Below are 72,089 nucleotides of genomic sequence, written 5' to 3'. Positions count from 1 at the left end.
GTTGCCGCAGTGGTGGTTGGGCGCCAGTGTCGATGCAATGGGTGACAGCAGACGTGCGGCCGAGAGAAGTTTGCGCGACATCGAACGAAGAACGAAATTCTTCCAACAGGCATAGAAGCTGGGAACGCTCGACCGACGTAAGGTTGTCAGCAATCGAGGAATGAAATACATCAGCGGATGACGATTCAGATGTGGAAACAGCACTGAGCGCACGGGAGCTGGCGCAGTGCGTGTCACCCGGTGCAACCATAACTTGTGCGTCTTCGAGGGGTTCTGCTCTGCCGAGACATTCCCCTCGCGCCAACGTAACAATGAACGGGGATGGGTCGGCCAGAAAAATATCCGTGTCGTTCTGAGCGATTTCCCCGGTCGCAAATGGCACCAGCAAGCCTTTCCTAGTGAAAACGCGGTCACATGGAGAAAGGAGTGAAACGGCGTGGCAGAGACCGGTGCAATAGACTGACACAGCCGTTGAGGAATTTGCAGGAACTGTGATGTCGTATTTGACGAATACCTTGGTCGCAGCCGATGAACTGTCTGCCAGCGTCAAATCTGAGAATGGTGAGAGCTCTATATCGACTGGTGCGCATTGAATTACGGCGTCGTGGCGAAGCGAGGAAATCCCATCCTAGGATGACGTCGTGAGAGCATGAAGAAATTATGAATTCGACGGCGTACAGAGCGTCCTGAATGATGACATGTGCTGTGCATACCGCCGTCGGGTGAATACTTTGGGCGCTGGCTGTACGAAGGGAGAGCCCGGAAAGTGGCGTCGTCACGTTTCGTAGCAGGCAATTTAGATTAGCGTCCATAACGGATATGGCGACTCCAGTGTCGATAAGGGCAGATGCGCGAACACCGTCCACAAAAACGTCTATCACGGTCGATGGGCTTCGCTGAGGGCTTTCGCAGTTCGATAGCGTCGCAGCCCTTGCCTCGTGGACTGCGACGACTAGTTTTCCTGGTCGTGTGGGACCGGCCGTGGCCGCATCGGTGACAGCGAGCGGCGTCGTGGTGACGGTGAACGGCGGGTAGATGGAGCTGGGCGAGACGTCGACGACAGAGGCGTAGGTGGATCGTAATATGGGTGGTTAGACTGGCTGGTGGCAGGCGACACGTCTCTAGGCGGCTGCACGCGATTGCTATAGCGCGCCACGTGGCCGGCGTAACCGCATGCAAAGCATATGAGACGGTTGTCAGGTGTGCGCCATTGGTTCGCTGAGGCACGGCCCGCCCATGGCGCAGAACGGGATTGACGGGGCGGCAACTGATAGGACTGCATGGTGGGCTGCAGTCATGGCCTGTGCGTGACGTCGGCGTAGGTTACCGGTACATCCGCTTCGAAAGAGTGAGGTCGAGCGGAGGCTTCTGCGTAAATGTGTGGGGCAGCCGTAGGGATTGAGGGGGGCGTTCTCGCGACAACTTGGGCGTAACTCAAGGGTGCAGGAGCCGGATGGTGCTGGTGGTACTCGGGCATGACCTCCGCGATTTCCTGCTCAATTGCTCGACGGAGGGGAGGCAGAAGGGAGGTCGACGGCTGTTGAGCGTACCGAGGGCGAGCAAAGTCCAGCAGAGAGAACTGGCGCGCGATTTCCTCGCGCACGAATGTCTTGATCTCTGCGAGCAAGTCGGAGTGGTCGAATATGGTCGACAAGCCAGCGAGCTCGGTGTCGCGTGATGGAGAGCGACGGGTGATCGATCGCTGCCGGCGCAGCTCCTCTTAGCTTTGGCAGAGCGTTATGACCTCTGCCACTGTGCTGGGGTTATTGACGAGCAGCATGGTGAAAGCGTTGTCGTCGATGTCTTTCATGATGTGTCTGATCTTGTCAGAATCGGACGTGGTGGCGTCGGCTTTCTTACAGAAATCGAGGACGTCTTCAATGTAACTGGTGAATGATTCATCAGCCTGCGGAGCGCGTTCACGTAAGCGCTGTTCGGCCTGCAGCTTACGAACGGCAGGGCGGCCGCAAACGTTGATAATGGCGGTCTTGAAGTCGGACCACGTCGTAAAATCGGATGCGTGGTTGTTTTACCACAGGCCCGCCACACCCGCGACGTAGAAAACCAGGTTAGTCAATTTTCCTGCCTCGTCCCAATTATTGGGGACACTCACGCGCTCGTAATTCGCGAGTCAGTCCTTCACGACGGTACCATCGGCGCCAGTGAAGACTGGAGGGTCGCGAATACGAGGGACACCTGGACATGAGGTCGGTGCAGGCGGGGGCGTTTGCTGGGAGGCGTCTCGAGGCATGGTAGGCGGCAGAGTACGGGATCGAAGAGTCAGGGGCATTGAATGAGGGCCGAAGTTGTTGTGAAGGCCCAGCACTCTCCACCAAATTATAAAGAGGTTTATTAGCGGCACTCGGCGACGATACTCGACAGCAACAGACAAGGCGGGGCCGACTCTCAGCACGAGCTGCGTTCTCTACGAAAAAGCCGAAGAGTGCGACCCAGTAGAAGGTGCTCGAGAGGACGACCCACTACCGAGTCCGAACGCTTCGCTACAATATATATATATATATATATATATATATATATATATATATATATATATATATATATATATATATATATATATATATATATATATATATATATACATTATAGCGAAGAGTTTAAAGTGCACCGTGACGGCGCTTTTACCGCCGGGGGTAATGCTACGTAGCTAGCCCATCAAGAGCCAGACATTCTGCATACAGAAGACGACAACGAGGACTGGCCTGTCGGTCTGCTGTGGGTGCTGTCCTCCATCTTGATCGATGCTGTGCACATCAGTGCAAATACACTTGTAAATAGTCCCGTCTCGTGTTATTTTATGTAATATCTTTGTGATGGAGGTGCGCTGCCCACACACCACAGCCTGCTTGAAGTAAAAGTCGACAATGTTCCTGTGACCGCCCTCGTTGACACAGGCGCGCACCTGTCTATTATGAGCGCACCTCTACGCCGCCGTTTGGAGAAGATTATGACGCCGTCCACGACACACGCAATACGTGTTGCTGATGGCCGTACTGTAGAAGTAATCGGAATGTGCACTGCTTGTGTCAGCATTGCCGGTCGTCACACCGTCGTCCTTTTCGCCGTTCTAGCTCGTTGCCCTCATGACCTCATACTTGGCCTTGATTTCCTTTCGGCACACTCGGCCATAATTGACTGTTCTTCTGGTACACTCAGCGTCGGTCTTCCTCTTCTCGCCGATAACTGTGAAAAGCCCGTCAGCCGCTTGAGCCCAACCACTTTTGTTCGCCTGCCACCTCGAGCGGTGACGTACGTCTGTTTGTCATCGACCCCTCCAGTTCCCGACGGCGGCTACATCGTTACACCTATAACTGACGCACGACTTACGCGCAATATTACTGTGCCGCATAACATCGCCACCATAGTGGATAACTCCGTCTTCCTTCCGCTCCTCAATTTTGGCCTCATCCCCCACGTGCTGCACTACCAGATGTCGCTCGCCCAACCGACAGCTATAATCGACGATGACATCAACGTTGTCGCCGTAACTGCTCCGGACCAAGCTGAAGTCTCACGTTTACCCGGTTCTGACGCCGCCATTTTTCGGAACATGATTGGATCAGACTTTTCTCCTGATCAGGCCGACCCTGTCTCCAAGGTTTTGGCCTCCTATAGCGACATTTTCGATATCCATGATCATCCCTTGGGCCAGACTAAGATTGTCACTCACTGAATTAACGCCGGTGACTCTGCGCCCATCCACCGTCGGCCTTACCGCGTGTCTGCATCAGAGCGAGCAGTGATTCAAAAAGAAGTGGCCAAAATGCTAGCGAAAGGCATAATCGAGCCATCGTCTAGCTCTTGGGTCTCCCCCATGGTATTAGAAAAGAAGAAAGACAGCTCCTGGCGTTTCTGCATTGATTATCGGCACCTCAACAAAATTACCAAGAAAGACGTGTATCCTCTTCCGCGTATTGACGACGCACTCGACTGTCTCCATGGCGCCACCTTCTTTTCATCTCTCGACCTCCGTTCTGGCTACTGGCAAATTGCTGTAGACGACATGAATCGTGAGAAGACCGCCTTCGTTACCCCTGACGGCCTTTACCAATTCAAGGTCATGCCCTTCGGTCTTTGCAACGCTCCAGCCACCTTCGAGAGAATGATGGACACGCTGCTTCAAGGATTTAAATGGTCGACGTGCTTGTGTTAGTTGGACGACGTGATCATCTTCTCAGCCACCTTCGCAACACACCTTGAACACCTTTCGACCATTCTATCAATATTCCAACAAGCTGGCCTCCAGCTCAATTCCTTGGAGTGCCACTTCGGTCTTCGTCAAATTACTGTGTTGGGCCATCTCGTTGACGCTTCCGGTGTACGACCAGACCCGGCCAAAGTCCGCGCTGTAACGAACTTCCCCGTTCCTCGCTCTGTCCATGATGTTCGCAGTTTTGTGGGCCTGTGCTCGTACTTTCGCCGTTTCGTGAAAAACTTCACGGCACTCGCACGCCCACTCACTGACCTTGTCAAACAAGACCTCCCGTTTTGTTGGGGTCCTCTCCAAGCTGACGCTTTTCTCAGCTAATCTGCGACGTCATGTGCGGACGTCGTCATGTGATGATGATTTTTCGCATAACTCGTGTTGACGCCGCCGACGGCCAATTTTCGAGTTTGATGAGGCATCTAAGGCTTTCGTCTAAACAATCTGAAATAAGCGGTTAGCAGAGCCTGAATCGGAAAGTCAGCTTAGCATGGTGCAAACAAATCGCGATGCGTGCCGTTACGAACTACATCTAAACAACTTGAGGATAATACGGGCACTTTTGATTGCGATCAGGGAATATACGGATAGGATTTCTCAATATAGGTCAACAGTGGTCGCTGCTGCAAGGTCCAATGTTATCTGTATCGAGCTTGGCACAGACGTCAAGCAGACCGAGATACGGAGACCGTTAACGTCGGGATTCCGATTGGGCCTGATCGCTGTTAAGAGTGACGGTGTAGAGAACCTGATCCGCATCGGCCCTGATCGCGATAAAAGTGGCCGTATGACACTGGCACTACTTCCTTGCAGGACATCTGCAGTACAGTTCTGGTAGGTCCGCGTCGCCGGCCAACTTCAGGTCGACTCGATGTGGCTCCTTCGTAAGCCCGGACGACTGCAGCACGAATGCAATAATGTGCACTGGACCGTCAGAACAGCATGTGGACGCGATGGCACTACATTCAATAATGTGGGCCGCTGCAAGGACCTCATCGCCTTCAACGAGACACCTGAGACCATCTCCAACATGGTTAGGGATGGCGCTCAAAGGCAAGGGCACTGGCAACGAAAAAGAGAACGCATATTAGCCTCACAACACGTTAAGGGCGGCAAGCGCATATTGGGTGGTCGCAGCAAGCAAATGATTTTCGCATCGATGCATTTACGAAATACACCGATTCAAGTTATGAAATTCCTGTGCAAAAAGCAAAGAGTAAAATTTTGACAAGTTACTCCCCGTCGACCAAACAGTAGTCGTCAACTTCCATCGTAAGCTTGCGAAATACAAACACCACATACAATGCTGCTGAAGCGGCCAGGGCTGACCGGCATCCACACTTCTGGGTTTCGTCCGTTCGCCTCTGTGTGCCGACTGTTCGATCTCGCGGCCAATAAGAGAGATGTCCTTCACATGAACGAAGACGACTTAAGTCATGCGTTCTAAATGGAGGGGAGGCGCGAAATACGGTTGCAATTGAATAATATATTTTCTGACTTTATATAATGATGGTGTAGAGTATTGTATGCAGTTGTGTTACAGTGCAGGGCGTATAGAAACTTCTCACCGACTTCCTCATTGATGGAAGCTCTGCAGTTTGCTTCTTTAACTTTATTATAATGTTCGCTTGGATCTAAATGTTATTCTGCGTAAAAGTGTTAGTGGTGTAGTGAGAAAGAGAAAGAAGAGCTTCCGCGTCTGTTGTTGCTGTGCGCGCGATCTACCTTCGTGGTCTGCCGGTGCTATCTCGGCTGTTTAAGACGTCGCTGTCTGATAATAAATCGTCGTACGACAGTGGGTACTTGTCCAGATTATTGTGCACGTTGTTTTTTGGGCTTACGCTCTTTAGATATCGGCCATCAGATGAACGTTTTGTGGAATCTGGGGTCTGGCAATGAGAGTGCTGTACACGTGGCGCTTGTCGCATTTTGTGCGGCTAACAAGGGTCGTTACTTGGAGCTTGCCACTCATTTTCATTGAAGTCGTGCGCAGAGGTCTCTTCTTGGAGAAGCCTTCCAGTCCAACAAAGCCCTTCGGGAGAGCAAGTGCCCTGGCCGGAACATCGTGGACATCAATTCAGCGGAGCTGCTTGGAACAACTCTACCTCCCGATGTATCATGTGACGGCGGGGTGCTATTGTTTCTCGGCACAAATGCCACAGTGTCACTGACCTTCGAACAGTGAAGGATACTGGGAATCGCGGAGTCTTTGCCCTGCTGGCCCCGACAACCGACGCCTGTCGTCGTTCCCTCGTGCTTCTCAGAGACTGAGACATTTATAAGCGGGATGGAGGGGACAAACAATGGAGCTCTGCGCAACTGCGGTGTCGACTCTTCGACGCCGTGCAGATCTTATCACCTGTCTGACCCTTTTCTGTCCAGGTGCGTCTTCAAAAGCTGACGATTCCCCAAAAAGGGTCATCCGAGGTGTCATTCACCAACCGTCGTCAACTGGCCATTGACCTTTTTAGGCACAGACACGCTCTTCATTAGGCTCCTGCCAGGGCTTCAGGATTGGTGGAATCCTGGCCACCGCGTGGAGTGGAGAAACTGTGGGCGGACGCCAATCTTCCAATTTAATCCGGCGCACCGAAGAGCACCGGCGCCTGAACGATGTAAATACGTGTATATAAAGTATTTCTTTAACTCGTCGTGACGAGTGCTCCGGACACGACACCCACTCGTGGTCCCACCGGCTACGCTACCCGAGTCGCAACAATACTTACTGTATTTGTATTTCCATCACTGCTTGGAGGGCACTCGGGCTCCTCCAAAATACGCCTGTGCACACGATTTAAGCACAAATTTTATTTGAAATAATGTGGGTGATTATGACGTTAAAAAACCTGGCATTGTTTCTTTCAGCATTGGTCGTTAGCTGTCTATGATTCACTAAAAGTTATGCGCACAGCAGCTACTCGAAATGTGATGCCACAAATGACGCGAAACTGACCCATCTTATAGAGACAAGTTTATGCATGATATGTCAAAAATAAGAAAATTCCCTATTTTCACTGCGGCATATTTTTGGCCATCGGTTCTTCATCATTCGTGAAAAAGTTTCGGTGTACCGTGAAATCGCCTGCTTGTGACGCAACGTCAAATATTTGTGAAATCTCGCGGAGTTAAAATGGCCTTGGCGCACTAAGCAGCACATTACTATGCTTTTTGCAATAGCCGGACAATAGCCTACACTTTTTGCAATAGCCGGACAGAGTCTCATTCTGAATGTACTACTTATAGCAGCTGCCAAGATGGATTAATATGAGTATAATGGATATTCTCACTTGTAGCGTAACGATGTTGAACTATTTGTGCGCGTATACGACACTGTGAATTGCTCGCTGCTGAGAGAGAGGGAGAGAGAGAAATAAAGAGCGCTGCGCGCGTGCGCTTCCTTGCCGTTCGAGTTGTCTCGTATTTTGCGCACTAAAACTCACTTTTGAACAACAAGAAACGAGACGAAGTAGCCCGGCTGTCAATTCAGTCTCCTTAGTGCAGAAAACGTGGACCTTGAACATTTCCCTGGTCTGGCAGGCCAAGTTGCAGGGCAAGCTTGAAATCCGGGCTTCCCAATGGGCTCGAGTCTACTGGCTCATTTGCCGCCTTATTGCAAGCCACCGCGATCGCTTCAAGCTACCACATAATAAGCAAATCCAAGCCAGTAAATCTGAGACTAAAGCGGAAACTGTTTCCAGCTCTCCCAGTTCAGCCTAACTAAAACACTCAGCACTTCTGCGCACTCATCGACTCATAGCAGGTTGGAATTAAAGTAGCGCTGTTGCTGTTCCTTTTCGATGAAAGAACATGAATTTCCTGAAACACGAGGAGCGTTTCAACGGTCCCTAAAACGTTTACTGGTCCCGCGCGTATTTGCATCATCGATGATCCAAATTTCAGGCAAGTCGGAGCAGAATAAAAGCATGACAGAGTGTTCGTACGTTATACAGCCTCTTCTCTATGATAGTTTCCTCTGCAATGCTGGAGCGCAAGACGCGAAAGCGTCGCATAGGTGGCCAGCACCCTACAGTGTGTGGTCGTGAGGCACGGAGGACAACCTTCACAGCGGAAGCGTAGGACAAAATTCTACTATGTAATTACGAAGTTGCTTCGTTGAAAGAAAAGTTCCCCTCTGTTATTGGTTTCTCAGTGGTGCAGCCGACAGTCACCACTGTCGAAAGTGTCCGCCCCCGAACATTTCCTGGCGGGCGCCAGCGCCCCCCCCCCTTACCGGTAGATACGCCATGGCGTGGAGCCTGCCAGGGTTTCGCGCCTGTCGGCTGCACGCTATCTTCGCTTGCGCAGTCACCACACCACGCCAAAATAATTGAAATGGGTTGATCGCGCACGATGGTCATGCGAGACAACGAAGAACGGGTGGGCGGCTGTATGGCAAAGCAGCGTAAGGAACAATTCTCAACTGATATTTTGCGCATATGGACCACTTGAGAGCATGTACCGTAATGACGCCACGTGAACCCCTGTTCTTGCGTTACGAAGTGTGCAAGAAAGACGAGCATTGCCAGGAGAGAATAACGCGCTCGTTTTTTTTTTTGTATTTTCAGAAGATAGTGAGGGGCTATTTGAACAAGACCTTTAAGCCTGCATATCAATGAGCGCGTGCCATAACAATGTGCATTGTATTTCTCTCGCCAGCTTTATCAGTTTTCTCTTAGTGGTTTGATTAAAAATGAAAGCCGCTGGATAACCAAGGGTACGTGCAATCTGCCTTCCTGTGACTTTTGCTGTATGAGTATGCCACCAGATCGCTGCCTGATTACCCCACCGTGATTGAAGTGCAGGCCACTCGAACTGCTCACTTCCTGAACGCTCCTTTGCGACGAAGGTTCGCTCTTCCCCGTGCGCTGCTTGAGGTCTTGCCAACGGCCAAAAATCCGCCAGCTCGCAAACACTCCACCGAACAAGAGTGCGTACTAGTCTTCGACACGGCAGGGCCAGAACAACGTCGTCATGACTTTTCAGCTTTGGCAAGTAGAACTTTTTAGAAGTGAAGTTTTATTTTCCTTTCAAACAAAGGAGGAAGTCGGGGCTACGGGCTGAATGCCAGACAAAGGCCTCGGCTCCCTTTTGTATCTTTTGTCGATTGTCCAGGACATAAAAGTGCATCAATACGTTCATTACAAGCTAATAATGTAGACAAAAAGTTTGAGCGATCAATTCGTTGTGTAGATAAAGGAAAACACAGCGGCAATTATTGCTGCCGACGATAACAATATTTTCAGAAAATCAGAGACGAACTTCAAAAGAGTTTCTTCAAAACTAATTTTCTCCTGCGCTCCGTTCATTTCGAAAGAAGGCCAACCCATTAAGTCAATTAGTTCCTAACTTGTGATTTTACCATTGGCGTTCGATGCCAAAAGGCGCACAGACCGTTTATCGCCATCAAGGATGCATAGGAAAAGATTAAAATCGTAAGGAAAATTTTCGGCAGATCCCACGTTTTGTGGGAATCGGTTTCATGCGAGCCATTCAGCGAGTAGCTGTCCATGCTGCATTTTTTGGCCTTGAGCCAAGCGTTACGAGGTGAATTCCAGCTGTTTTTGCAAATGGAGTAATTTTGTGCACATCTTGGGCTTACCAGGCACGTCGACTACACTGGCATTTCCCGGGTAACTTATGGTCTGACGTAACGTCTGCACTCACGTTAGATCACAGACGTCAGTGTTATCGAAGCGAAGTGGAGTTTACGGTGCGATGATGTGAATATCATGCGTAACTTCCGTTAGCGTATTCCTCCAGGGTCGAGCAACGCTTGGATATAGCTTGCTGAATCATAGGAATACAAATGTAATGTTTATTAGACTATTCTAAAAGTGGAATCAACAATGAAACCACAATATAAGTTAACCCGACATGACGCCTGTATCACAGGAGTTCACATGTAGTGTTTATTGTCTAGTTATAAAATTGTCTGGCTAGTACTCCAACCAAAATTTACGTTGCACCGACATTACGCCTCCATGGGGCCCTTTTCAAAAGCAGTATCAAGACCTGGCGTGGCTCTGTGGTAGAATACCTGACTGCCACGCAGAATGCCTCGGTTTGATTCCTGCTGGGATCCTGATTTTTATTCTTTGCATTCGTCGGTTCAACACTGCCTATGGCGGTATTTCTTAACGCTCTCGCATTTAAATTATCAATGTCTGTTCTCGCCGTTTTCGGTAGGTATAAACTGTCAATCACCTGTGGCGCATACCCGCATACCGCGGCCCGTGGTATACGCCTAGTGCGCGCCGACGGAAGCGCCATAGGCGGCGAACTCAATCATTGCTCTCGGGAAAGCAAGCAGACGGCCGCCGTGGTTTCCTACGTCGTTGTACGTGTGTTTCCGCGTTGTTCACGTTTCCGTAGTGAAATAAGCAACGTTCGTCATATGTGTGGTGGCCGAAGTTTCAAGGGATGTCGAATAACAATTGCTGTGGAGTGGAGTGCTCAAACGCCTACAAAAACGCGCCCGGAACACCGTTTTACTCACTTACCGCAAGGCCTCCTGATCAAGAGCGACGGAAGCAATGGATCGCCGCCGTTCATTGGCAAAGACGAGCCGCTTCGTCATTGTGCGGGTTAACACGTCGCTTCTTGTTCTAATGCTTTCGTTCTGTCATATCGGTGCTCGCTGGATGCACTCGATCATGTTGACACTGGTAGACGACCAAAGTTATCAGCCTGAGTATGCGTTGGTTCGGTTCGACCGCCGTGCAGGGCACTTCGCTCAAACGTTCTATATTTCAGAAGTGTTGTAGTTCGGGCGAGTTGGTCATCCATGAACTTAGCTTGTACTAGAGCGGTACATGTACCGCGCTATTACAAGCTAAGTTCTATATTTATTATTTACAGAAACAATAATGCAGCAATGGTTGACTTCAGAAAGAACAAGAAGTGACTGAGGCGTCACCTTTGTAAACAAAACAAAGCGGATGTTCACCACGAGCTGCGCCTCATAGCTGGATCTTGTTACGCTGGTCTGCGCGACGCACCTTTGATATTCACCGGCACGACGATTCACTCCACGCGGACGTTCGTTCTCCTCCACAGTCGGTCATCACATGTCTTTTCGGCGACCCTCTTCAAAACTTGTCACTGTCATCTCTCGATACTTAACTCACAGCACTAGATCATCAAACAACACGTCTTCTGCGGTCGAGCGAATGCTTCTATCACTAGAACGACATAACTTCCTCGCCGACTAACTCCTCACTGACTGACTCTGCCACCGCGCGCTTGCTGCGCTTGCATTGCCTGTATCGGCTCGCACCTGGGTTCGGGAAGGTGCGTATGATTCGTCTGTGCGTAGCACAGCGAAAGCTAGAGAAAGGGCGAGATCCTCTCACCCACCGATTCGTCTGCGGAATCAGACGGCGCCGCTGGCTCGGCTTTGCTTTCTCGAATATCCCGATCTTTCGCGTTCGTTGGCTGTGTCGCTGGCGTCTTCTGCGGGGAGGGTAAGAGGTGCGCGTGCGCGCTCCCGGCGCCTTTTTATACTTGTTTTTTTCGATGCGCGCGCTCTGTCGCGCACGAACCGTCAGCGCCAGGCTTTCATGCTGTGGTTCGAAATCGGCGACGTGCGCTTAGTTAAGCGCTCGTTCGTGACAAACATCGCGCACAAGTCCACTTTCGTAGAGGCCCACGCCTTTTCTGCAGCTGCTAGTGCAGAATTAGTTGTCTGGCAACCGCACGAAGGGGAGATAGCAGCCGTGAACTTCATTCATCTCCTCACAGCAAAGCTGTGCAAAGCGCTGTCGTCTGCTCGGCTTCCCGCACGTACTGTCGGCGGCGCCCGCTAGGTGGCTATCAGTGGCGCCTCTGTAGGCGGTGCACAAGGCGTATACGGGCGCGCGCCACACGTGTGTGAAGGAAAGGGTTTGACGACGTACGCGACAGGATTTTCGCATCATACATGCCATGATCACCCAGTCATGTTCGTGAAACCCTCTTACCTTCCCATGCCAATTTTGGTCTAGACCAAGTTAAGGAGGCGATTACGAGACCACCCAAACGTAGGCGGCTAGATAGATAGATACATAGATAGAAACGCTCAAAGTGCCTTTGGTTCGCTAATAAATGCTTCGAATTTAAAGGAGACGCCAGGGGGCCACGGAGTGCAGACACGGGTGTCGCGTAGGCTCCACAGATTTTGAGTGATTCTCGGCGTGAAATCGAAGAATACACGGACGCCTTATTATCGTGAAGAAAGTGGAAGTTCCACGGAACGCCGTGATACCACTCTCAAGTCGGTGGACGGTTTATTTTCGGCACATCGACCACTTTTCTGTAACGCCACAGAACGCACGACGCCGTTGCCTCCCGCTGCTGTGCGTTGTGTGCTAGGGCTAACCTAACGAGGCTAGCGGCTTGAGCCCCCTCAAGGTCGCCTCTTCTCGGGTTAGTGCCACAGGATTGCAGCGATGAGCGTGGAAGGAGAGGACGTAAGGGAGTGATACGGGATAAGGGAGTGATCTAAGGGAGTGATACGAGGAGTAACGCACGAAGTGTCTCCAAGAGAAATAGTGGAGATGCTAGTAACACCAAGGAATCCGACGGTCCTCAAGGCCAAGCGAATGGGAAACACCACGAACGTTATCATCCTTTTCGACGGGCATCACGTCCCAAATTACGTGAGATATTGAAGGGCACTGGTCAGTGCGCACTATACCGAAAGAACATCGACGTGTGCTACCAGTGTGGACACCTCAGTCATAGAGCCGGTGTCTGCCCGAAACCGAACAGCACGATGTGCAGAGGCTGTGGGACAGAGAACCCGTCGCAGGACCACGAGTGTTAAGCGAAGTGCCAGCTCTGCGGCAAAGACCACCCTACGGCGGATCGCCGGGGCAAGGCCAGATACAAGATACCGTATCTGGTAAAGAGGCGCCGATGGGAGCGAGCACGACGAGAGGAAGAAGAAGCGATGTATTACGAAAAGGAAGCGGAAGCACTGTACAGGCAAGGTCAGCATGACTGGAGACAACAAGCGGAACACCAGGCAAGGGACGGATCCGGACCAGATGCCTTCCCCAAGCACCAAGCAAGGGAAAAATGCCGCTCGACGTGCAATAACAAAACAAGATCAGGTTCGAGTCCAGATCGAGGTCCACTGTCGATGTCAAGACCCAAAACCAGCACTACCGAATCTCCCCGAACACAGGAGGGAGCAGGATCCCAGAGCCCAAAAGGAACGAGCAGCATCAACGGCACCGCGGGACCCTTCAAGGTGAGCTGGGCGGACGCGGCTTCTGGGGCGCGCGGAGGCAGAGGCTGCTCTTCAAAACAGAGTTAAGGCGCTAGAGAACGAATTGGCGCACATCACGCAGAGCAATGTTGCATTTATGGAAGAAATTCGAAAACTCAGGACAGAGAACGAGCTTTTGAAAAGCGGCAGAGTTACCCGCAACGAGGAAACCTCGCGAGTTGTAGCGGAGGAAAAAGACGCAGCGATGAAAGACGAGGCAGCAGTGCCGGTTAAACGTAAAACCGAGAATGCGCCGATTAAAACCGGAGTGAAGAAACCGAAGCCAGCGAAGACGCTCCAAGAAGGGCAGGAGGAATTTGCAAAAACGTCGAAGCCAAAATCGAACAGATCGAAACTACATTTCATACTTAACTCGAACAGCAAGAAGTGAGATTTGAGGCAAAGATAGAGGCGCTAGGCAAGACAATATTGCAGCAAATGCAACAAATGATGGTTGATTTCCATGCGAAACTAGCAATATGGGGTCCGCAGACAAGTGGGGGAGGACCAGTTAAGACATCTATCAAGCCGTACACTAGGAGGCATCGGAAAACCTGTAACGCCGCCATGGACAGACGAAATAGATACACCATTTGGCAATGGAATTGTAGAGGATACGATCGAAAACGATACATTTTGCAACAGCACCTTAAAGACACAGATAGCCCGGATATTATAATGGTGCAGGAAACGCACGGGCTGGCAAAATTATCAGGATAAAAGTCATTTGGTAGTGCCAATGGGGACACAAAGGTGCTAACGACGTTGCTTAAGCGAAATCACACGGTCGTGCAACACAACACGGCGGTTAAGGCGATAGATCATATTCTCCTCGAACTCATACCCATGTGGAAACGGAGAACAGTCTTTTTATATAAAATATTTACAGCAGTCCAAATGCAGACAACATAAATTTCGCACGCAGTTTCGAAAAACCCTCGCCATAACGGGCAACCGAGTGGTAGTGATCGGAGGCGATTTCAACGCCCAGCACGGCGCATGGGGCTACAGAATCGAAACCCAGAAAGGCAGGAACCTCTGGCTGGATGCGCAACAGGAAGGCCTGACGCGTGTGACCGACCCATCGGTGCCTACGAGAACGGGTACCAGTGTTTGCGCGGATACTACGCCAGATTTGACATTCACCAAGAACGTAATGGACACGCAGTGGACAAATACGCACCACGACTTGGGAAGCGATCACAATATACTTGAAATAACGGTGAGGGCAGGACCGCGCAAGAAAATAGGCAGACAACTTAAAATTGTGGACTGGGACCAAATCAGAAAAATAAGAGAGCAGGGCACCGAACCGACACAGGGTATTGAGGAATGGACCGAAAAATTAAAGCGAGATGTGACGGCAGCTACGCAAACGGTCCCACCGGAAGCGCAGCTACAAAATGTAGACAGTAAGCTTCTACACATGTGGGAAGCTAAGGTAGGGTTACAGCGGAGGTGGAAGAAGCTAAGACACAACCGGACTCTTCGTAGAAGGATAGCTAAATTGAACAGAGATACAGGCAGTATGCCCAACAGCTATGCAGACAACAATGGGGGGAAAAATGCTACGACATGGACAGTCAGATAGCAATGGCAAAAACGTGGAACATCCTTAGATATTTGTTAAACCCGGACGAGACTAAGTCAGCACAAAGGCACCATATAAATCGGCCAATAAAAGCGTACCAAGGAACCGCGCAGGACTTGCTCAAAGAAATCGAGAAAAGATACATCTCGCAAACGATTCCCGTCACACACCTTGACTACACAGGGCAGGCAAATGACGATTTAGACAACGAAATCAGTGAGGCAGAAGTCAGGGCAGCCCTGCAAAAACTCAATACTAAATCGGCACCTGGGCTAGAGGGGATAACGAACAAAACGCTCAGGAACTTGGACGGTGAGTCCATAACTAAGTTAACAGAATATCTTAGCGAATGCTGGGAGGCAGGGCAGATTCCGCAGCAATGGAAGACGGCTCAAAGCGTGCTAATACCCAAGCCGGGCAAGAGACTGCAGATTGAGAACTTAAGACCCATATCTCTCACATCTTGAGTGAGGAAACTCATGGAGCACGTGGTTCTGGCGAGAATAACCACCTACCTCGAAGACCGGGACACGCTCCCACACACAATGCTAGGATTCAGGAGAAACCTCTCAACGCAGGATGCGATGTTACAGCTAAAACATCAGATTATTGAAGATTCTGGAAGATCGACAAAGGCCATTCTTGGGTTGGACCTAAAGAAGGCCTTCGACAGCGTAACACATGCAACGATACTAGAGAGAGTACGAGATCTAGGACTGGGAAAACGGACGTACGACTACGTACGCAATTTCCTAACGGGAAGGAAGGCAAAGATCACGGTAGGGGACGTAGTTTCGGAGGACATTGACATGGGCAGCGCAGGTACACCGCAAGGTTCGGTATTATCACCAATGCTATTCAATCTGGCCATAGGCGTGCGCAGGAGGGGGCCAAGGGGGCGAGAAGGGGGGGCGCAAAGTCAGCCCTATACATTGTAGGGGGAGGCGAGAAGAGGGGCGCAAAGGCAGCCGCATACATTGACATAATAGGGAGGGGGGCGCTGCGACGAACCTTCGCCCCCCCTGAAGGGGAACCCTGCGCACGCTTATGAATCTGGCCCTAATCGGACTGCCGGCCAAGCTCCAAGAAATCGAGGGACTCAGTCATACAATATACGCAGACGTCGTCACCCCATGGGTGAGAAGCGGGAGTGACGGGCAAATAGAGGAAACCCTTCAAACAGCCGTCGAAACGGTCGAACGGTATCTAGAGGGGACAGGGCTAGTCTACTCGGCAGAAAAATCGGAGCTGTTGTTGTACAGACCGACTCCCAGAGGACGCAAACCAGGCAACTACAGGGAGATCTCGGCCACAGAGAGGAAATACAGATTAAAACGGCCGATGGCAATACTATACCAAAGGTCGACAGCATCAGTGTACTCGGGCTTCTCATCGAAGCCAAGGGAAACAATGGTGAAACCCTCAGAAGACTGGAGGCAACTGTAGCTCAAATAATGAGGCTCATCACAAGAATAGGAAATGAGCACAGCGGTATGAGAGAGAAAAACACGATCAGGTTAACGCAGGCCTTCGTCATAAGCAGAATAGTATACATAGCACCGTACTTGAAATGGCAGGTCGCGGAGAAGATCAAACTACAATGCCTCATTCGGAAAATATTCAAACTAGCCATAGGGCTGCCTATTAGCACAAGCACGGACAAGTTGCTACAATTAGGCCTGCACAATACGATAGACGAGCTCATTGAAGCGCATCGTACGGCACAGTATGAACGTCTCTATAAGACACGAGCAGGAAGACATATCCTAGAGCGCCTAGGCATAGGCTATCACACACAACACGGCGTCAAGGTGGATATCCCAAGAGAGGCGAGGGAAACAGTGATAATACGCCCCATACCAAAGAACATGCACCCAGAACACAATACGAACCGACGAGAGAAAATAGCAAAGGAAATACAGAAGAAGTTCGGCAATGACAAGGACGCAGTATTCGTAGACGCTGTTCGATACAAGCGCAGACGGGGGTTTACGGCAGCCGTACTCGATAGCGACAAACGCCGTAAGACGTGTGCGACGATGCGCACCACAAGTAACGAGACAGCGGAAGAGGTAGCCATAGCGTTCGCGGTAGCTCAGACAAACGCATCTGTGATAGTCAGCGACTCTCAGACGGCTGTAAGGAACTTCGCCAACGGCCGCGTCTCCCCGGAGGCACTACGCATTCTGCTTGTAGGAGGTCAAGCGTGCAAAAGAGATATATTCATTACATGGACACCCGCTCACGCTCTCGCGGAGGACAGCAACAACGGGGCGGTCACGACGCGGCTCGAGGGCTTACGGACCGAGCTGCGATCTGAAGTGCCGCCGCAGCACCCTCCGGACGTGACGGCGCGGTAGACGAATGGGAATGGGAAGACCGAATGACCAGATACAACGACATCACAGAACATTACAGGTTACAAAGGGGCATATTTCCGCCACCTCACCCAAAATTTACAAAAAAGCAGTCTGTCGAATGGTGGCGGTTACAAACTAGGACGTATCCGAATCCCGCGCTCTCGCACATCATATATCCGGATATATACGAAACAGACTAATGTAAACATTGTGAATCCAGAGCCACTCTGGAGCATATGTTGTGGGAATGCCGAGGGATTAGTCACAATACCGAGAACGCGGCCTCTAGTGACAGCCATCACGCACGCTTGGAAGCCGCGCTACTCAGCTTCGCCCTCGAGGATCAGCTCTGGGCCGTCCAGCGGGCCGAGGAAGCCGCCAGGGTTCAAGGATTCCTGGCCGTCTCCTAGGCGGGGCCATCGGCCCACCCCACCAACTCGCAGGACTCGGAATAAAGTTATTTCCTGCTCGAATTTAAAAACGAAGCTACAGAAACAGCGCGAAATTCGGAATTATGTTTATATAAGAAATGAGCAGTATATGAGCTTAAAATATACGTGTGCTCATGGCTTGGCCCTTCTTCCTTCCTCCAATTTTTACCTTGCCTGACATATCACTCATAATCTAAACACCAGCTTCCCCACCAGAATATTCTTTAGATGCGAAGTATCTTATGTCGGAGTTCAATCCGGTGGTGGTGGTGGTGTGCGGCGTGACCACCCTTACTGCGCATGCGCATACCCTCTACACTCACCTCCTCTCCATTCCCCCTCATCATTCCTACTCCCCTCTCCCTTCCCCCCTCTCCACGTTCCCTCCCCTCCCCCTCTCCTATACCCCTCTCCCCTTACCCTCTCCACACTTCCTCTGAAACGCGGGCTAGACATGCCGAAATTCTCTCCTGCGCAACGCCGTGATGAGCACCAGCGCATGTGCGTCCCCTCCCCCTCTCTCTCCTCTCCTACGCTGCCCCCCTCTCGCACGCCTGTCGACCGCGTTCCCCGCTCGCACAGTGAGAATTAACGGCCAGGCTAGAGGGAAGACAAGACGCGCGCAGCGTTCCTCTTCGCGTTTCCACGACGCGAGATCGGTAGCATGCCCAACGAACGCCAACGGAACGCGAAGGTGCAAGTGCTCCGGCTTCGCATCGCCTCATGGTCCCCTTTAGCGGGAAGTGGTGTAATTTTTTTCTTTTTGTCTTGCATATCACCGTTTTCAAGAACTGGAAAGTACGTTTGAGCAACGTAACGTGAAGTTAAAGCCCTCATCCTATCCGTATTGTAACAGGGCAACTTAATTCCTTCTCTTTCATTAAGGACCGATCTAAAGGTTATTGTATTATGTCGCTCATTAGGCGGGGCCTTACAATTTCCCGAGGAAGCGATATGGCCGGCAAGGAGTGGAAGCATTACGGCAGGAAAGAACGTTAACCGCCGAGTCAGAAAGGAGGTGAAGTGAGGCATGCGACGGAACACAACATGAAGATATACAGAGGATCCCTGTTTGGGCAATAGTCTCCATGAGCGGGATGGAACGGGAAAAAAGAAAATGTTCGTGATACGAATCATTGAACAGATGTTGAAGGATTTGTAACAGAAACGTGGTGTGAACGAACAAAAGCAGCTAGCTCAAAAAGAAGCTTACTTTACCTTGAAGCGCAGGAAATTTAGCTATAAATTCATACGCTTAAAAATATTTCTTGCTGCGGAAGAGATAGCATCAGGTATAAATATAAATTGAAGCTTCAAGATTATTTCTAGAAAAGCAACTAGAATTGTTTTCACACCCTACAAGACTCCCTAGCCAAAAGTTAGTTGTTGGTCCAATCACATAAGTATAATTGGTAGAAAGGTTTGAGTTATACATGATTGCTCATACTAAACAACATTTAGGAGAAAGCAATCCCGGAATCTTCAGCGTAGTAGCATTGCTATTTACTAAAGAAAATCACCTCTTGGGTGTTGATACCAAAGAGAACACATGCGTATAAATGTACAAACGCAGACTACAGGCTACAATTGCTAACATTAACCTATAGATCTGAGCCGTTCGATTTATGCCTTACAACTGCATTCGAGGTCGGTAAGTTAAATGTGCACGTACAGCACTTACTCATCGCCTGATGAACTGCAGAGTAATATTCGAATCGATGACCAAAGCACTCAGTACATTTTATCATATAAGGTTTATGTATCACAGACGTCTCATGGAGCCAGCGCAACGTAGTATATAGAATACCGGTTGGCAGGTGTCCGTCACGTCTTCCATTTCTTGGCCAGGCATTTTTTTATTTGAACAACGACGTTGTTAAAGCTGGTAGCGAGACGTCCGTTAACAAAAAACCCCTGCTGCGTCGTTGCCATATCAACCGCCACACCTGGGCGCCACCTCTGCTGAAAATCACCAAGCTACCGCCGCGCCAAAGAGCAGCCGCCGCCGAGCCTTAGCCATAGCAAACGCCACAGCTTTTGATACCGTGGATCAGGTGCAGCGATTTCAACACATTCAGAGTGGCAAGCTTTGCGCCTATTCCGGATCCAGCCATCGCCGTCTCCTGGCTGCCGCTTCTTCGGCCAAGCACGCTGGATCCAATCGCCGCCGGCGTTGTGATTCCCGTGCTGCAGCACGATGAGCTGAGGGTCAACCAGCTTCGCTGTGCCAAGCTATGCGCAACTTAGTGCAAACGTCGCGCATTTTCTTTTCCTAATTTCATCACCAACCTCTCTGCCTTCCTCGGATCTACTTCCAATCCCTTGCTATCAATTCTGTGGCTCTGACTGGTATTCGGCTCTCATTCCTGTGCATAAAGTGACCCCAAATGCACTTTTCTTTCTTATTTTTGACTACAATATAATAATAATAATAATAATAATAATAATAATAATAAGATAATAAGAAGATAATAATAATAAATATCCGGGGTTTAACGTTACAATACCTTGATATGATTATAAGGGACGCCATTGTGGAGGGCTCCGGAAGATTTTACCTCCTGGGGTGCTTTAAAAGGACACTAAAGGCAAGTAACAATTTATGTCAGAGGAAAGCCCAATGTATGACAGCTTCTAAAACAGCAATATTATCAACAGCAGTGCCCTACTTACCGAGAAATTAAGCTAAATGTATCACATGATGAGCGCCGCGAGTGGGACATTTTCGAAGTGATCCTGATGACGTATGAGTCTGCCTACAATAAATCGCTAGTAATCAAAATATAGCAGCAATAAAAAAAGAACCTTCCGTGCATCAAAGGACGTAATAAAATGCTGTTTGTTGGTTTTCGTTTGATTCATGGAAAAAATCACAGCATATCCACGGAGGAATGATGAGGTGGCGAAGCTGCGGAGGTTCATCGGTAAACCGTGAATCTTCCGTCAATTCTCCCAGTACATCATCACCGACGTGAGATCGGGCGCGTTTATACTAAAGGTTCGATGAGTTATGACGACTTGCAGCTCACTTTAATTTTACATGTACGCTGTGAATTTTCATTGTTTAGAAAACCATTGCTTTAGAAAAACACCTTGCGTCTTTCGTTAAGCAGCTGGCGTCTTTTTCGTTTTGCTTTAGAAACATCTGGCGTTCTTTCGTTTTGTTTTTACAAAACATCTGGCGTCTTTCGTTGGTTTATTTCATCAATCAACGGCGTTTGAACAAAATTTTTATTGTTTAATCACGCACAGGAGAAATCTCACCAGGCACTACCTTGGAGGTAAACAATGGCTGCTAATGGGAATGAGAGACAGAAGAAGTCGGCTTTTAGCTAACACTTACACTTCTACAGAGACAGAAGAATTCGGCTTTTAGTTAACGCGCACGCTGCGAATTTTTATTGTTCAACAACGCACAGGAGAAATAAAGAACCTCTGTGGCGTTGCCATGTGGATCGGCGCGCGTGGTTTAAAGGTTACGTTTTCGCCGAACTGTGATTCGCCCGGCGCCCTGCTTCGCTCACGCGGTCGCGTCTCAGTGGTAGTTTCGGGATCGCGTACTGCCTCGTGTGTTCGAAAAAATGCCGCATGCAACGACACCGGCACTATGAGCCCTCAGCAGCATACCGCGTTCATCGGGGCTCAAGTCGCTGAATTGGAGCCCAGCGTCGCGAGCCAATGTCTCGTTGTCAAGTTCTCCGTCCACATCCATTGCGGCGATTGCGACATGCTTCGATGGCTTCGATGGCCGTTGTTGCTGCTGTGGGTCCCGCTACTTTCGCTCTGCTGCTACTAGTGTCGGCGGCCGCGCAGTAAAGGCGGGCAACGTTGGGCACGGCAGCAGTGACGTATGAAAGTCGGATTTCAGGCGGGTGATTTGAAGTGCGCTAACGCGATGCGGACCACTAAAACGTGATTTCATTTCAAAGTAAGCACTTCCTTGGCATAAAAGTAGCACTACGAGGTTTCTGGACCGCTATTTCGACAATCAACGTCGACTTAATATTTGCCTTTAGTGTCCCTTTATCGTGAAACTAAATCTAAGTACACGGGCCTCAAGAATTTTCGCCTCCATCGAAAATGCAGCCGCCGCGACCGGTATCCCACGACCTTCAGGTCAGCAGTCGAGCGCCATAACCACTAGACCACCGTGGCGGGGCTCGACTACAACGTCGGCTACTTGTGTTCGATGTTTGATGCACTTTGCTGTATTACGATATATTGAAGTGGCGCCCATTGTTTTTCTTTCCACTATACGCTGCGTGTTAACTTTTTATCGGCTACGTCTATTATCGTTATACTACTATATGCACCGATACCACTAAGTCAGCAAATCGTATGACTACACAGAAGTTAAGAAAGCTTTGAAATAAAAAGAGCTTGGGGAATATTGCGTCTGTTTACCTTCTGTCATGTTATCCTGTCGGTCTGCATACTGCGCTGTAGGCATGAAGAGTTTAGCAATGTTTAGTTTTTGCAGATGTTGAATTCCATGTTTTCTTTATTCTTATGACGCAGTACATACCGAGTGCCCGTAATGAGATTAGGTCTGGTAAAAAGAAAAAACAAATATTGGTATGATGAGTAAATATTAACACGAAAGTGTTTATGCCAGGGTCCACCAAGTCGTTCATGACGCATTTCCGTCACGGAAATACGTCAGCAAAATGAACGCCATCACATTGCAAAGAAAAAAAAAACTATAAGAAAAAGTTGGGGGCACCTCACCGGGGGCACCTCACCGCAATGGGGGCACCTCACCGCAAAGAACACGGTCACGCAAATGCCTTTTTCGTGCAGGCTGCCCTTCTTTGGCCACTGCGGCCTCAGCCTTCGCTGACGCTAGCGGTGTCTTCATCGAGGACGGCATCTACGAGCTACAACAAGGATTTCAAGTTGCCGAAAGCATCCACTGCGCAGTTTTGCTGCTACCGCCAAAAACAGTCGTCAACCCCTCTCTCGCGTGGCCACAAGGAACATTCTGTGAGGAGGCAACCCCGTATCTTCAAATACCGCCTTCGCCGGACGCGACTTTGGGGCACCTCACCGCAAAGAACTCGGTCACGCAAATGCCCTTTTTCGTGCAGGCTGCCCTTCTTTGGGCCACTGCGGCCTCAGCCTTCGCTGACGCTAGCGGTGTCTTCATTGAGGACGGCATCTACGAGCTACAACAAAGATTTCAAGTTGCCGAAAGCATCCACTGCGCAGTTTTGCTGCTACCGCCAAAAACGGTCGTCAACCCCTCTCTCGCCAGGCCACAAGGAACAATCTGTGAGGAGGCAAACCCGTATCTTCAAATACCGCCTTCGCCGGACGCCAGTTTGGGGCACCTCACCGCAAAGAACTCGGTCACGCAAATGCCCTTTTTCGTGTAGGTTAGTTACTTGCCACACGCATCTTGCTGTTGTTCGAGTGATCGCTTCTTGCTTGCGGTGTCGTGCCCCCTCGACATGCTTGACCGTTGGCGTATTGCATTTTCCGAGCTACTGTGTTCTTTTGTTATTAATGCTCATGCTGTGTGCTTATTGCTTATATTATCTGGAGATATTGAAGTAAACCCCGGTCCTAATAGCTCTAACCTTGCTCCCACCCTCGAGACAATTTACAGTGCTATTTCCCGCCTTGAAACGGCCCAGAATGCCATCTTGAGTGAACTCACGTTAATACGTGCTGCACAGTCAAACACGGATAACTTGGTCGCCTTGCCGCCCGCGTCGAGAAGTTAGAATTAACCGTAGAGACAAATAAAGCTTGCCCTCCTATCCACGACCTTGAGGCCGGTTCTGTTATCTCCAAGCTTTCATCGGAAGTGCAAGCGCTAATTGAAAAATGCGACGACTCAGAAAATAGACTTCGTCGCTGCAACTTGTTCGTTTGTGGTATTATCCGTGGCGTAGCTGGCGAGTCTTGGGAGCAGTCCAAAGCCCAGATTATTTCTTTCTGCCGGGATAAGGTGGACGTATCACTTGATCCTAACAACATTGAACGGGCCCATAGATTAGGTCGATTCCAGGAAAAGAAGCACCGCCGTATTATCGTAAAATTCACACGGTTCAAAGACAAGTCTCAAATTCTTTCCTGTGGCGGGAAGCTTAAGGGCACATCATTTGCTGTACGAGAAGATTTTTCTGCACGTGTACGCCTAGCTAGGAAAAAACTTCATCTTTACTCACAGGAGCGAGGGCTTCCTTTCAAGATTAGATTCGATAAACTTGTAACTGGCAACAAGCGCTTTGTTTACGATGTTCAGAGTGATTCTGTTATTGAATTCACATCATAGCCACTAACACGGGATTCCACATACCCAGTTTCTGCTTTCACCCACGCCTGCCCCTCCCCAGTCTTTGAAGCCACTTATCACCACATGCATGTCGTGCTTTCGATTGTTCGTAGTTATTTACCAAAAAGGGATATCGTGGAGGCTCTTCTTCAGGACAACGATAATGACATTGCTATCCTTACTGAATCGTGGTTAACCCCGGACATTGAGAACGACAAACTTTTGCAACATACCACCCTCTTTGTTACTTATAGGTACGATAGGACCACACACAGGGGCGGTGGTGTATTGGTCTTTGTTCTTTCAAATATAGCTTCATGTTGCGTCACACCAAACTGCAACCTAGAAATTATCTGCGTTAAGTTGTCCCTCAAATCTTGTACGAACATACTTATAGCATGTTACCGCCCTCCAGACAGTGAGCACTCCTTCACTAGCGAACTGCACTCGGTCTACTTAATTTGACTTCCCGTTTCCCTAATGCCAATAATATACTTTGTGGCGATTTCAACTTTCCTGAAATAGAGTGGAATAACTTAATTGCATCCTCACGATTAGCGAAAGACTTCCTTCAGCTCGCACTCTTGTACAACTTTACTCAGACCATACGTTTTCCCACTCGGGGCAGTAACATTCTCGATCTCGTTCTAGTCTCCAATCCTGACTTAGTTTCATCGGTGTCCGTTGGCGTGGAAATAAGTGATCACGAAGCCATAACGTTCAATCTATCCATTCCAATTCCAAAAAAAACAGCCAATAAAAAATATATTAGGAGCTACAACAAGGCCAACTTTTCTGCTATTAACTCAAAATTAGAATCTTTCTACGAATGTTTTCATCGATCTGCTTCCTCACGATCAGCTAACCATAACTGGTTGCTGTTGAAGCAGCAAGTTCAAAATCTGATTGATACACATGTCCTACTAATATGTATTCGAGGCGACGCAGGCAAGCCTTACGTGATAGCTAAGAAAGCTATCACGTAAGAAAAAAAGGTTGTATCGGGTTGCTCAGAAATCGTCATCAGGCTCCAAATGGAAGAAATACTCAGATTGTTTGCGCGAATATGCCAGTCTTTTGAGGCGCTCAAAACGCAAATTTCATCATGAGGATCTAAAAAATCATTAGTACTAATCCCAAAAAATTTTGGAGCATTTTAAAGCCAGAGAATCGGTCCCGCAACATTACGCTTGTATATCCAGATGGCTCTGATGTTCCACTTGATCAGCGAGCAAATGTTATGAACACCTATTTCTCGTCTGTTTTCACCTCCGAACCTGTTGATGATGTACCGACGCCTCTCGACTTAAATTTTAGTGTAATGCCGCCGGTCGTTGTTACGGCCGAGGGAATCTCGAGTCTCATCATGAAATTAAGAACTCCTAGTGCTCCGGGACCTGACAATATTCCTGCGAAATTTCTTAAAAGTACCAGGGATGTGACGAGTCGAATCTTGCAGATAATCTTTGCGCAGTCTCTCTTAGAAGGTCAAATTCCTGAGGATTGGAAGACTGCGACTGTAACCCCGGTTTTCAAAAAGGTAACCGCCCTGACCCATCAAATTATCGGCCTATATCACTGACTTGCGCTGCATGCAAACTAATGGAACACATAATTTATTCTCACGTTGCCAGTCGTCTCGATAAGAATTCTTTCTTTTTCCGCAAGCAACATGGCTTCCGTCCCGGACTATCATGTGAAACGCAATTGTTCGAATTCACCACAGACCTCAACTTGAACTTGGACTCTTCTTTTCAGACCGACGTCATTTACATTGATTTTTCAAAGGCATTTGATCGCGTGGCTCATTGTCGTCTCATGGCTAAACTCGGTTGTCTAAATCTTGACCCGCTTACTTTATTATGGATCAAAAGTTTTCTAACAGCACGATCACAGTTCATATTCATCGGCGGTAGTCTTTCCACACTCACACAAGTAATATCCGGTCAGGGATCAGTTCTTGGCCCGCTTCTCTTTCTTATCTTCATCAACGACTTGCCATGCGGAATAACGTCATCTATTCGCCTCTTTGAGGATGATTGCGTTGTCTACCGTCGAATCTCGAACAGTAATGACCAATCCTTACTACAACACGATTTAAACCTAATCGAATCATGGTATTCGCGCTGGCTCATGGAACCTAATGTTTCAAAGTGCAAATGCATGGTTGTTTCACGCAAAAAAACTAACCTTGTATATCAATATACTCTTAATTCTACAGCTCTGACACATACTTCATCTTACCGATACCTAGGCGTCCTCATTACCAGTAAGCTGTCGTGGTCGGAGCATGTCTCAAATATTGTCTCTGACACATCCAGGACCTTAGGTTACTTGAAAAGAACCCAACGTCTGTCCCTTCCAGAAATTAGGAAAATGGCATACGAAACATTTGTTTGAAGTTAGAAGCAAACTGGAATATGCTTCCGCTATTTGGAGCCCCTACCAAGAATACTTAATCACATCTCTTGAGGCGGTCCAAAATTGTGCTGCCCGATTTATTTCATCAAACTATAATTCACACACCAGCGTAACCCACATTAAATAATCTCTTGAACTTCCTCCTTTAATAGTAAGACGCAAAATTTTCCGACTCGTCCTGTTCCATAAACTAAATCACAACTTTTCCCATCTGCATGGTACACTGTTACTTCCACCCAGGGTGTCGGAACGAAATGTTTTTCGTTTCGGTTTTAGTTTCGTTCCACCGCAAAAAAGTTCCGTTCCGTTTCTGTTCCGGAACGAAAAAAAATGTTCCGTAACGGTTCGTAACGGCTTTTTTTAATGGAAAAATTTGAAGTTAAGGTAATCATAACGAACATTGGATTTGTGATGTAGTTACTTGCCCTGCTCTTAGGAAAGTGGGACAAGGGTAAAATACGTTCTTCAGAGGAGCGGAAGTAACTGTACCACGAATTTCTACCAGCTAGCACAAACAAGTATTAATTTCAAAGTTATAGTATTTATTTTCTCAAAACACAAATACGATTTTTTAGTGGACTCAATGCTTTGTGTCAAGGGAGTCAGCACGATCTCAGAAGCAGCACGTCATTGAGTGTACTCTCTGATGTGCGAGACCGCTGCTCTGATAAAGAGATCGCCAGGCCTGCGCGACACACGCAGCACAGTCACAAGGAAAGCTGGAAGAGCGGACTTTGTAGAGCCCGCTGGAGAGTCTCTTGGAGCAATAATACAACTACACATGCAAGGTACCCACTACGCCATAAATCATCCCAATTCTTCTGAAGTAGAGAAGTTCCCACTATGCCATTTTTCGTCATTCTTCAGAGTCTCGTGGTACACGCTACACATCTGTAAGGCATTATGTGCACTTTGGTGGACAACTATGGCGCCAAAATCAGCTGTTACAGCTTTCGCTGTAACAAACTTCAGCGCCGACAATGCCTTCTCTACGCTGGCCTGCGTGACAGGCGCGCAAAAATCCACTTGCGTTAATATAAACATCTCTGGTTGCCACTGTTTTCGTTTTTCGCACAATTTCAACATATCTTTTGCTTTGGAATTCCTGCCTGAGGTACGCGCTAATACCGTACCCTGAGATATGCTCACATTGCACGAGCTCAGTTGCTCCGGATTGCGAAGTTTCTCGTGAACCGAAAAACGATTGAAAAAATTTCGTTTTCACTCCGGAACGAAATAATAGATAAAGTTTGGTTACGTTTTCGTTCCGGTCCAAAATATCGTTTTTTTCGTTTTTCGTTTTCGGTTTTCGTTCCGTTCCGACACCCTGCTTCCACCTGCTCGAACTTCTCGCCGCCTGTTCAATTTAAACAGCGTCCAATGCCTTCACGGTTCGACCCTTATATTTAATAAATCATTTCTTCCCGCAGCCATCGAGGATTGGAATTGCCTTCCGGAATCTATTGCCATTGAAACAAATTCAGAAAAATTCAAGGAGTCCTTAAGTACGCTCTTTGTTAAATGACTTTAATTATGCATTTTTTGTATTCATATAACTTTTTTTTTCACTATTTCGCCGTTGTATACTACAGATATTGTACTTAATATGTTTTGTGCCCACTAAGGCTTGTATCATGAAGTCCACTTGTTTTGACTTCTCTTCGTCTGTTGTGCTTTTGTTAATTCTAATTTTAGCTCCCTCCCATCATTGCTTGTACGCCTCTTTTTCAGCGAACACTGGCCAGGAACTAATTTCTCTTGCGTGCCTTGTACTTTCTGTAGCGCTGTTGGGTTTTGTTTTTCTAGGCATTTGCTGAACTATGCCTCATTTCAACCTTGTAACCCCCCCCCTTATGTAATGCCCTGTTTAGGGTCCTTAAGGGTTAATAAATTATGATGATAAAGTTCCGTTCACAGGAGTCGAACCCATGACCTCTCAGTTCGCTACGATGGCTGGCGGCGTTTAGCCCACTGAGATACCGAAAAACACAAAACGGAGGCTACATGAACGTGCCTTTTATCTTTCACACTTTCCTTTCACATTGCTATTGGATGGATGGATGGATGGATGGATGGATGGATGGATGGATGGATGGATGGATGGATGGATGGATGGATGGATGGATGGATGGATGGATGGATGGATGGATGGATGGATGGATGGATGGATGGATGGATGGATGCTATAAGCGTCCCCTTTATAACGGGGCGTTGACATGTGTGCCACCAGGCACGGCCGAACTAGAAAAGTGCGCGAGCGTTCCGTCACTAGGCTCGAAAAAAGAATAGCGCGCCGTTGCTACGACCGTCTCATTCGTGGACCGGCAGCGCTTGGCCTGCGGCACGCATGTTTTCCAAGGGTCGCTGCTCATCGCCTGCGTGCCGCAGATGCGGTGACGACGAAACTTTGGAACATATAATTTGCGCCTGCCCTGCCCTGGCCGCTGAACGACGCTTGATGGCGCGCCGCTATCGCCTGCTCGGTCTCCCTGCCACAACGGTGGAGGACTTTCTCTTTCCCGCACGGTCAAAGCTACAAGCTCTGCGAGCCTTCCTAGAGTTTGCGGCTTCTGCGGACCTCGCCACCTTATATACGAGCCCTTTGGCTTCGTGCTCCGGCCTTCGTTGACAAGACACTCTTGCCACGCTAATCACTCCTTCTATCTTCCTTTCTTATATCATCTTTACTTCCCCTTTCCCATCCCTAAGGGCGCTGAGCCGTGCCCCCACGACGGGAGGCAGAAAATAGCGCCCCTTTTCATTTCTTTCACGAACCACTCTCTCTCTCTCTCTCATTCGCCGCGTTTCCAATAGAAGTGTAACGTTGTCAACGCTTTAACACCATGGCGTGGTGGTTTTAGCCCAAACCTCACTCATAACATCCATCCATATCGAATAATAGCTCTCCGACGCTCGTTTGGCTCTGACACCGCGTTCCCCGCTCGACCTGTGAAAATTAACGCCCAGGCTAGAGGGAATACACGACGCGCGTAGCGTTTCTCTTCACGTTTCACGATGCTTTGAAGGAGTGCATATCGAGTATCGGTGTTTATTATGTGCTTCTGGATGCCATATTTTGCGCGGGATTCACCATATGCGGTGTCCACGTATATGCTAAGAACTTCAGCTACCGCAAGCGTTAAATCATGATCATGAGCGTTAGCGGTCGGTACGGAGATGTGCCACTGCGCGTCAACGTGAGTGCGTCCACATTAGCAGAGCTATCTCCCAAACAACAGTAGACATTGTACGAGCTCTCATATAACAATGCACTATAAACAATCAACTACTTCTGCGACGACACGTTTCACTTTCGTGTTAACCGATTCCTATGACAGGGGGTCAGCCATATTTTTTATTTAAAATCCTTGAAATAAATTTCTAGGGCATCAATACACCGATTACAACGCGATTTCGACGCGGCAAAGGCTATGCGAGAGAAAAGGAAGACCGAGAAGAAAGATTTGAGAAGTAAGCTAATTTTATTAGCCAAATAGTGCACCTGCAATATCCACCAAAATACTGTGTGAAACAAAATGTATGATGATGCAGCCGCTCACAAGCACAATACTCACGTTGACCAGTCGACGAAAACCAATGGAGCGAGACAACAGCCGTGAAAAGATCACTTTGGCAGCCTTGTGCAGCGCAGCGTTTCTTCGTTCCAGTACCGCCTTCACCGTCACGAAGGGCGAGAGCACGCCGGCCGTGCGCCAGCGAAAGCAGTCTGTAGTTACACAAACGATTATCTGCAGCGTCTGTGAGCTACTTTAGCTTCTCTGAAGTATCAGGCAAGTAAACAACACCCAAGCAAACAAGCAACCTACAGAATACGCGCGCGAAACCAGTGCACGAAAGTGAGCGATGCCTTGTTTATCTGACAATCCGCCGAACTAAACACAAGCCCACGCTACCAAACTGCCTGCGAACGCAAGCAGTTTAAAACAGGGCAAGGACCCATCCTCAATTTCTAGAGACAGGCCTACAGTCCTGACAAGTTCACTCTGCAAAGTTTTCGAAAAGATGATGAACCGGCAGCTGCTGCTACATTTCCTCGAAACAGTTAAATTGCTCGACCCATACCAGTGCGGATTTTGAGAGGGTCGATTCACGACCGACAACGTATTGAGGCACAAATTGGCGAAGCATTTGTCCATAGGCAGTTCCGTCTCTTGGTATTTCTTGACATGGAAATGCCTATGATACAACAATGCGGTTTGGAAAACTTAGGTTTAAGAGGTAGAGAATGTTGACCATAATTGAAAGTTATTCGTCCAACCGCACGTTCCGTGTCTGATTGGGGAATGTTTTATGCATACAATTTGTAGAGGAAACTGGAGTGTCACAGGATGGTTTACTGAGTTGTACACTTTTTATTGTAAAAATGAATTCTTTGCGCATGTGCATCCCGCGTAGCATGTTTTATTCCACGTATGTGGATGATGTGCATATAAGTTTCAAGTCTTTCAATTTTGAAAGGTGTGAGCAGCAGGTTTAACTTGGTATCAACGATGCGTCCAAATGGGCAGATGAGAGCGGGCTTACCTAAATCCACAAAATACACCTGCGTCTTATTCTCTACAAAGAGGAACCTGCATCCCGATCCTTACATTGACCTGCATGGCCAGCATTTGCCTGCAAAAGGTGAGCATAGTGTTTTAGGCGTAATCTGAGGCATGAATCTGACCTTTATATCACAGATGAAGTATGTATTTAAGAGTGCACGAAAGCAATGAATATTCTAAAGGAATCAGGCGAAGCTTGCCGTAAGCCGCGCAAGGCTTGAAACAGCAAAACTGGACGATTCTCAAGACTTATCTGGTTGCTTCTAGGCTGTTTCTATTCCTTAGCAAGATGATGCAGGTTGTTTCTAGGTAGCTTCCAGGTCGTTGCTAGGCTTTAGTTAGATGATTCTAGGTAGTTTCTGTACGTTGATTCTCTGCGCAGAGAGGTTCGAGTTAAACCACAAACAGTCACAGACACGACAGGGATGTCCAAACTGCAGAGACAGAACCTCGCGCTGATACCAAGCCTTCGCACCTGTCATAGATCCAAGGGCACGTCATCCTTGCCATAGGCCATCCACCGCTTATGGGTCTTCTTGTAGCCACCGTTGTCTTTCCCGTTCCCTAGTATTCTCTCTCTGTACGTACTCGGGGTCTTCGGCTCGCCGCCGTCGCTTCACAGCCATTTGTTGGAATAACTGTTGCCTTCTTCATTTTTAGTGGACCTGTAGTAAGTAATGGGATTTACCCGATTTCTGTGGCACATACCCGTCTATGATGATATTTTTCGCGTAGGCCGCAAGGCTCATACCCCCACTCTGCACAAATTACGGCTACCTTGGACAGCTTCGCTGTTAAAGGGGTCCTGCGACACTTTTCAGCGTTATAATAAAATAGCCTCACTATTAGCGCATGACGATTCAAGAATCCCATGGCGCAAAATTTTTTAGAATCCGTCACGTACGAGCGAAGTAACAGGGATTTGTCGCATGCTCCAAGTGCTTTCTCTCGCCTCTCGTACTAGCGAGCGGGCTGAAAGCTGCGCACAGAGGAAGGATGACAAGGGGGAAAAAGGATGTGTCCCTTCGTCAGCGCGCGTCATGACCTTGAACACTATCTTTTCTTTTTTTTTTCCTTCGAACGCGCGTCTTACTTTCAGTGTGATCGCGAGCGAGCGCGATGGCACGTGGCGGCATCTCGCGGCGGCCACGTTAACTACACAGCCCGTGATGCTCAAATCAGCCAAAGGCCGCGGACTTGCTTATATGGCGCAGAAATTTGTGTATATGGCATCATTTGTAGAGAGAAGAGGGGGAGTTTTCTACCTGACTTTGATAATTAATTGTAAATTACAGGCCGCGCTTTCACGGGAGCCTCGACTACCGATCGGCAGCGTTTTCTGACCATCCTCAAAAAGTTTTTCAGGGCCCCTTTAAAAGTGTTGTCACGAACTACATGCGGTAGCGACAAGAAGTGCCTGATGAATCCATTAAATCCTCGTAAGCACACCCCTAGATTACGGGGCACTAATTTATCTGTCTCCTACACCAAGCGCCTTGAAGATGTTTGACCCTGTGCACCATCTAGGCGAGTGGTTCGCAGCCGTCGATGTGTCGGGAAACCCTTGGCGGGGGGCTGATACAGGAGGCTTAGTTTTAAATTTAGGTGATGGGGCAGCCGATGCGATCTTGTTCAGAATGTTGCTGCAGTTCCTAAAGGAGGACGGGGAACTGCCAATAGGCCAAACTCGCCTCCAAAAGCTTTTTTTTTCGCTGGCGATGGCGTCGCGGAACCCCATTTGAGAACTAATGGTCTAGGCATTCACCTTTCCACAGGTGCTTTTCGAACGAGCCCCACAGAAAACCTCTACATTGAATCGAACGAGTGCTCACTCGACCTGCAGAGAAACCGTATATCCTTCGCATACTTTCTCAAAGCGAACGCAAACAACGAACACCCGTCACTCTCTACTATCAATGATTTGTCCAGTTCTGTCCTCTTTCACAACCATCTCGCAGTGAAAAAGACCTACTCATTTCGCGCGGAGGGTCTAGCTGAAGAAATGGGTTTGCCACTTAAACACGGTTTGGTGGCCCCCGCTGTACATCCCCCCCGCCATGGCTGTGGCAGCTTCTGGACTGTGATGTTTCCTTCGCGCAAATTAAGAAGCACGCGCCTCTTGAACACATCCGTATGTACTTCCTCAAACTACATCACAAGTACTATTACCGTGAATTCTTTACAGATGATTCATACTCTTACACTGGTGTGTCCTTTGCAGCGCTCGGTGCATCCTTTTCGGATGCCGGCGTTCTGCACCCTATTACGAGCATCTTCACTAGAGAGGCTTATGTGATATATGCAGCCTTTAAACACATTATGAACTAAAATTAAAAAGTTATATACACAGATTCCGTAATCGTCGTAAATGCTTTGAGAACTCTGAAGGAAAAAAAATATAAATCCTGTCCTTGTCTCACTGCACTCACTATTGCGCACAAGTTACGCACTAAAACTGCAGGTTGTAGTGTGCTGGGTGCCAGGGCACCGCGGGATCGAAGGAAACGTGCTGGCAGACCAGCTAGCTGCATCCGTTTCCGAAAGCGCTGCCGATACCGCCATAGCTGTCCCTGGACTAGGCTAAAAAAAAACTCCGCAGACTCAGAATAGGACACACACAGCACACACTCATGCCTTTTGTTCGGTGGCGATCCACCCTTGTGTGATAAATGTAGCAAGCCGGTCACTGTCCTTCACATCCTACTGCAATTCACGGAACTCGATGCTCAGCGAAAAGCATTTGCTATCAATATACCTGAAACAATTACCACCCCATTCCGCTATGGCACCGCTTTTTATTTATCAGTCACTTTTTAGGTTAATAAAATATGTATATAATTTTCACGTTATTTTCCCAGGCAACCCGTAGTGCAGCCTCCCCACGGACGTTGCTGCTATGATAGTTTAATCAAAGGAAGCACCTGCCTACCGGCCTTTGGGCTCATAGGCCTTGAGGAGACATTCCTTGTATTTACCATCTCACACTTGTAGATATCATGCTCACTGCTCGTTCATCCCACACCCATAGATCCCATAATTTCCCAAGATCCCACTGCCATAATTTTACACTATATACATGTCTTATGCTTCGATATAGCACGTAATTTTAGGCCTCTATACAGCCATAATACACCCGGTCATCGTAATCATTGGTCATCGCTAACACCACATAACAGACATGGCGCTCTTTGGCAACACCTGGCCCTTACACCACAAAATTCTCTAATCTCATCAGCACGACTCATACACTGTCCTGGGCACCAAAGCGTGGGCCTAATACAGTTGACACGATAGCAGCCCGCCTACCTGTATGAAAAAATAATTTTTGAAACCTTGCAGCAGCCATATATGGCCAAAGAATGTTTGCCCTAGGACTAGGACTTTTGCGCATGCCAACGCTCGCGCATCTGGCGACTCAATGCAGTTAAGGGACCGTGAAACCATTTAGACCAGTTTTTACACACCCATACAACCAGTAGCATAGTTACTTGGGATCACTAAGAGAGCGATTTTGGCGATTTGCATGATCTGTGCAATATGTTCAGGACTTCTACCTTCCACACTGCTGCAGCCTGCAGCGCCCTGCGCGCCGAATATTCAACCGTGCTTGTATGGGTACGTGGTAACCTTTTGGATGGTACTACTGCGATAGACCTATTCGCCTTTTTAGCGTTCCTACGGTAGGGGCAAGCACGAGTGACCAGGTTTGTGGTGGCATGGCCAGAAGAGAAAGTACTCGTGCGTTAAAAGTTATTCGATGAGGTGCCCGCAATAAAGGTGTCCTGAACCACCCCTCGGGCTTCCTGCAAAAACACAATCTGCGAACACCAAGCACTGCTGCGAACAGTTCGACCAAATTTTGTAGTAGCGCGCTACACAAGGGGAGCTCGAAGTTGCCGCTTTGCCAGGGGCCCTCTCTTCGTACAGGGGCTCCGTCCGCAGTCACTTCGGTGGGCGAGTTGTCAGGTGACGTCGTCAAACAACACATTCCTGCTGTTGGCTGATATCTAATATATATCGCGCAACGTTGGGTCACAGCACAGCTGGTGGACACCTAGCTGGTCCTCACTTGGCTAGGGAATTGCCTTTTACTAGGGGTGTGCGAATATTCGAAAGTTTCGAATATTCGTCGAATATTACATTCGAAATATTCGTATTCGATTCGAAAATCGTGTATTCGAAAAGTTTCGAATATTCGATAACTTCGAGTATTCGAAAAATTCGAATATGCGATTCGATTATCATGCATAAAATAAGTCGTCTTCCACATTTCTGCTGCGTTCGCATAGCTAAAAACGTTGCCGAGAGGAGCGATAAACATCGTAAGTGCACGGAGGCACGATATCTGCCTGCGACGAGCGCCCCAATACGTATGATTTATTGCTGGTGCATCTCCGACGTGCAGCGCTGTTGGCGATCATGTAACCGTACATTTTCAATATTATGCGGCCGTAACATGTCGCACTACCACTCGTTCACTATGCGGGACCACTTCTGAAGAAAGACAGTGACACGGTGACTGGTGGCGGACCAACGTTACTGGCGGACTGTAGGCACCTTCAAATACCCCAGTCTGGCAAAGCTTTGCCCCATGTACCTCCCTGTACCAGTCACTTCTGTTCCAAGCGAGCGTGCCTTTTCAGTGGCAGGGGGGGTTGTCTCTGTTAAAAGGGAGCGCCTGCTGCCTGATTATGTGGAGCAACTATATTTCTTCATGATAACATGTAGTCATTACTTTCATTGTGCCGTGATATTTGCTTGTGTTGTGATGTGCATTGTGCTAGCCTGGACATTGTGTTCTGGAGATAGGAGTGTAATGTTGCCAGTCAGGCTGTTAATGTTTTTTTTTTTTTTCAGATAGCTACATGTTAAATAAAATATCGTTACTGTGGAGGCATTTTTCCTTTGATATTCGATATTCGATTCGATATTCGAAGGTGGATATTCGTATTCGATTCGTATTCGAAAAATTTGATATTCGCACACCCCTACTTTTTTTCTGTTATTTTTCTGTCTGCTTCTTTCTATCTCTTCCTGTCTATGTCTGTTTCTTTCTCTAACTTTCTATCTTTTTGTCTATTCTTCTAACACTCACTTTTCTTTCCGAGCCCCTTGCCATTCTATACTATGTAAGGCTATGCTACGGCTCTGCTAGCGTGCCAGGATAGTCGAGTGGTTAGGACGCTCGCCTTTGGATGATGGGTACGCGGGTTGAAATCTAGCCTCCCTAAAATTTTTTATGCAAGTATCCTCTGGACACCGGGGCACGAATTCCTAGCGGGGAACCGAGCGGCACATGCCGCAGCCCGAGAGCATACACACCGGGCTACCCCGCAGCGATATTCGGACTCAGAAAACGAAGAGGAGCCAATACCGAGAAAGTACTCCGACATACTCGCGCACTACAGGAAGCAACGACGCCACTATCCAGCGGCTCATAAAAGGCTTACTAGAGAGGAAACAGTGACTTGGAGAAGGCTACAGGCGGGTACCTACCCGCACGGTACACTACTCCACGCAATGTACCACGGCAACTTTAACAGGCACTGTACATACTGCCCGGCCACTGCCAACACCCTGTACCACATGGTACGGGGATGTCGCAACAACCCAAGTATCCCGCCCTTAGACGAACTGAACGTGGACGAAAATCCGGAAGACCAGTGGGAGGCGCTGCTGACGTCCGCGAGCCCTGAGGACCAGCTCCGGTTTGTGGACAGGGCTCGAGCGTCAGCTGCAAGCCATGGCTACCTGGAATGAGGAAGTCACCCACTTCTGGGCGAAGAGCACGCGCGCCTGGTCCCTCAATAAAGTTTAATTCTCTCTCTCTCTCTCTCGCCAAGAATTTCTTTCTTTTTCTTTTTTTCTATCTCTTTCCTGCCCTCTTTTCTCTCTCTCTCTCTCTCTGCATTTGTTCTCTTGCCCATTAGGGTTATTGCAGCCCAAGCCAGACAAATCGGCGTATGTATGTTCTCGGAGCGAAGCAGACGAGCAAAAAGAGAACGAACATGAAGAAGACGAAGAGAGCTCATGACGATTCATGATGATATCACTTTTCTATAGGACACACGGCAAATCTCGAGCGTAACAGCTCTGCTGTAATAACATTGCGCAGCGTCAACCAAAAAATGTGTTAATGTAACAATGAAGCATAAATTCACTTTAGGAATCTGTTTCATATATTCTGAGAAGGAACCACAACCAAATGAATGTAACAAACAATTAAGCCGAGTGAAGCAGGCTATACGTAATATTCGCTGCGGCAAGCAGTGACACGCGGTAAGCAAAACAGCAATGTTTAGTAAGTAGCAAGCATGATGAAAACCGTTTTTACGATGTTCCAATGCTCGCTACTGGCGGAGATTTTCATCAACACATTGCTCGCTTTTCCTGCTCAGATCACCGTATTTCCCGGTTTTCTTCGCTGTTTCCCGCCTGCGAAATACCGCTAACTAACGTCCACACTGCCTCCCTACGTAATCCACAGCCGCAACTTGATTAATCCGAACATGCTGCATATAGGAGTACCAGAATTAGTGCTATCCACATAAAAAGCTCTAATGACGGGTATATTTACGTAACTTAGTCCACAAACGTTCACTATTCAAGCGGCGAAAAAAATTGTGGCAGCTTCGCCCTAGTGGCGCCAAGCCTGAAGGAAGAGCGGAGCTCGGGGGTGGCCCTCCCTGTTTCTCCTTTCTTTCTTTCTTTTTTCTTCTCTTTGTTTCTCTCTTTTTCTTGCATCTCTTTTTTTTATCTGTTTCTTTCTATTTATTTCTTTCTCTTTCTTCCTTTCCTTTTCCTCGCTCTCTGTATATCTATCACTACCTCTTTCCTTATAGCTCTTTCTCTCTCTTTCCTTCCGATGGAAGCGAAAATGTTCGAGGCCCGTGTACTCAGATTTAGGTGCACGTTAAAGAACCCCAGGTGGTCGAAATTTCCGGAGCCCTCCACTACGGCGTCTCTCATAATCATATGGTGGTTTTGGGACGTTAAACCCCAGATATTATTATTATATTATCTCTTTCCTTCTCTTTCTCTCTTGCTCTCTGTTTTTCTTTTCACTTTTTTGTGTCTGTTTCTTTATATATTTTTCTCTCTCTGTCAATGTATGTCTTGGTCTTTCTATCTTTTTATGTCTTTATTCCCTTTAATTGCCTCTATTCCTCTCTTTCTTTCGCTCGGTCTCTTTCTTTCTCTCTCTCTCTCTCTGTGTCTTTCACGTGTTCGTTGTCGTTTAACGCTCGAACCTGCTATACTCACTGTGGGGCTTGACCCCTTTCTTTGGCGCATACGCGCCCGAGGTTTATTCTTTGCGTTGGACAGATTACGGCCGGCCTAAACAGCTCCGCAGCTAAACATTTAAGCAGGTGAAAACCTGTTATTTTTTTATCGAGCCGTTGAATGACATTAACAGCACTGCAGCATGCTCTTGCAGTGCATTGCGAGAGCATGGATGGGGTGGGAAAGAAAGGATCGTCGGCACGCCGAATTGGGTGAGTAAAAAGAAAGAAAAAGCAATCGGTAAAAAAAAAGCGAGGGGCCACACTTGCGTTCTCATCGTCTTCTGTTTTGGACATCGGAGAGGGTACGAAGCGTACACAGACACGTGCTAACATAAGACTTTCCTGCATTGAAGAATGCAAGAACACTTGCCGAATACTTGGCTCCAGCCACACTCCGTGTTCAAGAACTTTTAACACGACAGTGTTTTATGCCGGTGTCCACCAAGACTTCGGTGACGTATTTCCGTCACGGAAATGACATCGAAAAAATTTGCACGATCAGATGGCAAAGAAAAAAAGGTCCATCAACGGGCATCGAACCCACCAGAGCTCGGTTCGCAACGACAGATTCCGGGCACGCTGTCCACTGTGCCACGGGCACGGTCTCTAGAGGATTTACAAACGCGCCTTTTATATCTACCACTCTACAGGTCGGCGAGGGGTGTTGCCCTCTGGGAGCGGTAAAGTAAACTAATTCATCATTACTGTGGCCTCCGCGATTAGCACCTGCAACGCGTTACACGTCCGTCCCATTCGGCGCGTTTTCAATAGAGGTTCAATTTTGTCAATGCCTTAACACACCGCGAGGTGGCGACCTTAGTCCAAGCGTCGTAAAAGCGTCGGCCTCGCTCATAGCATCACGCTAATCCAAACCAAAAATAGCTCTGCGACGCGCGCCTGCCTCACCTGGCTGTAACACCGTGTTCCCCACTCACGCGCTCGCCCGAGAAAAATCGCGGCCGGGCTACCGGGGCGGCACGACGCGCTTTGCGTTTCCCTCTAGTCCGGCCGTGGTGTTCAATGACATTTTAATATGCCGCGGGATGGCGACCAAGTTCTGCGTCCAATATGCGACGCTCTTCTAGCTATCACACCTCGTTCTCTGATTTCGCTTTCACCGTTAACTACTACAGCTACCACAAGGGTTTGTTTAATCATTCAACATGGACGTTAGTCGTCGGGATGGAGATGTACCACCAGTCATCGAAGTGGGTGCATCCACGTTAAACGGTGCTATAGCTGCCAGACATCAATATATATTGCGCAAACTCTCTCATATCAATATACAGTAAACATTCAGTTAATTCTGTGAGGGCACGCTTTACTTTCGTGTTATTCCGATTCCTATGACGGAGCGATCAACCACCTTTTTATCTATTCAGCCTTCAATCAACCCTTGAACGTCTGCCTAATTGTGAAACCTCCCGTCTCCATTTTTTGCTGGATACCTGATTAAACGCTTTTTATGTATGTACCTGCGATATATCCGGTAACATAGCAGCAACATCGAGCAGCCATTGGAAGGAAATGCTGGGAGCGTTCCAATAAAACTAACAAAGCTTCGCATTAGGTATAACATGTATTGACAAAAACTTTCGCTAGCAGGAAAGGTCAATTGCAGCGCTCTAAGTTGTCAGTACGCGACAGTTTGAGACTGTGAGTATACGAGTGAGGCAAACTGTTATACCAAGGTACACGAAATTGTCACACAAAAACTCTTAAACGAAGCTTAAACTTGACCGCCCAAAGTAGGTATGTCTGAAATATTATTTGCAGCCTCGATGTAAAGCCCCGCTTTTGTCACGACGCTCAACTAATCAAGAAGCTAACGTAACACCTGTGTTTGGTATCGTCACTAACGCCATCAGTATTTGTTGGGAGACAGCTTTGCCAACTGCATTATGGATGGAGGCCCCTCACAGTGGTACGGAATTAGCCTGGCTTGAGCTCACTCACTATGTCTTACACCTGCAAATTACCTTACTGAATTCATCCCACTACCTAATTATATGCTGTTGTCGCCCGCGCCTTCCTCCGCCGGGCAGCAAACCTCTCGCTTTCACGCACGATCGCGGCAGGCAGTGAAATCGCTTTATCTGCCAAGCGCATTTCACTGCCTGCCGCGATCGACTCTCTCTATAAGTGTAAACAAGATTCCTACCCTGCATATCAATGACCTCCTGCTACAACAATGCGCACCGTAGTTGTCGCGCCGGCCTTATCAGGTTTTTCTTAATGGTATGGTTGAAAATGAATGCCGCTGCATGAACACGAGCACTTATAATCTTACTTTCTGCCACTTCTGTACGATAAGTATGCAGCCAGGTCGCTGTCCGATTACCTCGCCGTGCAAAATATATGCAGACTACTCATACTGCTCACAATATGAACCCTCCTTTTCCCAAGCGGAATACAAACTTGTGACAAAGGTTGGATACTCCTGGGGCGCTGCGTCAGGCCTTGTCAGCGGCAAAAATCCACGACCTTACAATCAAACCAGCGAACAAGAGTGGGTGCGAGTCGTTGGCACAGCAGGACCAGAACAACGTCGTCATGACTTTCCAGTTGGGGCAAGTAGAACTTTTCAAGCATCTTTGGTCGAGTGGCAAAGCTATGCAAGCTTATTTTCTGAAAGAACTCAGCATACGAGCCTGAAGCATACATGCGCACATGGCTTGGCCCTTCTTGTTTCTTGCTCCGATTTTACAGCAAAATTTTTTATGAGATCAGAACAACGGCCGTTTTTGGCACCGTAGTTGTCGGACGGCGCCTCCGGTGTCCGTAACCGCTATCGCGCGAAATAAAAAAAAACGAAATGAAAACATTTATAGGATAGAACGGGCTTCGAACCTGGGTTCTCTGCGCGGAGCTCAGTATTCTACCTCAGGGCCATGCTGGCGCTTGAAACTCCTTCGCAAAAAGACCCCATACAGGCTTCATGTCGGGAATGAACACATGTAATATAGCGTGTTAGAAGAGTAAAATAACAACCAGGCGTCACACGACGGGAACTCTGTAACCAGGCGTCACACAATTTGAATTGCACAACGAGTGGGCTGTTGAATGCTTCCAAGCCATTACAAAGGGATCTGGCATAATTCTTCATCGTCATCAGGCACAGCATCAACAACGTACACATAACGCCTTAGAGGTGTTTAGCGGGTACCACGTTTCTCCGCAGAATGACGAAAAATAGCATAATGGCTGCTTCCGTACTTCACAAGAATTATGATGATTTATAGCATAGTGGGTTCCTCGGAAGTGGACTTGTATTGGTTGACAAGGCAGCCCGTAAAGACCCCATGATCCATTTCGTCAGGGTCTCAATAATGTTCATTCCCTCTCTCTCTCTCTCTTTCCCGTTAACGTTTGTTATATAGCGTGGTGGGAGAGTGAAATAACGATCGGGCCTCACACAATGCGAATTACGCAACTAGTGGGTCGTTTAAAGCTTCCAACCCATTACAAAGGACTCAGGCCCGTATTCACAAACCACCCTTATCTTAAAGGGACCATCTAACACTTTTCCTGGCCTCATTGTTTTACACTTTTTACTTTCGGGTTGCGTAGACTGGAGGCTGAAGAGATTAGTGCAGCAAGAACGGCAGCGGTAGGGGCACGCAGTCCGAAGTTATTCAGCCTGGAACACTCAAAATACAATAAAATGGAGGTCTACCCTCAACTCGATTTTCGCGGGGTCACCTGACCACGTTTCACTCACCCTGTGACGTCTGATGGCGCCCCAATGAAATGAACTGAAAGATCCTACGTACGGGAAGCTTGCATACAATGTTGCCTGTTCTCTCGAACGTATGGATGACGCCGTTGCGATAGTAACAAACAGTGTGGTGCATTAAGAATGAACTGCGCGTGCGAAACGAGGAAGATCGTGAACGCCTCTATCGTGTTTCTTGTTGCGACGGCGTCTATATCAATGCTCTTACAATTTTTTCCCTTCAGTTTCTACAAACAACGGCGCCTGGAGCGTCCGGAGCGCGTTTCCCTCCAGCACCGTGGCGTTGGGCGCATTCTTTGCCGGGCGCTGCAGTTTTAAAGCTGAAAAGTCTAAGATCGTGTGTCTAGTTGGTGTTCAGTGAAAAAAGCATGCCAAAGAAAAACTAAACCCAATAATAACCCCTTGTGTGATGCAACGCCGCTATTCCTTCTAACGTTACATTTATCCAATCATAGGCCAGCGCTCATCTTCGTCATTTCCGCCCGCAATAGTTCTGGCGAGCGCCGCTACGCGTTGATGCGATCGCCAATGGTGTAGGCGCTTCAAAAAAAGTGTTGGAGGGCCCCTTTAACGCTATAAGGCGGCCTTTCGTAAGGAAGGGAAAACTGTAAGGATAAGAAAAGGTCACAGTGCGTTTCATAAACTCGCCTTCTTCGGTTTTAAGGTAGCCTTACGGAAGGCGGCCTTGTCGTCTTAAGGAACGAACATGGGAGCGAGGCTATGAACTTTTACTGGCTTATTGTTGGATTATTAGCAAGAAATAAAAGCTGTATGCTCCTCAAAACAGTAAGAAAAATGCAGGAACGCATACCCGTGCACGTTTCGGTACGAACGCGCCTCGGCTGGCCGCGCCGTTTGCTCCTTTTCTTTCTTAACGTTTTTTACGTTGTCATAGCAACCGGCGGCTCGCGTAGACGCGCCGGCACATGCGGAGTCAGACGCGCCGGTCCACGAAGCAAAGGTTTCTACGAGAGCACCGACAGGCGCGTGGAGTTGCGAGCTTTCGCTATGACTGCGCTGCGCTTTCCGCGCAGGCCTGGCGTTTTACCTTGCCTAACACATCCCTCGTAAACAATGCACAACCTTCGCCATAACAATATACTCTTACCCTGTGTCTGGCATGTCATCGCTTTGAAGCACGGACAAGTAGGTTTGAGCGCGTTAGCGTGAAGTTGAAGCTCACGTCCTATCGGTACGATAAGAGGGCAGTTCAATTTCTTTCAACTCTTCCATCAATGCACTGATGTCAAGGTTATAAGCGGCGCCTTACAAGTTCTCGAGGAAGTGATATCACCAGCATGCAGTGTAAGCTATACGGCTATAAAGAACGTTAATCGCCAAGTCAGAGACGAGGTGAACGGAGGCATGCGACGGAACATTAGGCCGTGAAGATATAGGAAGTCCCTGTTTGGGCAGTAGAGTACCTACAAACGCCTTGGTTTGAGGGATGGGACGGGAAAAATGAAGATGTCCGTGATACGAATCAGTGAAAGGCGGTTCAAGGATTCGTGACGGAAACGGGGTGCGAACGAACACAGAGAAGTGAGCTTAAAATCAAGCTTTTTTTTACCGTGAAGCTCAGGAAGTTATGAATTCATATGTTTAAAAAAATTACTTGCTGCGACACAGATGTCATCAGGGATAATTAAAAATTGAAGCTTCAGGTTTATTTTTTCTAGAAAAGCGAGTAGAATTATGTGCTCGCCCTCCATGGCTTCTTAGCAAAAAGCTAGGTTTTGGTCCAATAACAATATGTACTTAGTAGAAAGCTCTGAATGATACATGATTACGCATGCTAAACAACATTTAAAAGAAAAATGTCACGGAATATTCAACATAGTGTCAGAGTTATTTACCAAAGAAAAGAACACTGCTTGGATCCTGAGACCAAAGAGCATGAAGTTGTATAACTTTACAATTGCAGACTATCGGCTACAGTTGCGGGCATTAACTCCTCTTGTGCGTTAATCTAAAGACCTGCGCCGCTCGAATAATTCCTTACATTTGGATTCGAGACCTGCATGTTAGGAGAAATGTGCACTTGCAGCACAGACTCGTTATCGCCTGATGACCTACAGCATATTAATCAATTACCAAATAATTCGGTATATTTTATCATATGAGGTTAATGTATCAAAGATGTGGCGTGGAGCTACGGCATCGTAGTAGATAGAAGAGCTGTTGGCAGGTGTCTGTCACGTTTTCTATTTCTTCACCAGACTTCTTTTTTATTTTAAGAGCGAAGCTGTTAAAGCTGGCAGCGTGACGTCCGTTAACAAGAAAACCCCTACTGCGCCGTTGCCATAGCAATCACCACAGCTGCGCGCACCGCTGCTAAAAATAGCCAAGCCGCCACCGCGCCGTGCAGCAACCGCCGCCGAGCCGTCGCAATAGCAAACGCCACAGTTTCTTACACTGTGGCTCAGGGACAGCTGGTTCAACACATTCTGAGTGGCAAGCTTTGCGCGTATTCCGGATCCGGCCGTCGCCATCTTTTGGTTGCCGCTTCTTTGGCCAAGCACGCTGGATCTTATCGCCGCCGGCGTTGTCATTACAGTGCTGCAGCACGACAAGCTGAGGATCAATCAACTTGGCTGTGCCAAGCATCAAGGAAATATATCCAGCCGAAAACGGACGAACACAGGAAAGGGTGAAGGAGACCGGAAAGCGGCTAGCGCTTTCCGTCTCCTTCACAGTTTTCGGTGCTCTTCCGTTTTTGGTTGGATATATTTCCTTGATGAAATGCACCAACTAGCCCAACAACGAGTCATACTAGAACATCTGTGACAAGCTTTGCGCAACTTAGTGCAAACTTCCCGCATTTTTTTTCGTAATTTCATCACGAATCTCTCTGCCTTCAGAAGAACGTGTTGTTGGGCGAGTTGGTGCTTGCTGAATGACATAATGCAGCGCTAAAAACACACACCACAAAGTAAGGAACACAAACGCCTGTCTTGTCGCCTGTCCCGTCGGTTTGTGTTCCTTACTTTGTGGTGTGCGTGTTTTTAGCGCTGCATTATGCCACTCTCTGCCTTCCTCGGCTGTTTTTCCAATCTCTTGGTAGCAATTCTCTCACTGGCCTTCGGCTGTCAGTCCTGCGCACAAAGTGCCCCAACCAAATCCACTTTTGTGATTTATTGTCGACTATAATGTCAGCTACCCGTGTTCGTTCTTCGACACTTTGCTGTATTCCGATATATAAAAGTTACGCCTATAGATTTTCTTTTCATTACACGCTGCATGGTTTTTAATTTTTTTTTCTGTTTCGTCTGTTATCGTTTTACTAATGTGCAGCCATTCCACTGAGTCAGCAAATCGGATGACTACGGAGTAGTTCAGAAAACCCTGAAATAAAAAAGAGCTTGGGGAATATTGCGTCAGTTTACCTTCGGTAATGTTAACAGAAAAATGGGCTTGTTCCCTATCGGACTGCATACTGCGCAGTAGACATGAATAATTTAGAAATATTTTATGATTATGTTGAACGCTATCCTATCTTTATTCTTATCTTGCAGTATATACAGGGTGTTTCCGGAATGAGACTAGGTCTGGTAAAAAAAATTGATATGATGGGTACATATTATTCAAATTCATTAAAATATTTTCCTAGGGCGTCGATACACCGATTAGAACGCGATTCCGACACTGCAATGGCTATGCAAGGGAAAAGGAAGATCGAGAAAAAAGATTTGAGAAGTAAGATAATTTTATTTGCCGAATAGTGTACTTGCAATATACACCAAAATACTTTGCGGGGGAAAATATGATGATGCAGCCGCTCACAAGCACATTAGTTCAAAAACTCCCGTTGCCCAATCAAGGAAAACCACTACAGCGAGTATTTTTGTTAGCAGAAAGTGAGGAGATGTACTTTCGAGATAAATACACGTATGTTTGTTTTTACTGTTATAAAAAATAATTCATTATTTGTTAAAGCCAAACCTAGACGATAATTGCAGACCAATGCAGACGCTGGTAGTTTAATTTGTCGATGTTTCACTTCAATCTCACGGTCACGCCAACCTTTTCTAATGCGTTTTACACATCGAGGAATCAAGGAAATTTTCATTGGAAATAACTTCATATCGCTTTTATTAAGGTTCCGCAAACAAGCGGCGCGAATAGCAAAAAGGGATCTATCCGAAGCCTGTACATGGACAAATCAGCTAGAGCAACATTTACACTTCAGTTGCTGTCATGTCCACGTGTTCTAATCTAATAATAAATTGCAGGCAAGACCTTTCATAGATTCTCACATGTGAAAATAAAGGAGGAAGTGTTTTATATTTTATCGCATGATTATTTGTGCACCCTTTTTGAAACAATGCAGCGCCGGTGCAACCCACCGTCCAGTCCGAGTTGTCCTGGTTACTGGCTCGAGCGGACTGCTTGGTCATCATGTGGTGCGAGAACTGCAGAGCCACCCAATCGTACAAGAAGTGCGCCTCTTTGACATCAGGCCTTTCGAGAACGGGATGGGTAAAGTGCAGTACTTCCGTTCCATCACCTCACCGAGAAAGAAGTCCGCTTCACGCATACAATTACATCATTTTCGCGCCAGTATGCATCCAACCACAAGCGTTGCAGTCTTAGTGCTCTACGTAGATCTATATCAAGAACAAGAACTGCACAGATTCTCGCCTCTGAGTTGTTAGAAAAGGGTGAACACTGAATGACTTATAGACCTCTTTGTAAAAGATTTACTGGTCTGCCGATGGAACGCAGCACAGCTAGCTAACCGCTGTCTTAACGAATCGCGGATTTCATTACACGTGTCTTTTACGTAATGTTATAAATACCCTCAAAAGAAACGCCATGACAAATCATCCTGCATTTAATAAGCGCGCTAAGCAGCGTTACTACAATGCATCTTCGCTAGCGTGCATAAGAGCCTCATCAGTACAAAATGCTCGCAGAGGCAGTTCTTAAAGAGCGAGCACGCAACGCCGCGGGCGAGTATTTGTGATGAAGAGATAACTGCGCTCTAAGTCGTGCGAAGTAGATGAAAACAACGTCTGCTTCATACATTTACTCAGCCGTATCTGCCCCGGCATTTTTTATGTTTTTTTGATAGACACGCAGCTTTTTGACAATATTGTCAGTCAAATGCCTTGGTCTTGCATTCCTAGAACTCCTTTCTTCCTTATTTTACTCATGTAAAGCCAGAGACCAAAGGCAGGCCATTGCGAGAAGTGAGAAGCCCTTCATAGTTTCATTTTCATTTTTGCATGTATTGTCAATATGTTTTATTTTGGACTCAACCAACAGAAGGAGGGGGGGGGCCTCTGCGAACAAACGTTTCCCACCCTAATGGTGAACCCAGCGCACGCCTCGGCTGAGTTATGACAGAAGGTCCGCCAAATGAAAATATTTAACTCAGATTCACATAAACAGGGCCAATTTTGACAAAGATGTCGACTGGCACTTTAGAAGCGCCCATGAATAAACTAATATATTCTTGCACTCATCAGAGACCACAGCTTTCTCTTTTCGTTTAGTCCACCTTCGCGTATCTACTTGGCTTTCCGTTTTGATGATGCCGTAGACACTGCAGCGTTAGGGTGCTAGAGAGACACAGTAAAGCTTTTAGGAACCCAATACCAAAATCTCAATGTCACTAAAATTCACCTAATTATAATTACCAAAGTATAGTAACAGTGGGGAACACTGGTGCACAGCCTTGTCCCCTGTAGCTGTTAGCTGCCTGCGTCAAGAGGGCGGAGGCAGTGTCTGGTGCTTTTAGTGAGGATGTTTGCGTCTTAATCTGTCATTCCTGCCACTTTTTCTCAACGCAGTGCAGACAGCTGGTCCATGCACCGGTTACCCTTCGTGTCATTCCATCTATTTGTCACTCTGGTTAATAGGTGCGAGAATGATGCCGAGAGAGGTATGCACAGAGAAACACGATAAATGTCTAGATATGTTTCAAGATTGACACGTACCCGTTGTGACGTAGTGGCACGTCTTTTCTGGTGAAATGGCCAGGAATAATGCAGCGCACGCTCTCTTTGGCTGCCCAAGTGGGAAATAACGAGTGCCAAAGAGGGAGAAGAAATTGTAGAGAAGGAATTGCAGCGAGGTTAACCAGTTGAGGACAACCGGTTTGGAACCCTACACCTGAGTGGCAAAGGTGTCTAACAGCCCCAGTAGGCTAAGTTGTACACAAGGCCACACAGCAGCCAGAAAGTACGCAGCTGCCCAAGTTTTCTGTATACACGGCATATTTTAACGCAAAGAGAATATTTAAGCGTCGCTTCAACACGAGCCATTCACGAGGCTTCAGCCAACACGAGGCTTCAACACGAGCCATTCAGCTGCAGAAGAAAATATAGTGGCAGCTACCTATAGCCGTGCGAAGACTAAGGAAACAGCAAAGCCGGCGCCATGACCTAGCATGTCTGCAACCTTCAACTCACCTCCCTCCTCCACTTGCATCTGCTAAACTATGCTATACCTTCCCACCTCCTCACCCTCACATCACTGCCCCTCACCCTCACTTCCTTTTCTCACTCCTTGCTCTAGTACACATCTCGATGCTATGCTTTTCCCTCTCTCCTCTTTTTCCTCCTCGTCCACACATTCCTCCTCACCGCTCAAGAGTGACGGTTCGATTTCTGGCCACGCCGGCCGCATTTCGGTGTAGGCGAAATGCAAAGGACACCCATGTTAGCTTTAGGTGAACGTTAAAGAACCAGGTGGGCGAAATTTCCGAATTTCCCCACAACGGCGTCTCTCAGAACCATATCGTGGTTTTGCGACATAGAACCCGAACATATATTATTAACTATTACTCGTTTTTACCCCCAATTCCTTTTCCCGCTGCCTTGCAATATAGTATACAGTAGAACCCCGCTGATACGTTTTTGAAGGGACCGTAGGAAATAAACGTAAGAGACGGGAAACGTAAGAGACGGGAAACGTAAGAGCCGAAAAACAGGAAAAACGGCAAAATATTTAGTGGTACAGAATTTTATTTCAATTCTTACGAGCAGCACGAAAATTGGCGCGCTCAGCCGCGATCTAGTCGATGGATAGAAACGCGGAGCTTAGGACGGCCTTATCCATAGAAATGTAATCAACGTATGTGATTTTTTAAACACCAACAGCTGTAGGCATGAAAGAACTAAGCACACGCAATCACGACCGGTGCGGCGAGTCCGACTGCGAACCGCGCGCACGACCATGCGAGCTCCAACCAGCTCGAACTCCTCCCGTTCTCCGACAAATAACGATGATGATGAGTCTACGCCAACGCGATGGCAGAAGTGAATGCCAATCTCGAAGGCCTTGCTTTCGCAAGCAATTACGTCATACACGCCATGTTTGTGCAATGCAAATCTCAGAGGCTATGCTTTTGTCAATAGTAAATGCCAATCTCGAAGGCCTTGCTTTCGCCAGCAGTTACGTCATAGACGCCATCTTTGCAATTTGAATCTCGAAGGCCATGCTTTTGTTTGCATCAATTGAAAGATTCTGTTGCTTGCGCCTCTCATGCGGCTAATATTACGGTCAAACGAGGCCAAGCTGCGTGAAAATGCGCCATGGCCGCTCTCTTTGGTAGTCACTCGGTCGGCTCCGGGCGCACTTCACGACGTATCATACGGGAACGGTCGGACAGTTACGACGTAACAGCGGGGTTCCCAATACATTGTATCCTATGGGAGCTATTCCGGGACCGGCGGAAAACGACGTAACAGCCGGGAAAACGCAGCAGTGAGGAACGTAACAGCGGGGTTCTACTGTACTACACAAGGCTATGCTATGCTTTACTCGCTCCCCCCTCGTTTTCCTCCTTCCCATCCTCACCTGACTCATCCTTTCCCTCACACCCCTTTAAAACCTCTTGGTATACCTACTATACATGACTATGCTATGCTTTACTGTCTCCTTTCCCTTCTCCTCACCCTCCCTTCCGTTTCGGAACCCATATGGATATGCTGCGCGTCTCTCCTCCTCCTGTCCCTACTCCTCACTCTAAGATTCTTTCTCACCCTCACGTCCCTTTCCCTCATCTTGATATACTATACATGACTATGATTTACAGTCTCCCCTTCTCATAACCGTCAAATCACTCCTCCTCACCTCATTTCCCTTTCCCAATCCTTGATATACTATAGTACATGGCCATACTAACCCTCTCCGCTCCTCTTTTCCCTCTCGCTTATCCTGAAATCCCTCACCCTCACCTCTCTTCCACACCCCTTGCTATACCTTGATATATATGGCTAAGATATTCATTCTAAAAAGACAGGGCGTACAAACACGGACACAAGAAAGAAGTCAGGACACTACAAACGCCGACTAAGAACTGAACAGACGCACAACGGCTGAAAGAAAGAAGGCACGAAAACTTATCTGCGCATGCCCATGCAACAGGCGAACCTATCAATCCGGCACGCGTGGCGGTCTACGTGGAAGATAACTGTTAAGGCATTTGATTTCATCTTTATGCAAGTTATTCGACGGTTGGCTCACGCATGCGCTACCACTATTCTCGATATGCCATGTTTCAATCATCAGGCGCGTTTCTTCATTTCTATGCCGGTACAACACTGCGCATTCATCGAATTTTGGCGTGCACTTACAATCTCGACAATGTGGAGATAGATTAGAAGGTGAGCCTCCTGTAAGCGATCTCTTATGTTCCAACAATCTCTGGTTGATGCATCGGCCCGTCTGTCCTACGTAGAAGCGGCCGCAGTTGAAAGGGACCTTATACACAACACTCGTACGGCAATCAGTAAATTTGTTGGTGTGTTTTACGAAACAAATATTACGAAACAATTTAAAACAATTGTACGTGATGTTGAAAAAGTTCCTGATTATGTTGGTGAATATTTTGATGTATATAGTACAGCTTTCGTTTGGTGTAGTGTTCGCAATTGTGTTGCTATATGCTCATCGTTGGTCACTACTCTGTAAAACTTGAATTAATTTGCGTGTTCTACTTTTAGTTAGATTTGTCGTTTGTTTGAATTACGATTTGTATGGTCTGTATGGTGTAGGTTTGTTTAAAACTGCCAGATGTGTTGTTTGTCCTGATTTCATTGTGCAGTGCTTGCGTCTTCAACGATGTGTGAAATGTATTTCATTACTCCACCCTGTATCGGCCTTTGGCTAACAGTATAAATAAATAAAATATCGGTCCGCTTCTTGTCTTTTACTCGCTCATTCTTCCTCTGCACAGCGGCACAAATCTTGCCTAGCTTATTGGCAGCCGTGAAAACAACATTAACGCCGTATCTGGTTCCTACTTTCTTTAGCCTGTGAGATAGGCGATGAATGTACGGTATACGACACGTTTCTTCCTTCCTGCTTAACCTCTTTGAGTTTTTCAGACCCTTTTCGTATGCGCAATTCTCAGGCGCTAGTTCAGTTCCTCTCAGAGGAGAACCCCGGCTGTTGTAAAGCTTTTAGTATGGATATTGAAGACCTGTATTATTTTTTGCCGCATGAAGACTTGTTAAATTGTGTTAATGAATGTATTAACGAACAAGGGCACCAGACGGTTTTCACCAATAAATGTGGTGTTTCTAGCGGGGCATTTCTAGAAATCCTTTCCATGTATTTAAAGTCGACGCTGGTAGGTTGGAAGGAAGGCGTTTATGTGCAGAAATCAGGTATATGTATTGGTTCTAAAGTTGCTCCGGTTCTTAGTGACTTATACCTTAGCAAGATTGACAATCTTTTGGAAGGCGCCTTAGGTAATTCGGTTATTAAGGTTTTTCGTTATGTGGACGATTACTTGATTTTTTGTAGTGGTGAGGACTTTGAAAAGGTGGTAACTTCCGTGAGCGAAAAATTTGAAGTAAATGGAGGAGGGCTGAGCTTTACTAAAGAGGTGCCTCAGAATAATGGAATACAATTTCTAGACATTTCCTTAACGTTCCAGAAGAACCACGTGTGCTGGCAGTATTCTCCTAGATCTTCGAAACCGCTGTTAAATTTTTCGTCGAAGCACTCGAAGGTTGTAAAAAACGCCATCGCCATGTCTTGCCTTAAGTCAGCCCTCACCAAGTCGTGTGAGCACAAAATGAGTAATAGCTTTAACGCACAGGTTACACGTCTTTTAGATGTAGGGTATCCTCGTGATGCAGTGGCCATGGTCGCTGAACGTTTAAAGAAGTCTATTGTGTTAAGTCCGAGCATGGTTGCAGAAAGCGATAGGAAGAAACGTGTCGTATGTATATCGTACATTCATCGCGTATCTCACAGGCTAAAGAAAGTAGGAACTAGATACGGCGTTAATGTTGTTTTCACGGCTGCCAATAAGCTAGGTAAGATTTGTGCCGCTGTGCAGAGGAAGAATGAGCGAGTAAAAGACAAGAAGCGGACCGATCTTTGTTTCGTAAAACACACCAACAAATTCACTGATTGCCGTACGAGTGCGGTGTATAAGGTCCGTTTCAGCTGCGGCCGCTTCTACGTAGGACAGACGGGCCAATGCATCAACCAGAGATTGTTGGAACATAAGAGATCGCTAACAGGAGGCTCACCTTCTAATCTATCTTTACATTGTCGAGATTGTAAGTGCACGCCAAAATTCAATGAATTCGCAGTGTTGTACCGGCATAGAAATGAAGAAAGGCGCCTGATGATTGAAACATGGCATATCGAGAATAGTGGTAGCGCATGCGTGAGCCAACCGTCGATTAACTTGCATAAAGATGAAATCAAATGCCTTAACAGTTATCTTCCACGTAGACCGCCACGCGTGCCGGATTGATAGGTTCGTCTGTTGCATGGGCATGCGCAGATAAGTTTTCGTGCCTTCTTTCTTTTCAGCCGTTATGCGTCTGTTCAGTTGTTAGTCGGCGTTTGTGGTGTCCTGACTTCTTTCTTGTGTCCGTGTTTGCACGCCCTCTCTTTTTAGAATGAATACTTACCAACTAGCTCAGCTCTCTGTTATTCTAGGCTAAGATATGCTTCATCTTCTCTCCTCCTCCTTTCCTCCTCCTCACCCTCACTTCGCTTTCCAACCCCCTTGCGATACTGTACTATGCATTACTAGGCATTTAATCTCCTCCACCTGTCCTATCGTTGCATTGCGGCTTTCTTTCTCTCTTAGCTTCACTCTCCCCCGCTTCGCCAGTGTTGCGCGGTCGACAAACGGCACTACTCCATGCCTAATGGGACACTAAAGGCAAAACACAACTCTGCGTGGACTTTAGAAACACCATTTCAGAGTCCTCGCAGTGCTTATTTCGAGCCAAGAAAATGCTTGGTTTGAAAGAAAATCACGCGTTAGTGGTCCGCATAATGTTAGCGCAATTCAAACCACCCGCCTCTCAAGGAATCGGGACGAAAGCACTCGCCAGCGCCGCTTTTAACGGACGCTACGCCACCACCTTCCGTTATCTGGCAACATTGAGCTTCCACCGGAAAGCACGCAAGATTCCTTCCGATTAGGTTTGTTTGGCTGGCCGCTGCTGCTTGCATTCTAATGCGTCGTTTTCCGCGGAGGCATTTGATACTCGGACACACTGTGTAATGTCGGGAAGCTGCATGCGATCCGGCCGCCAGTGCGGGAATACAGGCGCCCCGTATGCGTGTGCGTACTTGTGCTGGCGCAGTTCGGTGAGCCTCTGCTTACGCAGGTGATGTGCCGTGCTGCCGAAATCCGGCACGATCAACTCATGTATACCGTGGAATCTGCGTGTGTAGGATGAGGGGTAGGGACGAAGGAAAGGCACGGAGGTCAGCCAGACGCGCGTCTGGTTTGCTACCCTACACTGGGGGAAGGGATGAAGGGTATAAAAGAAAGAGGGAAGGAAGCACTCTCAGGCATAGGTCGGCAAGCTCACTCAAGAGTCGACTCACTCACACTCACCCAGACTCAGATCGAACCATGAGTCTGAGCCTGAGTGAGTCCGGTTGAGTAATATTGTGGTGAGCATAGGCGTGCGCAGGATTCCCCATCAGGGGGGGGGCGAAGGTACATCGCAGCGCCCCCCAACATACCAAGTCAATGTATGGGGCAGGTTTTGCGACCCCCCCTCTTAGGTGACTAGAAGGGTCAATGTAAGGGGCAAATTTTGCGCCCCCCCTCTTACGTGATTAGGGGGGGGGGCTGCCCCCCCCCCTGTGCGCACGCCTATGGTGGTGAGTTTGAGCCCGAGTGAGTCCGGTTGAGAAAAATGTTAGTGAGTCTGAGTCCGAGTGAGTCCGGTTGAGGAAAAGTTTGGTGATTATGAGTCCGAGTGAGCCCTAAGCGCAAAATATATTTCTTGAGTGAGTCTGAGCGAGCTCCATACCTTTTTGCCGACCTATTGTTCTATCTACACCACTTCAGCGTTACTATCAGCTTTATGTCGGTCTGAAGTTTATACTTCCGTCGATTCACACATACTTCAAGCCCTAGAGTACATACGCCAGCTTAATATTTATTGATCAAAGGCATGAGTTACAAGGGGGGGGGGGTACCGTGACCTGCCCCAGCAAACTATTTCACAGGAAGTTCTTGAGAAAAATATCTCGTGTGAGTTATCTCTTTCAATAAAAATGTCCTTACTGGATTGCAGCCGCTCATAACTCATATTTGAAGGTAGCAGATCAAAAAGCGCCAAGTAGTGCACCAATTATGCGAGATATTGGTGTGAAAGAGCACTGACACCATGGTCGATAAAGTCAATTATGCGCTAACGGACTCATTAATCGACTCACTCACACTCAGATAGAGCCGTGAGACTGAGTGTGTAATATTCTGGTGAGTTTGAGTCCGAGTGAGTGCGGCTGAAATAAATTTCATTGAGTCTGAGTTCGAGTGAATTCGGTTGAGGAAAAGTTTCGTGAGTCTGAGTCGGAGTGAGCACCAAGGGCAAAATAAATTTCATGAGCGAGTCTGAGTGAGCTCCACATTTTCTGCCGACCTATGCTGTCAAGGTAAATGTGCACCTGTCGATTGCACGCCTATAAATGATAGCTTAACCCGGTTGATTTTAAGAATAGCATCAAAGCCCGCATCGCATTGCGGGCCTGCGACGCGTACGGCCATGATCCAACGATCTTCCCTTCCGAGACGGTTTGTTGCAGTCTAATTTCTTCAGTGCCGCGCGAAGAACGTCGGGTTCGTTCACAAAGCGATCACAAAAAAAATCACAGCATATCCACGGAGTGAATGATGATGAGTGGGCGAAGTTGCGGAGGTTCATCGGTAAACCGTGAATCTTCCGTGAATTCTGCCCAGTACATCATCACCGACGTGAGATCGGGCGCATCTATACTAAAGGTTCGATGAGTTATGACGACTTGCAGCGCACTTTAATTTTACATGTACGCTGTGAATTTTCATTGTTTAGAAAACCATTGCTTAGAAAACATCTGGCGCCTTTCGTTAAGCAGCTGGCGTCTTTTCGTTTTGCTTTAGAAACATCTGGCGTTCTTTCGTTTTGCTTTTACAAAACATCTGGCGTCTTTCGTTGGTTTATTTCATCTATCAACGGCGTTTTGAACAAAATTTTTATTGTTTAATCACGCACAGGAGAAATCTCACCAGGCACTACCTTGGAGGTAAAGAATGGCTGCTAATGGGAATGAGAGACAGAAGAAGTCGGCTTTTAGCTAACGCTGCGAATTTTGTATTGTTCAACAACGCACAGGAAATACCTCCCACCGGCACCACCTTGCAGGTCAAAGCGTAAGACTGGTTACATACTACGCTACGAGGAACGAACGGGTGCCGCTATAAGGAGCTTCGCCCCTAAAACACAGCAGATGTTTTAGCGTCTCGTCACTGTTGCATGAGTCGCACCTGGAGGTGTCTGCCATTCCTATGCGAAAGGAGTATGCTTTCTTGAAAGCCACTCTTAACCACAGGCGGCACAGTAAAGATGCGTCACAGCGAGAGAGGTGCGATGGAATATGCAGCTTCCTCGACGGGTCTAGTTTTTGTAGGCGACAGTTTCTAACACTGGCGTCGCTCAACCAAGCTTGCCACATTGTGTCAGCAACCGATTCAAAGCCCTTTGCAACGTCAGTTCTTGACAAGGGCAATGGGGCTGTCTGGGCGTCCTCGTGGGCCGACCGGGCGGCATCATCAGCCATGATTGTTACCGACAATGCCACAATGTCTTGGAAGCCATTGGAATATAACGTCATGTCCCTTTGACTAATCTTGGCGAATGACTTCTGTCGTCTCGTTCAGTAACTGTTCGTGCACCCTGCGTCGTAAAGTGGATTTCAGACTCTGAAGGGATGCCTTTAGAGTCGCAAAAGAAAACCCACTTACGAGGCCGGGCATCCACGATGTAAAGAATAGCAGCACGTGAGGCGGCAAGCTCCGCTGCGGTTTATGTCGTCTTGTGGGACACTCTGAACTTGATGGTCTCTTGGAAGGCCGGGATAACAACAGCAGCTGTGGAGCTGTCGGCTGAGACCGAGCCATCGGTGTAAATGTGATTCCTTTGTCCATATTCCTCGTTTAGTAATAGCAATGTCGCCTGTTGTATGGCCGCCGTTGCGTACGCAGCTTTCACTCGTGTAATCCACGTAGGACCGGTGCTCATCCCCTCCGATTAGTCGTGCAGAAGGCGCCTGACGACAGGCTTTGAGGCGCGGAGAGGGGAGGTTCGCGAAAACAGCCACGAGAATGCGACTAGGCTAGCGGAAACTACCACTGAGACGCGATCGCGTCGTGAACGGAGTTCATCCGGCAAATACGGAACTTTTGAACGAGCCGCGCCGTTCACCATGGTAACTCCAAGTCCTTTTTTCCATAAATCAGAGAAACGTACATGCAGCATTTTATGACGTCTTGTAGTGCACGGAATGTTATTTTTTAATATAAGTAGTATGAGTACTAGGGACTAATTGTACTCCGGAGTCCTGGCGTCATCGGGCTCATTCCAAAATGTCCCACTGGTGGCGCATATCACGTCCTACATTTACCATTATTTCTCGATTAGTAGAGCACTGCTGTTCATAATATTGTCGTTTGAGACGTTCTCAAACATTGACCTTTCACTCTGGCATAAATTACGATTTGCCTTTAGTGTCCCTTTAAGAAGTTCCGCTGCTAAAAGGGTCACACATTATTCACAGTCGAAATTAACATGCACGTGTGAGTAATTATCAAAATTTTATAATGACTATTAACTTCTTCTCTCACTATGCACCATATATATGTAATCTTACGACTTCAAAACACACATCTGGGTAGAAATTTTCATGCGTACCTAAACGGTTCGGTAAAAATTGTATTTCTGCTTGCGGCAGAAATGTGCTGTTGCTTCACTTTTCTTTGAAATAAAGCCCCTGTTCGTAAAATGAAGCTAGAAAGAATTAGAGCAATAATGCATATTGTAGTAGACTTTCGGAACGCATTTCTCAAAATGTGCCCATTATATTCAGAATTTATTCCAAGCAGGTATGATGACTCTCGATGACATCGGCTCCAATTCGTAAGTTGCAGTATAATACACCAATCGTTCCTTTATCAATACTTTGTTGATTATACAAAAATGTATAGGATTTCGTTCCAAATATTCACATCTGCTTAGTACATTATCGCTCAGAAAACATTATTGTGCTGCATTTCATTGGTGATCATTTTAGATATTGCTTAAAGAACAAAAGGGAACCACGCATCCAAAAACACGTGATGTGAGAAAAGGACTAACCCCGTGCTATATAGTAGAGGCATAAGAATATCAAAAACCTCCTGTTTAAGAGTTTCTATTCAAAAATAAATAACCTCCAGAAATATTCTAGCAACGTGATCAACAATCAGGCGCCGTTCCTGGATGTGTCAACTCGGTATTTCAATTCTCAGGGCACCCAATATCCAAGACGATGAGACACGTGGTGGCCAACTTGTGCGATGCCCAAGCCGTCCGGGAAGCCGTGAGCGGCGCCGACGCGGTGATTCACTGCGCGTCAATGGTCCCTGTGACAGTGGTAGAGGATGCAGAGGCATTCGAAAAGGTCAACGTCCAAGGTAAGTGCGGCAGTCGCACAGGCGCACCGCCTTTCCGATAGTCTCCTATCTTGCTATCTTCTCATAGAAAAACACACTAGGGTGAATCAGTGCGGTTTTATCTACATTCTGAGGACAGTTGTACCGTGTGGCGCATATTTTTGTCTTACATCATTGGAGCAAGCTATTTCGCTGCTTCAACGCCCCGCTTGCCGATGTTCCAGGTCATGAACGAAACGGGTGCAATGCCCCGACGTTGAAACGCAAAGACAAAAGTACTTCAGCAAATTATACAAACAACACTTACCTCTACACCCTACTTTGCTTCTAGGAGACCATCCTCTAGCACCATTGTCTGACGTGCTACACTTTCTTAAAGAACGTGGCTTTTTAAGTAAGCTGTAAAATTGCGTCATATCACGACCCACTATTTAACACCTTGTCACTGGCCTGAGCTGCTTTTGCGCCATAAAAACCAAATTAACTAACAATCAGCATGATACAATAGAATGCCGATAGGAAGTTAGTGAGCGCCAACTTCTTTTTGAGAAAAAAACGCAAGCGAGCCGGATGACTTGTATTGTTATTTGACAAAAAGACTCCCCAAAGGGCACCAAGTGCACGGATGGTGCACATAAAGAAAGCAATTTACTGGCTCCGTGGTTGCATAAAGGGTGTTTCTGGTGGCTAACAACCTAGGTTCGTGTTTGCACTGAATTTTGCAAGTAAAAGTAGCGGTACCTGCAACGGATGACGCAGGTGATGCAATAAAGAGGTTTTCGACTTGTCATACCTCCGGCTGTGATATTATCGTGTTAGGTATTTCTATGTGTACTAGGAAATCAGAATTGTTATAAGGGCTATAGCGACACCTTTTCCGCCTCGCATACATGGTGAAGGGCGCATAAGGTACTGAGAGAAAAGCGCGATTATCCGGATTAAAGTCTTGGCTTCGTCTTCCTCCTCTTCCTCTCTACGTATATTGCTGTATTACCCTAATCTCATGAAATATCCGTCAATACCGTGTTTTCTCATTCGTTACATTCACCCCTCCCTCTCTCCCGGACCCTCAATAGGCAATTCTGGGCAAATGTCGCAAGAGATGCAGTTTCATCTGGCTCGCGTGAGCGGTAAACACGCAATTCATTTGTTTCTCGGCAAGTTCGCGCATTATTTACAAATGAAAGTTGCTACCAGTTCCGCTCCATGAAAACAGCCAGAGGAAGGTGGCCAGAACTTTTGGGAGCGCCAAGGTGACGCTGGGCTTGCCGCGGAAGCACCAAATCACTAAACCGTGAGCGAATATTAGCCGAGATGGGAGCAAAACTGCTTGTCTTCTAGCGCATTTCCCGATGGGAGTTCCATATACTCCTGTCAGACGGAGTAAAAAGTTTACTCCCTTAATGAACGGAGCATTTCGATGGACTGATGGGAGTATCTTTTACACCCATCGGGGACGTTTTGCAGGTAGCTGTGGTAGTGTACGTTTATATCCATGGAGAAATAATAAAGGCTTTTTGGTATCGCACCGTCAGCCAGGCAGGAGATGCATATGATATATACATGACTCTCATTCGCCGCAAAAACTGCCGTGCAAAAATATTACGTGTCTTCTACCTATTCGAGATTTTGCTGAATATATTATAACCAAAAAACACTCAGAATGAAATGGATCACTGTGGTCCTATCAAATTCAATTCCTATGCGACAGAAAGAAATGACAGCTATTTTTCAGTTAAAGAAAGGGATCTGGTACTTGCAAAATTAGTATCCAATGCTGGAATTTGGCTGCTTCAATGATCAGCCTCTTAATTCGTCTTTCCGTGACGATACGACTGCGGCATGTTTTAATTTAGTTTTCCGCTGTTTTTTTTAGTTCACCACATTAAGGATTTTGCGTTGTTTTGCGAAACCTCGGCGACGGCGACACCCCCTGTTGAACAATGTTTTCTTCACTGCAAGCCTCCATTTCCTCCTGAACTTCTCTCTTGTTTGTGTTATATTGTAATATCATCACGTGTTTCTTTTCTTTTTTTGCTAATTACTTTGCCATGATTTGGAGTTCAGGCACATTTGCCACCAAGCTCTTAACTTTTAACACATACATGTAAAGAATAATAGAAGTGAAGAACCCATTGTGTTGGATGTACCTATATTACAGCTTACAGCGTTCCATTCGGTATCTTCAGCCGTAGATCGCAATCACCATGCGGACAGCTTCTCTAGCTGTCTTATTGCGCAGGTACACGGAATGTGGTGGATGCTTGCGTGGAAGAGAGCGTGCCATACCTCGTCTACACCGGGAGCGTCGGAGTGATACAGGATGGAAACAGGCAAGCTTACGACGGTCCGTACGCCAGGACGAAAGCGCAAGCGGAAAAGATGGTGCTTGAAGCCAGCGGGTGCTTATTGAAGAACGGTGAGCTTGCTTGCCCGACGACAACCAATGCAGTAACATTTACGTGTACCGTGACATTGTTAAAGAGGCGCAGAAAAGACGCATTCACGCACACATGAAGAAGATGCAAACACAAGCGTTTGCGTCTGCTTCATGTGTCCCTAAATGTGTCTTGTGCGCTGCTTCGTCAGTACCATGTCTGACCACCAACTAGCCCATCAGTATGTGTATATCATTGATGCCGTTCAGAACGTCAAGTATTCCATGATTCAGTCACCCCAAGTTTGTACATTATGCTGCCTTCTAAACAACAGATGGTACACTAATTCGTTCATGGAGGCGAAGATGTTAGAGGCCCGTGTACTTAGATTTAGGTGCACGTAAAAAACCCCAGGTGGTCGAAATTTCCGCAGCCCTCCACTACGGCGTCCCTCATAATCATATCGTGGTTTTAGGACATTAAACGCCAGATATTATTATTACTAATTCGTTCATGCGTGAGATTTGGAATATTGCAAAGTAGGACCACGCACAGTGAGCCTCGGAGCGGCATCGAACTTCAAAACCACACAAAAATAAAAGCGTGCGTATATCCAGCAAAACTTGAACCCTTGTAATGAAGCAGATTTGCGCCAAGATTGGGTGTCATGCAACGCAGTATCACAAAGGATCGCGCAACGGGTAGAGGCACACAATGAACCGGTTACGCAAGGTGACACCATCCTATCATTAACACTTATTATTTTTACAGTTAAAAGGTAAAACACCAATGTGAAGTGACCATAGATACTTCGGTGTTCCGGCCTTTTTTTAGATGCGAAGCATCTCTTGCTCGGGGGTATATCCCGCGGCCTGGTAGTCTGCACTCACACTACGCATGCGCAACTTTCCTCTTTCCCTTTCTCCAACAGCTCCGCGTCACTCTCCCCACTTCTCTACCAGCACCTGCTTGCGCTTCTCCTGCGTTCTTGGTTCTGCTCTCGCGGCGCATGCGCTACTCTCCTCCTCTAGTCTCCTCTCCTTCAAGTGGTAGAGCGCTGCGCACGTTCAATCCTGCGCTTGCTTCGACTGACTCCTCTCAAATGCGGGCTCGACATGCCGAAATTCTCTCCTGCGCAGCGTCGCGATGAGCGCCAGCCCATGCGCGTTCCCTCCCCCCTCTCTCCTCTCCTACGCAGCCTCCCTCTCGCGCGTCTGTCAACCGCGTTCAAAATTCTCTGCTGCGCAGCGCCGCGATGAGCGCCAGCGCATGTGCGTCCCCTCACCCTCTTTCTCTTCTCCTACGCTGCCTCCCTCTCGCGCGCTTGTCAACCGCGTTCCCTGCTTGCCCTGTTTGAATTAACGGCCAGGCTAGAGGGAAGACACGGCGCGCGTAGTCTTCCTCTTCACGTTCCACGACGCGAGGTTGGTAGCATTCCCGAGGTCGTTAGGATGGCCAACGAACGCCAACGGTACGCGATCGTGCAAGTGCTCCGGCTTCGCATCGCGCCATGGTCCCCTTTAGCGGGAGATGGTGAAATTTTTTTTTAATCTGTGCGTTTTCATGCTCCCAATCTGCGGGTAATCAAGGATATTTACATAGGTTTCATATTCACAAGAGGCCACGTGTCGCGAGAAGCAAATTTGCGTATGTTCTAGGCGCCCAGACAGCGGACTGTCTTGAATTATGAGCGGCAGCTTCTCAGCGCAAATTCAAAAACGTTTCTACGTGCTCTTTATAATTGGCAATCAGCCTTCGTTATTGCAGGTCGAACATTGCCATTGGCCAGAAGCTGTTGTTACCAGTCTTAAAGTAGGCTAATCATTTATTGTGAATACTGGCCGGAATTTTCTTAAAAGTTACAGCATATGGTTGCTGCCGTCTTGCAATCTTAACCGATGCCGCTAGAACTGAGGTCAGAACAGCGGCTCTTAAGGAAAAGCTATCGATCGTGCAAGGCGGTGACGTAACGATAGAAATCTTCCGCATAAACTTGCCATGTTCACTTGGGGTATATTATGCTGGCCTGTTAAGAACAAGGGTGGTAAGTTCCGTTACATGGCCGTGGGATGGGTAGAAGGAGTAAATGCTAAGAGCTTATGAACGCTGTCTAGCACCAGGTGATTTATATATATGTGAGGTGTTCCTCATCATGTGTCCTGTGTCATGTTTATATTTTGGTTTTGCCGAGCGACATGTTACATTATACATTTAAGTTTGTAAACGTAATGGAAAGATGCAAAAGAGTGCAATAGCGATGAGAGCCCCCGATGATGCCCGTAACATTTTAGTCGAGATCAGGATAAGAAGCAGAGTTGGACAACTCGTGTGAAGCTTCTGAAGGCTAACAACTGGTTTATCAGAGCGAATTAACTTGAACCAAAAATACCTTGCTCCGAAATCGTGTTTCATTTCGGGATAGGCCGTGGAGGCTTCACTGCAATAGGCGGACAAGCATGAACGCAGCATAGATACCTGTCTTCAGCCACATACAGTGTTTTTGCACTGAAGACATTGATAGAGAAAGAGAAAAAAATGGAGAAGCTTGCGGAAATCATTGACTGTGGTTGTTGTCGTCGAATGGCCAAGCGGTTCCAGAGAGCCATTAAATTTATTATTTAAAGACATGTACTTCAATACAGCACTTCATTGTGTAATTCCATAAGAAACAGAGTTGTTTACCAGCCCGCATTAGCGGTATAGTGTGCTGCATTGATAGCATAGGTGGCTGTATACCCGCATAAAGTGATTCACGACAAGTTTTGCAAAAACATGCGCGCGAGCGGTGTCGTGGAAAGAAACTTGCAGACGCCCCGAATATCTCGAGCCATTTTACGTGTATCCTATGGCACTGCTAAAGCAATTGCCTGAGCACACGCGCGCTATGCACCGTTGGAGAAATTCCCACCATACATCGGCTAAAGGATCCCGACAGAGCTGCCAGTTTTAAAGCGAACCTCCACTGCCGTAACACTGTGGACGCTGAGGGAATAGAAACGTAGTTGAGGACAATGACAAGTGCAGTTATGTTGGGAAGAAACGGAAATAAACAAGTAGTAGGATTGATAGGCGGGCGAGTTGGAACTTATCCATCTTTGCGCAGCGCACAAAATTGACAAGGCACACAAGAGTTTGCCTCTTGTGTGCCTTGTCAATTTTGTGCGCTCCGCAAAGATGGAAATAAACCAACTATTACTGTCTGAAGTATGCTATCTCTAAAACTGCACAATTCGCCGTATCGGCGCTGCGGGAAACCTACTGAAGGACTAAATCTGTAAGGACTGAGTAATAGTGAGATGGTTGCGAAATACCGCTTGATAAACTAACACTCGTCGTAATAAATCTGCTGGGGACGATATTACCGTACTTGGTCACTATTCCATTGTTAGAACCATTTTCTGTTGAGAAAAATGTCACACAACACTGCCTCATTTTTTTACGGAGCTCTGCATTTTAAAAGTCATATACTTAGGATACTTCGGCTGTCGATATATTCCGAGACAAGCATTCTGCATGTATGTAGCACGCTCAATTTCTATCACGCTTTCCCCTTAGCGTATCTGATTTTGATATTACTATTATTACTAATCATTACACAGGAAGTAAGGTTTGGTGACTTTTGCATGTTTTGCTCATTGTTTCTTTTCTGTTTTTGTGTGTGTCCAGAGTTAGTTATCCGTCGTTATTCTCTGCCGCGCCTTCCTCTGTATGGGTGGCATGAATTTTTTAAATATATTTATAGTTGTTTTACGCGCTCCCTGTCTGGCCATGGACGTGCACATGAAAGTGATAAGTAATATTCCTATATATAGGATATATTACGAATTTCGCTGGCGTAAAGTTAACAGGGGGAAGGAACTAGAACGTTTTTAAATAACTGGATGCACGGGGCTGCATTCGTGCACGTGATATGCGACGATAGACTAAGCGGGCAATTTTTTCAGGGCTCCATCGGCTGCACACTTTCGTCATTCGGCTGCTGCCCCTTTACGGAGAGCTGGATCAAGTTTTTATACCGAAAATGATCACGTGGTCCAGAAGAACGTGGAAGATCATGCTTAGGCCAGGAAAGACGTTTTCGGTAAGTGGAACGCAGTTTTTTTTAGCGGTGAATGGGGCAAGAAATGGACGAGATATGTCGTTTCTCATTGCTGCATGCCTGCACGACGTGTTGAAGGTGCTGGATGGAAGATCGGCTGGCGCAAAGAGCATTATAGAGCAATATAGAGCTGTGGTTAGACGTGCGAGTCTGCTGTCTACAAATGAAGCAGCAAACCAACAAAAGCCCTTAATTGGCAAAGTGTCTCATTAAGAGCAGGATTTGTAGCCAACATGTAACACTTGACACAAACTTAAAGAGTATACTTAACTTAAGGGTATAAAGAGAGACACCAGTTTCGGGCGTGTCGCTATAGCGACAGGCCCGAAACTGGTGTCACAAGCCTGCGTGCCACGGCAGCTGCAAGTAGATGATGGCAGCTGATTACAAAACATAGTTGATTTATTCTCAGCTTTGTAGCTGAAAGGCTGCAGCACAGTTATGCGCAATAAATGTACACAAAATTACTGCGATGAAAAGTAACAGCTTAAGGCTGATATTTGACGTTTAATGTACATTTTGTGAGTATAGAACTGCCTGTCCTTCCAACTATTTTAAACTGCATGCACCAGCACGATATCTTAGAATCAAATTACTCATGACAAGAAACAATAGGTTGTTGTGCAAAGTTCTGCCACATTTCTGCCAGCACTACCCCTTAGAAACGAATTGTGTTACAAAAAATGTGCTTAGTTTTACACGCAAAGCATTTTCTTTGGTAACTAAAGGCACTTTGACAGTTTATCTATCTATCTATCTATCTATCTATCTATCTATCTATCTATCTATCTATCTATCTATCTATCTATCTATCTATCTATCTATCTATCTATCTATCTATCTATCTATCTATCTATCTATCTATCTATCTATCTATCTATCTATCTATCTATCTATCTATCCGCTTACGTCTAGGTGCTCTCGTGATCGGCTCCTTAACCTGGTATATACATATATACATGCCAAAATTGGGTAGGAAGGTATGAGTCTATTGGGTGCGAGGCCTACCACTGGAAAAGCCGTCGGCGTGACGTGCTCCGGAGGATCATGTGATCACAGCGGCTGCGTCGTCTCCTTCGAGAGCGCCGAAGTAAGCTGCAAACGAAATTTAAATTGCCACCTACGCTCTAATTCTGATTAAGAGGGGAGGGTTTTCCCGCAGCCAGTGCACTCTTACGACGCTTGAAAGCACTACAATATGTAGTCGCGGTCTTCGAGGGCGTCTTTTATGTTAGGACAGGGCTCGGCGCCTCATTGCTGGACGTACGCAACGGAGCTCGGTGTGAGACTTTACAGGTTTTTGCAATGGACTGCGAAACTTAGAACTGATAAACAGCCATCGGCTACAACACGCGTGCGCAGCCAGCGCTTCTGCGAGTAAGATTTCTCCTTCGCCGTGAGGCTGCGATGTTCGGTGAGTAGCAGAAAGCGCTCACTGAGACACTAGCCTGTACACGTTGGTCGACTGATGGCACTCTTCTCCCGCAAGCTGGACCATATGTTGCCCACCTCCATATCGCCCCCAAAATTAGGTTGATGTGCTCCGAAATTGAAGTAGGCCTATCCCAAACCCACTTGTTTTCCGGTGAGTCGCATGTACTCCTCTCGGAAAGGTGCCACGTTTTTTGCGGTATGCACAAGATTTTGCCACCTTAATTGCTGGGTAACTCGCTAAAGAATACTCTTCGTGAAAAATTTTCATTGCACTTTCTACATCTTGTTTTCGCCCCGCTCCGAAGCTACAAGCTAGTTGCTGCAATAACTTCTCTCTTTTTAACTGCGATTGCTAGCTTATGGAGGTCCTTGTCTACTGCATGCAGTCTTTTGGGAAACTAGTTCAGCGAACTTGCTATGTGATACTTAATCACCTTCCCGTTGCATGATTCCGCATGTCTCACCTAGTAGTCTGCTTCACCTTTAACAGCAGTCGCGAAGACTGCGGTCTTAAGCTTTGTTCTATGAATGTTTTCACGCCATAGATACTGGCAGTTCGCCAGATTGGAAAGGGAGCTGTAATAATCATGTTCAAAAAAAGCCTCGTGCTCGTCTTTGCCCCCACCCAATGATTGTACTGGCTCTAAAAAAAGAAACAGCGTGAAATTCTCCGCCGCTTTGGAGATTGATAAAGATACAGTGCGAAGCCGCGCGAGAAATAATGATAACGGAACGTCCAGGTATTTAGAAGAAACAAAGTAGTCACCCTGATGGCACACACAATCGACGTAGGTACGGAAGTCCCTAAAGTTTTAAAGAAATTATTCTCGAACGTCCAAGCGACAACGGTTGTTTGTGCACAGTTAAATGTCCATACGCTACGGCCACGCGACCTCTCATTAAGGCTTCATTCTCGTGTACTCCATTTAATTTTACATACAGCCTAATTTACGGGCATATGTCACAGAGGAATATGCCCTTCTCGAGTGCCTGCCTTTTACTCTATAAGAAGGTTTGGGAATAGCCCTCCGCGGCGACCGCGTGCAATCTGAGGCCACTGTGCGTATTCTGTGAACAAGTAGCGCATGTAAACAATTGTAGGCTTTCTCTTTGTCGAAGATTCCTATTCTGACTTTAAAACTTCGGCAGATCCCACGTACCGTGGGAGTCGATGTTATGCGAAGCATGCGGCGGGTAGGTGACTGGCGTAACTTATTTTACTGAGCGACACGTTACAAAATGACGCTAAAGATTTGTATATATTTTATACGCACACATATAATGTTGAAGAGCTGCATATGGGTTATATAAGCAGTTGTTTACGGTTGGGTAACGCTGCCAGTGACAACGTGGGTATTACCAACACCAGAAGCGGTAAGCTGATATGTAGTGTTTATACGTGTCCCGAGAACGCACGCGCGTTTCACGAACCCGTGTGCATGTGTGCAAGAAGTTCTTGACATTTCTTGAACGAGGGCATCATCACCGTGATCAGTGAGCACCAGCAGCTGGTCATGACTTGTTATAGGATCCGGTCGTGATCGTGGTGAAGAGGGGTCCATGTGTATTGAATTATGTGGTATAGTAGAGCTGTTGGAATTCGCGGTTGCCTCGGTCATTTCGTCGACAAATTGTCTGTCAACAAAGCCGGCGACATGTCGGAACCTGAAGCCATCTTTCGCGTTAGTTAGGCATAAGCCGTCGAGGCTGGTAGGCCTGGATAGTGCTACGTACACCAACATCAGTGGATGTTTTTTTCCCTATTCGTAGACTACCTGGGCGTATGTGGCCTACGTAGCCTAGTCTACAAATGGCTGTCAATCAATCTGACATCATCCTCGGTCATCATGAGGCCATCGCCCAGCCTCTTAAGAAATGAAGAGGACACTTCATCGTTCTGGTGGACGAAGTGCACTTTACGATGCGGTGATGTGGATATCATATGTAACTTTCGTTAATGTATTCCTCCGGGGTCGAGCAATGCTTCAATATAGCTTGCTGAATCATAGGAATACAAACGAAATGTTTATTAGACTGCTATAAAATCGGAGCCAACACTGGAACTACAGACGTCAATCTGATATGACGCCCGTATCGTAGGAGTACACATCGTAGGAGTATCATGTAGCGTTTATTGCTTTCTTGTAAAATTAGATAGCCAGCACCACAACCACAATTGATGTTGCACCACCATTACGCCTGCGTAGGCTGTTTTTCCAAACCAATTTATAGACCTGGCGTGGCTCAGTGGTCGAATACCTGATTGCCACGCAGAATGCTTGGGTTCGATTCCTGCTGGGATCCTAATTTTCATTATTTCCATTCGCTGAGTCAACGCTTCCCATGTTAGTTTTACTTAACTCTCTAGCATTTAAGTTACGAATGTCTGTTCTAGCCGTTCCTGGGTAGACATAAACTGTCAATCACCTGTGGCGCATACCCGTACACCGCGGCCCGCGGTAAACGGGTATGTGCCACACATGTCTAGTGGAAAGGGTTTGACGACTTACGCGACAGGATTTTAACGTTATTTATGTCATGACCCGGCAGTCATATTCGTCAAATCCTCTTACCCTCTCATGCAAATTTTGGTCTACACCAAGTTAAGGAGGCGATCATGAGAGCACCCAGACGTAGGCGGCTAGATAGATAGATAGATAGATAGATAGATAGATAGATAGATAGATAGATAGATAGATACGTAGATAGAAACGCTCAAAGTGCCAGAGGTTCGCTAAGAAATGCTTCGCATTTAAAACTTCCCTCGTTGCGAACGTGCTTACAGAAATCTATAGGAGGGCTTCCGTTTGGCATTTTCGTTAAGGTTGCGACAGATAAACCGATGAGGAGGGCGCAGGCGTTGTCCTACCTGGCACGCAAGCGTGACACGCCCGATACAGGGCGACTCCGTAACTCCTCGTCCCAAATACGAACATGATTGACAGGTGATGACATGAAGAAGATGGCACGCCTGTCGTGTACATCATGGAACCCTTTCCCACCGTCACTCACTTTTGGCGCATACCCGCATAGCAGGGCATATGGTATGCGGGTATGAGCCACAAATTATTCGCAGTCTATATCAAGGCAGGACAAAAGAAATCTTTGCGGAACACTGCGTGGATGGGTGATTTTAATGTTGCATACAAACGCTCACATCCCTACAATAAACTGAACAAGAGTATCCTTGTTCTATGAATTCACAAGCTATAGCCTTGCGTTGCTCGTCCCCGCAGGAATAGGCGAACGAACACTGCTTAATTCTTTGTTTGGACAAGAGTGACTTCTGAGCTGCAACGTGAGTGCCGGCGTTGCGTCAGACCATCGCCTATCCACCTATCAACGCCAGTGTATAAAGTCATCGTACCTGGTAAGCCCGCGGTATGAACACAACCACTCAAGTTACACAAAGGCGTCGATCCGCCCCGTAAGACCACAGCCAGACTGGAAAAGCACGTGGGCGTTCCTCGCCCGCGCGCCTCTCCAGTCCAAGACTTGGCTTAACGTGCGGCGCAAGCAGCTCCAGCATGACTGCTTCGCTCAACATGGAGTCCCGCAATGCGTGGGATCTGCCGCAATTATTTGTCCATTTGTTCTCGCTTACTCTTTGCAGGCGATCTACGCCGGCAATGCGGCCTCCATCCATATTCGCGCGCTGGATGCCTTGTGCGAAGACGCCACGCTTTCCGGCCGCTGCATCGTGGCCGCTGACGACACGCCCACCGATAGCGCCGCCTTTATGGCGCCATTGGTGGCAGGACACGATATTCGCGTCACCGACAAAGCCGTGCCTTACCCAGTGGCTTTAACATTCGCTGCCTGCACCACCGGCGTTGCCAGGCTTCTCGCAAAGGTGTTTCCCGGCATCCGCGCAGCCATACTGCTCAGACCTTCGGACATACGGTACATATACAGCGGGACCGTCTTCGACAAGTCCGAAGCCGAGGATGTGCTAGCCTGGAGGCCCAAGTATTCGCCACAAGAGGCGGTCAAAATGTCGCGTTCATTTTATGATGCAGTGTGACCATTCTACGAGAGGCAGGGACATAGCCAGAATATATACTTTTCGGGGAGTGGCGGGTGGGGGTAAACGCTCTTAATACTGTTCGCGTGTGTATTTGTATGTGAGTGCACATAAGCACATACAAAATTAAAATTTTGGGGGATCAGTTCAAACTTGCTCCTGTTACTGGCTGTATTTTTTCCGTATTTTGATTCTCTAAGAAATGTGGCCTCGAGATATAAGATATAAAGCAATAATATTCATAACCAGCCGTTGTATCTGAGCATGCAGGGCCAAGCAACACGGTCAAAGCGGCCTCATTTCGATGGCGACGAAATCCTGCCATCACTACGGTGCGCCTCATAATCATATCGTGGTATTGGCACGTAAAACCCCGGAAATTATAAGTAATATTATTAATATTCCTGGCTCACACAAACTGCTCAGGATTTGTTCTCGTGTAATAGCGGTTGGTAATGTGCTTGTAACAAGAATGTAAAATGTTTCTTGAAATGCTTTCAAGGGTTGTGGACCAAACTAATGTTGCGGCTAAAATAAACACTGGCAAACACTGTACTGGCGAACAAAGACACGGATAAGATAGGGGAGAAAGAAACAACTTTAATACGCATAAGGCTCCTTGGTTACTGTAGGTGGCGCCCCTCGTCCAGGGCCCCACTGAGAAGTGCGGGTCGCCGAGTCTGGTCAAGGGTCGCCAATCGGCTTCCCAAGTCCAGTTCGGAGAGTCACGCCTCCCACGACCAATTTACGAGTCTTTTCTTAATTAGTGGCGAGACAGAAGAGAGTTTCAGAATTGGGGCGCCAGGGAGCTTGGGGACCCAAGAAGCTTGCGAGCCGCCAAGGCGCATGCGCAGAGCCCAAGCCACTCTTGGGCTCTTGCGCTAGCATTGCCTTCGCCGACCTTCGCCGACCGTATATCTTACTACGTGCGAAGCACGTGCGTTGAAAATACAGCGGCCGTGCCGAGTTACGTCAGTCGCCTCTGCTGCCTCGTTCGCCTCGCAACGTTTTTGTTTAAAGTATACAAGTTCGTATTGTAGACGTGCCTTTGTTTCTGTGTACTCGTGAATACGCAGTATTATCACGCAAACAACGCCCGCGACGTCTACAAACTCAACGTGCGAAGGAAGTTTTCACCTTTGATCGCGTTCTCTCCCTGCTCACGCTGCTGACTTATTCCCCCTACAGTTCTCTCTCCCATGCGCGTCGAGCGGTGTCCGTCTCTTTTGCGCCCGCTCCTTGCGTGATCTCTGTTTTCGTTGAGAATTCGGTCCCGCGATCGTCTTGGCGTGCTTCAACGTTTCGGCGGTGCCGATCAGGCCCTGCTGCGAGGGATGTACACCACGACCGACGTCAACGGCACTCAGAGAAGAGCGTGCAGTTATGATGGCACGTGTGAGTGCGATGTGAGTGTGAGTGCATCAGATTGGATTGCTCGCGTACAGCCGCCAGCCAGGGGAACCAGGCGTGCCACATCATTTGCCTGGTGCTCCTACTGCGGGCACTGCCCCGTGAACCATGCACGAATGGGTGAGTTTATTTCGATGCTCCCAATTTTGTGTTGTGCTGTTAGAAACAAAGCACCACTCCTAACGAGTCTTTAGATCTGTGAAAGGCGCATCGGTAGAGCCTCTTGCTATGACCTTTTCTTCGAAATGCATGAAAGTCGCGAATTGTCAGAAAGCGAAACACTGTTGCTCACTATTATGTGGTTCGCGAATCAAGAACAATATCCAGCAGCATCTACAATTGTGCACCTGAAGCGGATCAATCTCTCATATATTGATCAAAAACGAAATCAGTATTGTACGTGCATGACTGTCGTAAAACGTTCGTAAACAATGTAACTATTTATCTGCGTTTCGGTACTGCAACAGATATAACTTAGATATTTGTTTCTGGTGGAGAGTTGATAAATTACAATTAAGTCTATAGCTAGCTGATTCCATTGAAGAATTTTCTTTCGCACGACAATTTTGTCACAATTATGCAGCAATTTTCAGTGCAGCATATGAAATTAAAAAAAAAGCTGTTCTATGTCTGACCAGACGACAAATACATGTTTCTCAAGACCACGTTGAAAGATATTCAGGGTAATT

General features: G+C 47.4%; 1 protein-coding gene across 1 annotated transcript; it reads left to right on the top strand.

Annotated features, from left to right (window-relative positions):
- Window positions 1-13,197: 13,197 nt before the first annotated feature.
- Window positions 13,198-70,051, top strand: LOC119391546 (3 beta-hydroxysteroid dehydrogenase/Delta 5-->4-isomerase). Its single transcript, XM_049415319.1, has 6 exons — window positions 13,198-13,454; window positions 46,473-46,621; window positions 57,912-58,076; window positions 60,298-60,474; window positions 64,378-64,514; window positions 69,580-70,051. Exons 1-6 carry the CDS (start codon window positions 13,198-13,200, stop codon window positions 69,988-69,990), a joined length of 1,296 nt encoding a protein of 431 aa, XP_049271276.1. The 3' UTR covers window positions 69,991-70,051.
- Window positions 70,052-72,089: the final 2,038 nt, after the last annotated feature.

This window comes from Rhipicephalus sanguineus, chromosome 4, assembly GCF_013339695.2.
Source record: "Rhipicephalus sanguineus isolate Rsan-2018 chromosome 4, BIME_Rsan_1.4, whole genome shotgun sequence".
Classification (NCBI taxonomy): Eukaryota; Metazoa; Arthropoda; class Arachnida; order Ixodida; family Ixodidae; genus Rhipicephalus; species Rhipicephalus sanguineus.
Note: the sequence above shows the minus strand (reverse complement) of the source record. Positions and strands in the feature narration are given on the sequence as shown.

What these genes read in the sequence shown, in the direction of transcription:
- LOC119391546 (XM_049415319.1), top strand. Translation starts at nt 13,198, where the DNA reads ATGACTGGAGACAACAAGCGGAACACCAGGCAAGGGACGGATCCGGAC. An exon ending in CGGGTGCTTATTGAAGAACG is followed by an intron (nt 60,475 to 64,377) that starts GTGAGCTTGCTT and finishes CAATTTTTTCAG; the next exon opens with GGCTCCATCGGCTGCACACT. An exon ending in GGCCAGGAAAGACGTTTTCG is followed by an intron (nt 64,515 to 69,579) that starts GTAAGTGGAACG and finishes TACTCTTTGCAG; the next exon opens with GCGATCTACGCCGGCAATGC.